This window comes from Rana temporaria, unplaced genomic scaffold, assembly GCF_905171775.1.
Source record: "Rana temporaria unplaced genomic scaffold, aRanTem1.1, whole genome shotgun sequence".
Classification (NCBI taxonomy): Eukaryota; Metazoa; Chordata; class Amphibia; order Anura; family Ranidae; genus Rana; species Rana temporaria.
In genome coordinates this window covers 4,802-76,890 of record NW_024404552.1, presented here as the reverse complement: position 1 = coordinate 76,890, position 72,089 = coordinate 4,802, and the positions used below count along the sequence as shown (strand labels likewise).

The 72,089-nt window shown below is 45.2% G+C and overlaps 1 protein-coding gene across 1 annotated transcript; it reads right to left on the bottom strand.

Moving 5' to 3' along the window:
* Nucleotides 1-21,266: 21,266 nt before the first annotated feature.
* On the bottom strand, nt 21,267-58,175 carry LOC120922489 (C-type lectin domain family 2 member D2-like). The gene is made up of 7 exons (XM_040334679.1): nt 57,794-58,175; nt 56,099-56,158; nt 49,112-49,213; nt 43,752-43,793; nt 39,343-39,485; nt 26,855-26,961; nt 21,267-22,005 (listed from the first exon to the last, which is right to left on the bottom strand). Exons 2-7 carry the CDS (start codon nt 56,121-56,123, stop codon nt 21,870-21,872), a joined length of 555 nt encoding a protein of 184 aa, XP_040190613.1. The 5' UTR covers nt 56,124-56,158; nt 57,794-58,175; the 3' UTR covers nt 21,267-21,869.
* Nucleotides 58,176-72,089: the final 13,914 nt, after the last annotated feature.

The window sequence follows — 72,089 nt, the reverse complement described above, 5'->3', positions numbered from 1 at the left end:
GGGGGACACCTGCTGTGGGGGGCCTCTGATGGGAGACACCTGCTGTGGGGGGCTCTGATGGGAGACACCTGCTGTGGGGGGCCTCTGATGGGAGACACCTGCTGTGGGGGGCTCTGATGGGAGACACCTGCTGTGGGGGGCCTCTGATGGGGGACACCTGCTGTGGGGGGCCTCTGATGGGAGACACCTGCTGTGGGGGGCCTCTGATGGGGGACACCTGCTGTGGGGGGCCTCTGATGGGAGACACCTGCTGTGGGGGGCCTCTGATGGGGGACACCTGCTGTGGGGGGCCTCTGATGGGAGACACCTGCTGTGGGGGGCTCTGATGGGAGACACCTGCTGTGGGGGGCCTCTGATGGGGGACACCTGCTGTGGGGGGCCTCTGATGGGAGACACCTGCTGTGGGGGGCCTCTGATGGGGGACACCTGCTGTGGGGGGCCTCTGATGGGAGACACCTGCTGTGGGGGGCCTCTGATGGGGGACACCTGCTGTGGGGGGCCTCTGATGGGAGACACCTGCTGTGGGGGGCCTCTGATGGGAGACACCTGCTGTGGGGGGCCTCTAATGGGGGACACCTGATGTGGGGGGGCTCTGATGGGAGACACCTGCTGTGGGGGGCCTCTGATGGGAGACACCTGCTGTGGGGGGCCTCTGATGGGGGACACCTGATGTGGGGGGGCTCTGATGGGAGACACCTGCTGGGAGGCTCTGATGGGGGACACCTGCTGTGGGGGGGGCTCTGATGGGGGACACCTGCTGGGAGGCTCTGATGGGGGACACCTGCTGTGGGGGGCTCTGATGGGGGACACCTGCTGTGGGGGGCTCTGATGGGGGACACCTGCTGTGGGGGGGGCTCTGATGGGGGACACCTGCTGGGAGGCTCTGATGGGGGACACCTGCTGTGGGGGGCTCTGATGGGGGACACCTGCTGTGGGGGGGCTCTGATGGGAGACACTAATGAAGACTTTCATAGGGGAGGATCTCTGTGTTTGAGTCATAGCCATAGAAACGTGTAAAGGGGAGGAGTTAGTAAGATGACTACGCCCATGTGGGGGTGCCAGAAATATTTCTGCACCCAGGCGTCTGTGACCCTAGGATCGGCCCTGACTTTATGCTTTTTTCCGCAGCTGAGCTCTATGGGGATGCTGACTTCATTTTCCAGCAGGACTTGGTACCTCCCCCACACTGACAAAAGCACCAAAACCTGGTTCAATGACCGTGGGATTACTGTGCTTGATTGGCCAGCAAACTCGCCTGACCTGAACCCCATAGACAATCTATGGGGCATTGCCAAGAGAAAGATGAGAGACATGAGACCCAACAATGCAGAAGAGCTGAAGGTAACTATTGAAGCATCCTGGTCTTCCATAACACCTCAGCAGTGCCACAGGCTGATCGCTTCCATGCCACGCCACATTGAGGGGCCCAAACCAAGTACTAAGTACATATGCAGCTTCTACTTTTCAGAGGTCCGATATTGTTCTATGTACAATCCTTGTTTTATTGATTGCATGGAATATTCTAATTTTCTGAGATTGTGGATTTGGGGTTTTCATTTTCATTTAAATTGGCCCGCCTTGCGCCGGAGGCCGCTGGCGTAGGTTTTCATTGCAAGTGCTTGGTGAATCAGGCACTTGCGATGAAAAATTGCGGCGGTGTAACGTATCTATGATACGTTACGCCGCCGCTCTTCTATGTGAATCTGGCCCATGGTGTCTGTCGAATGTTCTAAGAAAAAAAAAAAAAAAAGATTAGACAGAATCTTTAAAAAAAAAATATTTTTTTTTTTTCGACTCTTCATGTCTCTATAATGTCGAATCTTTTCTCTTTATGTAGAATAATATTGGACTAATAGAGTTAAGGTTAGGCACATTCGACCGCAACGAAAACGAAAATAAAGCATTTGTTTATGTCGGATCTTTCGGTTTTCACATTCTGTGCTTTCGTTATCGTTTGTTAAAACAATAACAAAAATACCTGAAATTCGGACGAAAATGCATTCGGACGAAAAACGAATGCACATAGCAAAAAGTACAAAATATTTTTTTTTTCAAAATTGTCGTTCTTTTTTTTTTGTTTATAGCGCAAAAAAAGAAAACCGCAGAGATGATCAAATACCACCAAAAGAAAGCTCTATTTGTGGGGGAAAAAAAGAACGTTAATTTTGTTTGGATGCAACATCGCACGACCGCAATTGTCAGTTAAAGCGACGCAGAGCCGAATCGCAAAAAATGGCCTGGTCATTGAGCAGCCAAATCTTCCGGGGGTGAAGTGGTTAAGAAAATTTGAATATTACAAGATTTATTATAAGACCAATAGAAAGAAAGGATTTTTAATACAGAAATGTTGGCTTAGTGAAATGTATGTCCATGTACAGTATAGTATGCACTCAATACTTGGTTATAGCTCCTTTTGCATGAATTACGGCATCAATGCGGCGTGGCATGGAGCGATCAGCCTGTGGCACTGCTGAGGTGTTATAGAAGTCCAGGTTGCTTTGATAGCGGCTCAGTGGCAGAACAACCAGGGTTGCAGCAGTTGAACGTGTGACCAGGCCTTGGCATTCCGCCACTCTTAAGGGGCCCCAGCGGGGTCCTAGTTCCACGGCTCTGAGTGGAGAGTGTCTCTCGTACAGCTCAGAGCCAACGGTTCTCCCCACTGTGTCCTCCCTCCTCTTTCGCACAGGATGACACAGCTGATCTGATCCTTCTTCCCCCTCCCCACTCCTGTGTGTGCTTTGTGGGAAGTGTGAAGCCAACAAGCTCACACCTTTATATTGCATGCTTGCTCACCTGTGTTGAGAGTTTGAGACTATAACGATGCTTGTCTAAGCCATTATTGTACTATCTGTCTTGAAAACTATAAGTAAAATAACACTTGGATTTGTCATTTAGAAATGTCCGAACCCAGGCTTTCAGAGGTGTCGGGAGACTTGCAAGGTGGGGGCAATCATCAAAGTCAATCATTCTCACAGGGGAAGCGCTACATGTGCTCTCTAATTGGGGTCCCTAAACTGGGCACAAATAGCAGCAACAGTTGCCTGCTCGTGTTCTGGTCTGCCTCTTCTCATCCTCTTTCCGATTTGCCAGTGAAGACAGCCATCCTATATGGTGACTGTGACAGACCAAACCGGGACAGGGGCTTTTGTAGGGGAATGCCGGGTGGCCTCTTGCCTACTGACCAGGGGCGGACTTACCATTCGCGCACTACCCGAGGGCCCCATGCCACTAGGGGGCCCCATCAGGGTTGCCAGCCTCAGTAAAACCAGGGACAGTATGTAAAAATACGTTTTTTTTTTACATCTGTCCCTGAAATGTCCCTTACCGACATCCTTTTGGTCTAAAAATCCCAAGATTATATCTGTCCCGCCTCTCCAGTACCTTTTCAGTGTGTGTATACTTTTAGGTAGATTCACATACCTGGCCGTAACTTTGCGGCGGCGTAGCTTAAGGAATTTAAGCTACGCCGCCGTAAGTTGGCGAGGCAAGTACATGATTCACAATGTACTTGCCTGCTAAGTTACGGCGGCGTAGCCTAAATCGGCGGGCGTAATGGCGCCTAATTCAAATGTGTTTGAGGGGGGCGTGTTTTATGTTATTGGGGCTTGACCTTAAGTTTTGAAGTTTTTTTTTAATTGCGCATGCGCCGGCGCCTACATTTCCCAGTGTGCATTGCGGCTAAGTACGCCGCACGGGCCTATTAATTTCGCCGTGGACGTAAACGACGTAAATCCCGATTCACGGACGACTTACGCAAACGACGTAAAAAATTTGCCGCGGGAACGGCGGCCATACTTGACGTTACTATTCCAACTAGGGCCTAGCTCTAACTTTACGCGGCCTATCTCTTACATAAATGGCGTAAAAGTACTGCGTTGGCCGGGCGTACGTTCGTGAATCCGCGTATCTACTAATTTGCATATTCTACGCCGACCGCAATGGAAGCGCCACCTAGCGGCCATCCGAAATATTGCAACCTAAGATAGGAAGACGCAAGCCGTCGTATCTTAGATATGTTTAAGCGTATCTCTGATTGAGAATACACTTAAACATAAGTCGGCGTAGATTCTGAGTTAGGTCAGCGTATCTACTGATAAGCCGGCCTAACTCTCTCTGAATCTACCTATGTGTGTGTATACTGTATGTGTGTGTGTGTGTATACTGTGTGTGTATACTGTATGTGTGCGTGTATACTGTGTGTGTATACTGTATGTGTGCGTGTATACTGTGTGTGTATACTGTATGTGTGTGTGTATACTGTGTGTGTATACTGTATGTGTGCGTGTATACTGTGTGTGTATACTGTATGTGTGCGTGTATACTGTGTGTGTATACTGTATGTGTGTGTGTATACTGTGTGTGTATACTGTATGTGTATACTGTGTGGTCCTATAATCTCCTATTGCCCGGGGGCCCCATGAGTTGTCAGTCCGCCACTGCGACTGACTATGGGTCCTGGCTTTTGAGTGAGATCATTCTCTAATGATGGACAACCATGTGATGAAAGCTGAGAGCGAGGCTTGGATTAATTCTGTAAATAAGGTCAATAAAGCTTTTATTCTGGAGTGGATGAAAAGGCGTAAAATTAACCTTGTACAGGTTAATGGTCAGAGGGAATATGGTAGCCCTCCTACAGACTGAGTTGGGGAAGCTTTTCTAAGGACAGAAATGTTTATCAATATTATTCCCCAAGAAATTAATGAAGATAAATTAGTGGACAGATTACACAAGTTTGTGTCGGCACATTTACTGACCCATTCCCCATTCTCTGTCCTGACAGTTCCCCTGCAGCAGCCAGCAGGAGAGGGGAGGGGGAACCCAGTAGAGCTACGGGGGGCAAGGGGGGGTCACATAGGGGCTGGAGAGCACATCCTGTCACCCTAGAGTAGCTGACACCAGCCCTGCCAGCCAGCATGGGCTGGAGATGGGGTCCTGGTGCCCATAGAAGATGGGGTCCCTAGGTGAGATGAAGTCCCTGTCACAAGGCAAGATGGGGTCCCCATCTCTAGGGGAGATGATGGGGGCCCTGTCCCCAGGGGAGATGATGGGGGCCCTGTCCCCAAGTGAGAATGGGGACCAGTCCGCAGGGGAGATGGGGTTCCTGTCCCCGTGAAAGATGAGGTCCCCATCCCCAGGGAAGATGGTGGGTGCCCTGTTTCAAGGGGAGATGATGAGGGCCCTGTTCCAAGGGTAGATGATGAGGCCCTGTCCCCAGGGGAGATGATGGCGCCCCCTGTCCCCAGGGGAGATGATGGCGCCCCCTGTCCCCAGGGGAGATGATGCCCCCCCCCCCCTGTCCCCAGGGGAGATGGGGTTCCTGTCCCCAGGAAAGATGGTGGGGGTCCTGTTGCCAGGGGAGATGATGGGGGTCCTGTCCCCAGGGGAGATGATGGGGGCCCTGTCCCCAGGGGAGATGATGGGGGGCCCTGTCCCCAGGGGAGATGATGGGGGCCCCATCCCAAGGAAGATGGTGGGGGCCCTGTCACCAGGGAAGGAGGGGTGGGGGATATGGTGTCATCTCACTCACCATAACCAAGCTGCAGGGCACTTATCCATGGTTGGCTGGGCTACCTCCAGCAGCAGCACAGCAAGGGTCCAAGCAGCATATCTCCGAGGCAAGGGTGATCTGTGTATGATGGGGGAAGGAGGTGGGGACTGGAAGACAATCCTGCAGTGTCCTCCAGCTCTCATAGGGCTGCTGCACATGTGTACTTAGACTTCCTTTGCGTGGGAGAAGTGTGCAGATCCAAGGACACAGGAATGTGAAACATAGTAGCCAATGTGGTAGAAGAGCACCGCGAGGCTACTGTGAGTGCGAGGCCTTAGGTTGACTGCCTAATTTGCCTAATTGAAAATTCTGTTAGAGAGAACTGTACAATTATACCCTAACCTATCATGAATCACTTTCCAAAAACTTAGAATACTCCAGCCTTTCTTGGCCTCCCTCCGAGAGTTTGATATCACTTACAGATGGGGATTTCCATTGAGCCTGATGGCAAAACATATTGGCAAATCACTTGTCCTACATATTCCAAAGACCCCAACCCTTCTGCGACACCTTAGGCCCTCGTACAGACGAGGGGTTTTCCGCTGGAAACGGTCCGACGGTCCGTTTCCAGCGGACATTCCTCCTCCGGATTTTGATCCGATGGCTTGTACACACCATCAGATCAAAATCCGCGCGGAAAACATCCGCGGTCACGTGCCGCGATGATGACGCGGCGACGTGCGCGACGCTGGAAGGGAAATACTTCCACGCATGCGTCGAATCATTACGACGCATGCGAGGGAGGGGAGCTGACGGACTGATCCGGTGAGTCTGTACAGACGACCGGATCAGTCCGCTGGACTGGATTCCAGCCGATAGATTTTGTAGCATGCTAAGAAATTTTTATCCGCTGGGAATACGTCGGCTGGATTTTTATCCGCCGAAAATTGTCCGCTCGGGCCTACACACGACCGGATCTATCCGCTGGAACTGATCCGCGGATAAATCCCAGCGGATAGATCCGGTCGTGTGTACGGGGCCTGAGACATTCTGGTAACAAAACTGCCTGGTTGGGACCTTATTCTTCCACCACCTAATGTTTGGCAAAAGGTCTCCCCAAGCAAACATCCTCAAAACGTCTGATTCCCCACATAGAAGTTCCAAACATAAAGCCGGCTGAACTATCTATTATATTCTTCTTTTTATTATTAACCAGCTAGCCAGCTGTTTTTCTCAGATTTGCTATGCAATTTTTATCTGGCTGTTCTGTAGAATGTTTTACTTGGTTGTACCTTGCCTTTGATGATCTTCTATAACATTATGTCTGTGGTTTTCTCCAAGATTAGGGGGACTGTGTACTGTACAGGGAAAGGGGGGCTGTGTAATGGATGGGGGTCTGTGTACTGTGCAGGGAGAGGGGGGCTGTGTACTGGATGGGAGCATGTGTACTGTACAGGGAGAGGGGGGCTGTGTAGTGTACAGGGAAAGGGGGGCTGTGTAATGGATGGGAGGCTGTGTACTGTGCAGGGAGAGGGATGCTGTGTACTGGATGGGGGCCTGTGTACTGTACAGGGAGAGGGGGGCTGTGTAGTGTACAGGGAAAGGGGGGCTGTGTAATGGATGGGAGGCTGTGTACTGTGCAGGGAGAGGGATGCTGTGTACTGGATGGGGGCCTGTGTACTGTACAGGGAGAGGGGGGGCTGTGTAATGGATGGGGGTCTGTGTACTGTGCAGGGACAGGGGGGCTGTGTACTGGATTGGAGCCTGTGTACTGTACAGGGAGAGGGGGGCTGTGTAGTGTACAGGGAAAGGGAGGCTGTGCAATGGATGGGAGGCTGTGTACTGTGCAGGGAGAGGGATGCTGTGTACTGGATGGGGGCCTGTGTACTGTACAGGGAGAGGGGGGCTGTGTACTGTACAGGAAAAGGGGGGCTGTGTACTGTACAGGAAAAGGGGGTCTGTGTAATGGATGGGGGTCTGTGTACTGTACAGGGAGAGGGGGCTGTGTAATGGATGGGGGGCTGTGTGCTGTACAGGGAGAGGGGGCTGTGTACTGGATGGGGGGCTGTGTACTGTACAGGGAAAGGGGGACTGTGTAATAGCTGGGAGGCTGTGTACTGTGCAGGAAGAGGGATGCTGTGTACTGGATGGGGGCCTGTGTACTGTACAGGGAGAGGAGGGCTGTGTACTGTACAGGGAAAGGGGGGCTGTGTAATGGATGGGGGTCTGTGTACTGTGCAGGGAGAGGGGCTGTGTAATGGATGGGGGGCTGTGTACTGTGCAGGGAGAGGGGGGGCTGTGTACTAGATGGGGGGCTGTGTGCTGTACAGGTAGAGAGGGCTGTGTAGTGGATGGGGGGGCTGTGTACTGTACAGGGAAAGGGGGGCTGTGTAATGGATGGGGGGCTGTGTACTGTACAGGGAGAGGGGGGCTGTGTACTGGATGGGGGGCTGTGTACTATACAGGGAGAGGGGGGCAGTTTAATGGATGGGGGGGCTGTGTACTGTACGGGGAGAGGAGGGCTGTGTACTGTGCAGGGAGAGGGGGGGGGCCGCGTAACTGGATTGGGGGCTGTGAATTTTGTTTTTCCTTAAACGCCCCTCTTAAAATTGTGGTGCGTGTTATATGCCAATAAATACGATACTTCCCCAACTTTTGTATCTTTTTGAGACCCTGCCGACTTCAATTCCTACTTCATATCTTTAAAAATGACAACCAGACTTGTTGAACTACTATGTGTTTGGGACTATAAGAGACATAGAATTCCACAAACAGTCCTTCTTGCTTCCAGGAATGACGGTGGCCTGGTGTTTTCCAAATTTTCTGACATACTACCGTGCTACTCTATTGCATGCTGTGGTCTTGTGGTCTTGTGGTCTACCCTCCACCCAGGACAGAAATGGAAAATCTCTGATTAGCATCTATACATCCTAAGGCTGCATTCACACTGTAACGCGGCGTACGCGGCGTATTTTGCCGCGATTTGTTAACTTTTTTTTTTTACAAATAATTTCCATTGATGTCTATGCCGAACGCCGAAAGCCACCTGAAAAAAAGGGTCCGGGACTTGTTTTCAGGCGGCAGGCGTACAGCGTTTCAGCGTTCGGCGTGAGATGTGAACCATCTCATAGACATCAATGGAAATTCTCCTCTCCAGCGGCACGAGCGTCGCGCTTCAGGCGTCTATACGCCGAGGTGTGAATGCAGCCTTATATTCTCCTTTTGAAAGCCAATGCAGAGGTGGACTCCTGTAACCTCCTGTTTTGTCACGGATACCTGATATTTTATGTTTTTGGGGTTGTATTCGATATGTGCAAAGAGAGATCACACAAATACTTATAAGTATAACATTTAATAACATTTTTGACAGATACAGATAATATTACAAAATATAACAAGAATAATTAACTAAAGATGAGGTATCCTCCATTAAATGCAAGGTATGGCACACAGGTGGTCAGATGCATGCCCTCTGGCAGCTCTGAGGTGAGACAGCTCGCAAATTTCCCTACCATTCCACCCCCTGGCTCAAAAAAAAAAAATATATATAGTAATGCCTACAACTGAACATAAAGGCACAACAGTGGAGAGAAAAAAAAACTATTTTTAAATGTATCTTAAATAAAAAAGGGGGGATCTAAAGTGTATCTATCTAAAATGTAGATACCCACTTTACTTTTTCTGTTTGATTAACCTACAAAGAAAACCTCACATGGCTATGAGAAATATAAAAAATATCAAAAGTTCTAAAAATATATAAAAAAAAGGGACATGTTGGACTAACAAAAAAAAAAACACCAAACTTTTGCATTCAAGAATTCCGACAGCGCAGAAGCAGATGTTTTTCGTCCCAAGAGTTTAGAAGCGTAGAAACTTTTCGTCGGAGGCGGCTCTAGGCTTTGTGAGGCCTTAGGCAAAACCTAAACACGAGGCCCCACTCACGTCCATAATAGAGGTAAAATAAGTCGAGCGACAAAAAAAAAAAATAACTGTATAGATTTACGTATATTAAGAGCTTTAAGGTGCTGGTGTCAGTTCTCTCACACAGGAAATGTTAAACCGCTGCTGGTTGGAGCTTAACGCCACAGCGACATTGTTGTCAGCAGAGGCGGCTAAAGCTCCTTCGCAGCAGTCCCAAGGGTTGCAGGTTCGATCCCGGCGGGGTCCACTCAGCCTTTCATCCTTCCGAGGTCGGTAAAATGAGTACCATTGAGTTGGGTAATAATGACAACCATTATCAGCGCCCAGACACCTCGGCAACGGTGTAATTGGCGCTATATAAGTGTAAGCATTATTATTATTATTATTCACTTAGGCAGTCGCGAGGCCCCTGTGAGTGCGAGGCCTTAGGCGACCGCCTTATTTGCCTAATTAGAGAGCCGCCTCTGCTTTTCGTTCCAAGAGTTTAGAAGCTTGTCAATGTATTACACATTTGCTCACGGACAGCAGAGTCTTAGACAGCCGATGATCACAGCGCAAAACACCAAACGTTTGCATCCAGGAATTTTCGAAAAAAGAGCAGAAGCAGATATGAACATCAAACTTTTCGTTCCAAGAGTTTATAAGCGTAGGAGCTTGTCAACGTATAATACACATTTCGTCACGTATAGCAGAGTCTATTTGAGGTTTTGTAGAGTGTGGCATCTTGTGAGCACCCAACTGCGGCCTCGCGGTGATGGCGCGCAACCTTTAATTCTCGCTTCATTGACCGCCTTTGGTAGATAGAACGTATAATAATTTGTACAGACAGTTCAGGTACTTGACCATCAGAGCAGGTGGAACTTGCACGAAGAGTACAGCTTGCTCATAAGTGGCAACGTTTATCAAAAGCGCTTGTCTACTTTCTTCAATATGCTTCTGGTCGACGTCAAGGCAGGTGTTTCCAATACTGTCAGTCCAACATTCCATAACAACAATCATGTATTTGATCCCTAGTGACCTGGCCTACCACTAAAAGAAAAACTCAGCTTTTTTGTTAAGGGTGAAATATTGTTATGGGAACATCACTCTACCATCTACCATTTGAACTCTCCACTACTCTGCATCCAAACAAAACTGCGTACAACTATAGGCCCAACTTTAAACTACTTTGTTTCCTCTGTGTACTCCGGTCTCACCCCACAATCTAAAGCCATTCTCTACATTCCAGTGCCAAATCCAAGCAATTGTGGAAGATTAAGGAAAACCAAACCTGGGAACCTATTTCATTTCATAATATATTTTTTTTTTTTCAAAAAAAAAAATTTTTTCAAATTTTTTTCAAAATTGTCAACATTTTTTTTTTATCTTTTTATTTTCCCAAAAAAAAATTTTTAATTTTAAATTTTTTTTTCAAAAAATTTTTTTTTTCAATTTTTGTCATTTTTTTATTTTCCAATTTTTTTTTTTAATTTTAAATTTTTTTTTTCAAAAAATAATTTTTTCAATTTTTTTTTCAATTTTTTTCATTTTTTTTTATTTCTTTTTATTTTCCAATTTTTTTTTTTTTTCTTATCAGTACATGTACACAGGATCCCCGATCTCTCCTCCCCAATCTTTTTTTTCATTTTTTTCTTTTTTTTTTTATTTCTTTTTATTTTCAATTTTTTTTTTTAATTTTCAATTTTTTTTTTTCCAAAAATCATTTTTTCAATTTTTTTTTCAATTTTTTTTATTTCTTTTTATTTTCCAATTTTTTTTTTTTTTAATTTTCCAATTTTTATTTTTTTTTTTTCTTATCAGTACATGTACACAGGATCCCCGATCTCTCCTCCCCAATCTTTTTTTTCATTTATTTTTTATTTTTTTATTTTCCAATTTTTTTTTTTTTAATTTTCAATTTTTTTTTCAAAAAATCATTTTTTTTCACAAATTTCTATTTTTTTTTCCAAAAAAATGTTTCACATTTTTTTCAAATATATTTTTTTTTCAAAAAAAATTTATTCAATTTTTTTCAAGATGTTTTTCTTTTTTTTTCAATTTCTTTTTTTTCCAAACATTTTTTTTCTTTTTTTTTCAATTTTCAATTTTTTTTTTCCAAATTTTTTTTTTTCACAAATTTACATTTTTTAAAAAAAAAAAACATTTTTCTTCAAATGAAAAAAAAATGTTTTTTTATATATTTTTGGGGAATATTTATTATAGCAAAAAGTAAAAAATATTGCATTTTTTTCAAAATTGTCGCTCTATTTTTGTTTATAGCGCAAAAAATAAAAACCGCAGAGGTGATCAAATACCACCAAAAGAAAGCTCTATTTGTGGGGAAAAAAGAACACCAATTTTGTTTGGGAGCCACGTCGCACGACCGCGCAATTGTCAGTTAAAGCAAATCGCAAAAATTGGCCGGGTCCTTTAGCTGGCTAAAGGTCCGGGTCTTAAGTGGTTAAAAAAGTGTTAAAAAGCTTAAAAAGTATAAATAGTAGAAAGTAGAAAGAGCTGAACATTTTAAAAGTTGAATGGTCTTAATAGCTGAAAGTATCTAGAAGTTACGCAGAGCCAAAAAACGTAAGGAATAAAAATGAAGTTAAGAATAATAAAAAAAAAAACGAATAACAATACTGGGAATGCTTGGAGAGCATTCCCACTAATACAGCGGTGCAAATTGTCCAGGCTTTGATCTTCTTTACCTACCTAGAAATAAATGAATGGTTAGCACAAAACACACATTAGTCCAATGTACACAGGATCCCCGATCTCTCCCCTGTTATCTTATCAGTACATGTACACAGGATCCCCGATCTCTCCTCTGTGTTATCTTATCGGTACATGTACACAGGATCCCCGATCTCTCCTCTGTTATCTTATCAGTACTGTACATGTACACAGGATCCCCGATCTCTCCCCTGTTATCTTATCAGTACATGTACACAGGATCCCCGATCTCTCCTCTATGTTATCTTATCGGTACATGTACACAGGATCCCCGATCTCTCCTCTGTTATCTTATCAGTACTGTACATGTACACAGGATCCCCGATCTCTCCTCTGTTATCTTATCAGTACTGTACATGTACACAGGATCCCCGATCTCTCCCCTGTTATCTTATCAGTACATGTACACAGGATCCCCGATCTCTCCTCTATGTTATCTTATCAGTACATGTACACAGGATCCCCGATCTCTCCTCTATGTTATCTTATCGGTACATGTACACAGGATCCCCGATCTCTCCTCTGTTATCTTATCAGTACTGTACATGTACACAGGATCCCCGATCTCTCCTCTGTTATCTTATCAGTCCATGTACACAGGATCCCCGATCTCTCCTCTGTTATCTTATCAGTCCATGTACACAGGGTCCCTGATCTCTCCTCTATGTTATCTTATCGGTACATGTACACAGGATCCCCGATCTCTCCTCTGTTATCTTATCAGTACTGTACATGTACACAGGATCCCCGATCTCTCCTCTGTTATCTTATCAGTACATGTACACAGGGTCCCTGATCTCTCCTCTGTTATCTTATCGGTACATGTACACAGGATCCCCGATCTCTCCTCTGTTATCTTATCAGTACATGTACACAGGATCCCCGATCTCTCCTCTATGTTATCTTATCGGTACATGTACACAGGATCCCCGATCTCTCCTCTGTTATCTTATCAGTACTGTACATGTACACAGGATCCCCGATCTCTCCTCTGTTATCTTATCAGTCCATGTACACAGGATCCCCGATCTCTCCTCTATGTTATCTTATCGGTACATGTACACAGGATCCCCGATCTCTCCTCTGTTATCTTATCAGTCCATGTACACAGGATCCCCGATCTCTCCTCTATGTTATCTTATCGGTACATGTACACAGGATCCCCGATCTCTCCTCTGTTATCTTATCAGTACTGTACATGTACACAGGATCCCCGATCTCTCCTCTGTTATCTTATCAGTACATGTACACAGGATCCCCGATCTCTCCTCTATTATCTTATCAGTACATGTACACAGGGTCCCTGATCTCTCCTCTGTTATCTTATCAGTACTGTACATGTACACAGGGTCCCTGATCTCTCCTCTGTTATCTTATCAGTCCATGTACACAGGATCCCCGATCTCTCCTCTATTATCTTATCAGTACATGTACACAGGGTCCCTGATCTCTCCTCTGTTATCTTATCAGTACATGTACACAGGATCCCCGATCTCTCCTCTGTTATCTTATCAGTCCATGTACACAGGATCCCCGATCTCTCCTCTGTTATCTTATCAGTCCATGTACACAGGGTCCCTGATCTCTCCTCTATGTTATCAGTACATGTACACAGGGTCCCCGATCTCTCCTCTGTTATCTTATCAGTCCATGTACACTGATTCGTTTATAGTCGTTTCTAGGCAGTTGTGTTTAGAGGCTTTTTCTTGAACCCCAAAAAATTTGTTCAGAAGCCGTGTTTAGAGGCAGTTGAAGCGCCAAACGCGGCTAAACGAGGCATCTTGTGTTTAGCAGCATTTCGTTTACAGATGTTTTTCATTTTAACAAAAAAAAAAAGTTTTTCAACTGCTTCTAGACGCAAACACGGCTAAACGCAGCATGTAAACATGGCTAAACGCAGCATGTAAACATGGCTAAACGCAGCATGTAAACATGGCTAAACGCAGCATGTAAACGTGGCTAAACGCAGCATGTAAACGTGGCTAAATGCAGCATGTAAACGTGGCTAAACGCAGCATGTAAACATGGCTAAACGCAGCATGTAAACGTGGCTAAACGCAGCATGTAAACATGGCTAAACGCAGCATGTAAACTTGGCTAAACGCAGCATGTAAACATGGCTAAACGCAGCATGTAAACGTGGCTAAACGCAGCATGTAAACTTGGCTAAACACAGCATGTAAACATGGCTAAACGCAGCATGTAAACATGGCTAAACGCAGCATGTAAACATGGCTAAACGCAGCATGTAAACTTGGCTAAACTCAGCATGTAAACGTGGCTAAACGCAGCATGTAAACGTGGCTAAACGCAGCATGTAAACATGGCTAAACGCAGCATGTAAACATGGCTAAACGCAGCATGTAAACGTGGCTAAACGCAGCATGTAAACGTGGCTAAACGCAGCATGTAAACGTGGCTAAATGCAGCATGTAAACGTGGCTAAACGCAGCATGTAAACATGGCTAAACGCAGCATGTAAACATGGCTAAACGCAGCATGTAAACGTGGCTAAACGCAGCATGTAAACATGGCTAAACGCAGCATGTAAACTTGGCTAAACGCAGCATGTAAACATGGCTAAACGCAGCATGTAAACGTGGCTAAACGCAGCATGTAAACTTGGCTAAACACAGCATGTAAACATGGCTAAACGCAGCATGTAAACATGGCTAAACGCAGCATGTAAACATGGCTAAACGCAGCATGTAAACTTGGCTAAACTCAGCATGTAAACGTGGCTAAACGCAGCATGTAAACATGGCTAAACGCAGCATGTAAACGTGGCTAAACGCAGCATGTAAACATGGCTAAACGCAGCATGTAAACGTGGCTAAACGCAGCATGTAAACGTGGCTAAACGCAGCATGTAAACATGGCTAAACGCAGCATGTAAACATGGCTAAACGCAGCATGTAAACGTGGCTAAACGCAGCATGTAAACATGGCTAAACGCAGCATGTAAACTTGGCTAAACGCAGCATGTAAACATGGCTAAACGCAGCATGTAAACATGGCTAAACGCAGCATGTAAACTTGGCTAAACGCAGCATGTAAACATGGCTAAACGCAGCATGTAAACGTGGCTAAACGCAGCATGTAAACATGGCTAAACACAGCATGTAAACGTGGCTAAACGCAGCATGTAAACGCAGCTAAATAAATTTTAGCTGTCAAATTAAATCGTTCAGGAGAGGTTGAACAACGTCCCGTGTACATGAAGCCTTACAATAACCTCTTTTAACGTGTTCATCACATTTGTGAACAAAGATTATACATCACCAAATCCATATTGATTAACGATCTCAGCCTCTTATGTAATCCCAACTACACAGATCTTGCCAACTTCTGGGAAGAGATCTGATTCTTTCTGTATTAATGAAAAAACGTAAAAAAAATCATCAGTGTTGTATTCTTAAAATATTATACTTTATTACAATTACCAATAAAGGGCAATACAAAGTAAATCTACATCTCCAGTGATTGCTCACTATTGTCCTATCTTATGCTGTTACTCTTAGCTTAGTCATATATATAACATACTGGGCCAGATTCAGGTAGATCCGCGCAATATTTGCGTGGGCAAAGGGCAACGATTTTTGTTCTGCGCCCACGCAAATATTTTGATATGCCCGCGATTCACGGAGCAGTAGCTCCGTAAATTGCGCGGGCGCTATGCTAAATAGCCCGGCGTAAGGGCGCCTAATGTAAATGATCCCGCCGGGGGCGAGAATCATTTAAATTAGGCGCGCTCCCGCGCCGAGCGAACAGCGCATGCTCCGTCGGGAAACTTTCCCGACGTGCATTGCGGCAAATGACGTCGCAAGGACGTCATTTGCTTCTAAGTGAACGTGAATGGCGTCCAGCACCATTCACGAATCACTTACGTAAACGACGTGAAATTTAAATTTCACGAGCGGGAAGGGCGGCTATACTTTAGCATTGGCTGCCCCTGCTATAGCAGGAGCAACCTTGCGCTAAAGTCGCCGTACGGAAACTCCGTACCTTGCGTGCGCAGGGCCCGCGCAACTTTTGTGAATCGGTGGTAGTATGCAATTTGCATACTATACGCCGATCACAATGGCCGCGCCCCCTAGTGGACAACGCAAGAATGCAGCCTGAGATATGAAGGCATAAGGAGGCTTATGCCTGTCATATCCTAGGCTGCAGTCCGCGTAGCGATGTTCCTGAATCAGGGGCATTCGCTACGCGGGAGCAAAACAGCTATTGCGCCGCGCAACCTATGGTTGCGCGGGCGCAATAGCTTCTTGAATCTGGGCCAGTATGTAGACTTTTACTTGCCGACTAACTCATGCAAATAATTGCCATTAAACGGGTATGCCAAGGTTTTATTGGTGGGTGGAGCCTTTTTTCTTCCCATGCCCAGTAGGCTGGAATAAGAGCCAGAGCTACAATGGAATGGTTTAGATCAAAGCATATTCATGTGTTAGAATGGCCCAGTCACAGTCCAGACCTAAATCACATTGAGAATCTGTGGCAAGACTTAAAAATTGCTGATCACAGACGCTCTCCATCCAATCTGACAGAGCTTGAGATATTTTACAAAGAAGAATGGGCAGAAATGTCCCTCTCTAAATGTGCAAAGCTGATAGAGACTTCCTCAAAAAGACTTGCAGCTGTAATTGCAGTAAAAGGTGGCTCTACAAAGTATTTTATTGAGGGGGGCGCCATAGAAATGCCCCCAACACTTTTCACATATTTATTTGTAAAAAATGTAGAAAATCATTTATCGTTTTCCTTTTGTGTTGGTCTATCACATACAATCCCAATAAAATACATTTCCATTTTTGGTTGTAACATAAGGAAATGTGGAAAATTTCAAGGGGTATGAATACTTTTTCAAGGCACTGTACAGATAATATTGAAACATATAACAAGAATACTTAACTAAAGAAGCTGTTTCTACCACGGGTCCCTTCATTATATGGCATGATATGGCACACAGGTGATCAGACGCATGCCTGATGGCAGCTTTGAGGTGAGACAGTGATTATGCCTCGTACACACAACCATTTTTCTTGGCAGGAAAAAAAAACCCCAAAGTTTTTTCCCGACGTGATTCCTTTCCAGCCTGATTTGCATACACACGTACATGCAAAAAAAGTATAACGGCTATAAAGGGGAAGTTCCTTTCAAATGGCGCCACACTTTGGGCTTCTTTTTGGCTGCATACTTGATTCTGAGCATGCACATTTTTTTCCCCCTCGGAAAAGCATACACACGACCGTTTTTCGCAACGAGAAAAAAACTGACGGGAAACCCGATGACAAAAAAGAGAGCCGTTTTTTTTTTTTGCGGGCAGTGTTTTCGTCGAGAGAACTGCTAAGGAGCATACACACGACCGGTTTTCACGACCAATATAAAAAATTGTTGTGTGTACAAGGCAATACAAGCTGCAATTTTAGGTAACCAGGATATTAGAGTCTTCATTAGATATTTGTGAGGCCAACATAAATAAGGAATATGAAATGTGCAATTTCCATATCACCTCCTCCATTCGATGTCTCTGCTTCGTAACCTGTGGAGGACATTAAAACAAAATCATGATCTAATGTCCCCAGTGTCTTTAATGACAGTCTTTCCTCATCCCTGGACTTGCAAAATGTTACCTTTTGAAATGCTAAACAATACATTTAATCCACCTATCCATGTATTTTACGGGTACTTGCAGATCCGCCACTATGCCCAGACCATCACCCCTTCCCTACAGTTTTCCGAATTGGCCCCTTTTGAGCAAGACATTTTAGCAGGTCCTTCACAGAAAGAAAGGGCTGATCTCGGATATCTGTAAAATATCGAATGCTCACTCTATGGCCGGGATTCAGGAACATCGGCGCATCTTTGTGACGGCGTAGCGCATCTCAGATGCGCTACGCCGACGTAACATTGAGAGTCAAGCTGAGTATTCACAAAGCCCTCGCTCCCATATTTACGCCAGCGTAACGTAAATAGTCCGGCGTAAGCCCGCCCAATTCAAAGTAGGCAGGTAGTGGGCGTGTTGTATTATAATGAATCGTGACCCCATGTAAATGCATGGCCGTACGAACGGTGCATGCGCGCGCATTACGTGAACGTAACCTACGCACAACCCTATTCACGTACGACTTACGTAAACGACGTAAAATACGACTTTTCCGACGTCCATACCTTAACATGACTTACCCCTGCTTTATGAGGGGTAAACTTACGCCGGACGTACGCCTTACGTAAACGGCGTAGATTACTGCGACGGGCGTAAGTACGTTCGTGAATCGGCGTATCTTGCTCATTTACATATTCGATGCGTAAATCAATGGAAGCTCCCCTTGCGGCCAGCGTAAATATGCGCCCAAGATACGACGGCGTAGGAGACTTACGTCGGTCGTATCTAGCCAAAATTCAGGCGTATCTTGTTTTCTGAATATGGCGCATAGATACGATGGCACATCCGTGGACTTACGCGGCGTATCAGAAGATACGTCGGTGTAAGTCTTTCTGAATCCGGGCCTTAATGTAGACCCATGGGAAACATTTGTATATGCTCATGTGGAAAAAGATAGGAGATGAGGAGTTATCCCCAGAAGTGTGGCAGGTAATCTGGTCTCAAGCAGTCCATTTGTACTCGTTAAATATAAAACTCATATAAAATTCTCCGCTTTTGGTACATGACTAATGACATCCTCCAAACTATCTATTTCACTAATGGTATGGGGACTGATTCCGCGCTGCCCTTCATATAAGCGGCTAACAAAACAAGTAGACAAATAGCAAAACCAATGGAACGAAAAAAGTGTAGCGCTACTCAAATGATAAACATGAATAAACATAGGGCTGGGAAATATAATAAGAAAACACTGAAATAAATAATATTTGCACCAATAAGAATAAACAGAGGTTGGTACACCAATGGACAACTGAATGTCTATAATACGATAGGTGAAAGTTCAAAACTCTGTGATTATGAAGGTGAAAACATTTCTAAACATTAGAAAACTGTAATCCTGGACGAAGTAAGTTATTATGAAACGGATGTAGGGCGGAGCGGCGTACTGACGTCACCTCAAGCTCCATACCTTTCCCCAGTAGGACGGGTGTCTGTGTTTTGTGTACCGGCCGGCACACCAGACTTTAAGGCCTATTTGATCTGCAACATTGTAAGTGTATTACCAAACCCTTTTAATAAATTCTTTATACGTTTAACCACTTAACACCCGGACCATTATGCAGGTAAAGGTCCTGGCCAGGTTTTGCGATTCGGCACTGCGTCGCTTTAACTGACAATTGCACGGTCGTGTGACTTGGCTCCCAAACAAAATTGGCGTCCTTTTTTCCCCACAAATAGAGCTTTCTTTTGGTGGTATTTGATCACCTCTGCGGTTTTTATTTTTTGCGCTATAAACAAAAATAGAGCGACAATTTTGAAAAAAAATATATATTTTTTACTTTTTGCTATAATAAATATCCCCCAAAAACAAAAAAAAAATTTCCCTCAGTTTAGGCAGATACGTATTCTTCTACATATTTTTGGTAAAAAGAAAAATCGCAATAAGCGTTTATTGATTGGTTTGCGCAAAATGTATAGTGTTTACAAAATAGGGGATAGTTTTATGGCATTTTTATTAATATTTTTTTTTTTACTACTAATGGCGGCGATCAGCGATTTTTTTCATGACTGCGACATTATGGCGGACGCATCGGACACTTTTGACACATTTTTGGGACCATTGTCATTTTCACAGCAAAAAATGCTATAAAAATGCACTGATTACTGTGAAAATGTCAATTGCAGTTTAGGAGTCAACCACTAGGGGGCGCTGTATGGGTTATGTGTGACCTCATATGTGTCACTAACTGTAGGGGAGCAGGGCTGGATGGGTGACGTCATTGATTGTCGTTCCCTATATCAGGTAACAGACGATCAGTGACATTGCCACTGTGAAGAACGGGGAAGGTGTGTTTACACACAGCTCTCCCCATTCTTCAGCTCCTGTGACCGATCGCGGGACACCGGCGGCGATCGGGTCCGCGGGTCCTGCGGCCACGGAGCTTCGGACCGGGTCACGCCACGGGTCGCTGCCACTGAATCCTGTGAGCTCTTCTAATCTTCTTACTTTAGTATCTTCCTTAACCACTTAAGACCCGGACCAAAATGCAGGTAAAAGACCAGGCCCCTTTTTGCGATTCGGCACTTCTTCGCTTTAACTGACAATTGCGCGATCGTGCGACGTGGCTCCCAAACAAAATTGGCGTCCTTTTTTTCCCACAAACAGAGCTTTCTTTTGGTGGTATTTGATCACCTCTGCGGTTTTTATTTTTTGCGCTATAAACAAATATAGAGCGCCAATTTTGAAAAAAATGCAATATTTTTTCATTTTTGCTATAATAAATATCCCCCCCAAAAAAAAAAAAGTTTAGGCCGATACGTCAGTTTAGGCCGATACGTATTCTTCTACCTATTTTTCGTTAAAAAAAAATCGCAATAAGCGTTTATCGGTTAATTTGCGGAAAATTTTCGCAAAATTAATACACGGCTCTCCCCGTTCTTCCGGGGACCGATCGCGGGACTCCAGCGGTCCAGGTCACGGAGCTTCGGACCGGGTCGCGGGCGTGCGCCCCGCGACCCACGGCTGGGTACTAGTACAGGATGTACCTGTACATACATGTGCCCAGCCGTGCCATTCTACCGACGTATATGTGCAGGAGGCGGTCCTTAGGTGGTTAAGATTCCCTGCTGGGTCCCTAGTTTGGCACTCCAGATACTCCTCAAGTGTCACCCACTGGCTGGGTCCCTGGCTTGGCACCTGCTAAAGTTTCCCAATTCTTCACCGTCCCCGGTTGGTGAGAATTCTGCTCTGGTACTTGCTTCAGCTACTCACTGTGTTCCCTGGTAACAAGGTGGTTACTCCCTTAGTGGCGACAGCTTCCCCTTTACCTCCGGCCATGCCAGCAGAACCGCCACTTCTGGTTGAACTGCAAGCAATCCCAACCCTGTGCTTCTCTGTTGCTCCTGTATAGGCCAGGGATAAGCAATTAGCGGACCTCCAGCTGTTGCAAAACTACAAGTCCCATCATGCCTCTGCCTCTGGATGTCATGCTTGTGACTGTCAGTCTTGCTATGCCTGATGGGACTTGTAGTTCTGCAACAGCTGGAGGTCCGCTAATTGCATATCCCTGGTATAGGCCCTCAGACAGCCTAGTAGCCAGATGTGCCCAGGATAGGCCCAAATTCCATCCTAGCAGCACAACACATGTCCACTCAGACAGCCGTCCAGGTCACCTGACTCCACCCAAATATATAGGTTCTCCCAGCAGGCCAAGGGGCCAAGAAAACCCCTGCCCTTTGGCTGTGACACCCCATATACTCCTAATATGTCCTTGCATCACCCTTATCTTATCCAATGTCACCAGGTACCTGGCCACCCAGCGACAGAAGAGAGCAGTGCAGCAATTCCAGAGGTGAACTCAATTGATCCCTAACAATTGGCCAAGGCAACTAACACCTGGCAGGTAAATTTAGGAGCAATCCTGCCTAGACATCAGGGTGCTACACATAATTTTGTGGTCCACATCTGTCCTTTGTTTAATCTCTTCCACGATATTGACACTTAATTGTATGGTACTTATGATGCTACAGAGAACGATGTATTTTCTGGAAAACCTATATTAAAAAAAATAAAAATGATTAGTAAGCTGCAATATATAAAATTTTGGATTTTGGATTCAATACTGCTTTAAATCATCTCATACGTGCTCAGGATGATGACCTAACACTCTTGCTGCAAATATATTTTATTGCATATCTTCCACTATGACTGTGAAAACCTTTACCATTCAGATAAACATGCTCGGTTTCATTGGAGGCTGTTGGCTTTCGAGTAATATTAAATCTGAAAAAAAAGAAAAAAAAATCATAACATTACATAAACATTTGCAGTTATTACATAATGTTCATATATCATATCATATATATTCTTTCAATGCCTTTTATAGTCAGGACTAAAAATGCTAATTAAAAAATATTTTTTCTGTCAGGTGAGTATGAAAATAGCATATTTTGTATGCTCATATACTTGTTCATCCTTATCTGCTTTAAAAAAAAAGTCTATTTACTCAGATGTATTAAAGTCAGGGCTCAAGTCCTGCAGGAACGCGTGGGAACGGAGTTCCTGCACTTTTTTCACAGCAGGAACGTAGTTCCCTTTGCAGGACTAGAGCAGCCGAGAGCAGCCGAGCCGCCCAAGCCAATCCTTCACTAAGCGACGATGCCCAGCTCGAGCCACTGTCAGGGGCAGGCGAACTTTAGTAATCCGTTATGTTACTGCCAGCTTCCTGTATATGGATTCATCGGGTAGTGTGCGGGTATTCCGTCACTTCCTCCATGCCGCAATGTCTCCTGGGAGCTTTTGTCATTGTTCCCAGGAGACATTGCAGAGGTCTGCCGCGAGTTATCACGGGATTTAGAAAGAACTTAAAGTTATTTCTATAAAAAAAACATGCGGTTTAGTAATTATGCATATGAGCTTATCATTTTTTTTTTTGGTGGGGGAGTGGATCTTGGGTGGGAGTTCCCACACTTTTTTCCCCAGGACTTTACCCCTGATTAAAGTGGTTCTAAATCCTAAACATTTTCAACTTAATGCCTTCTCTGCATTAAAGATTAACCACCTAACCACCAGCCGCCGTCATATAACGGCGGCAAGGTGGTTGCTTAACTGGGGGTCGCCGTTATTTAACGGCGCCCACCAGAAGCAGTAATGCGCGCCGCCTCGGGCGCGCACACTGAAAATTCTGTGCGCGCCGGGTCTATGAGACCCGGCGCTACACAGATCTCGGTAACTGACCGACAACCGCGGTCTTTTACCATGTGATCGCGCCGTCCAATGACGGCGCGATCACAGGTAAACAAACCGGCGTCATTTGATGACGCCGGTTCCTCCCTCCTCTCGCTGTACCGATCGGTACAGTGTGAGAGGAGAGCGCGGATGGCAGCAGCAGTGTGGGATGGATCTGTGACTATTGCAGTCACAGATCCATCCATCCCTGCTCAGCCATCCCTGCATTAACCCCTGCAATACTCTGCCTTCCCTGTGCAATACTCTGCATTAACCCCCTGCAATACTCTTCCTTCCCTGTGCAATACTCTGCATTAACCCCCTGAGATACTCTTCCTTCCCTGTGCAATACTCTGCATTAACCCCCTGCAATACTCTTCCTTCCCTGTGCAATACTCTGCATTAACCCCTGCAATACTCTGCCTTCCCTGCGCAATACTCTGCAATGCTCTGCCTTCCCTGCGCAATTACTCTGCAATACCCCCTGCGCAATAATCTGCAATACCCCCCGCGCAATACTCTGCAATACCCCCCGCGCAATACTCTGCAAAACCCCCGCGCAATACTCTGCAAAACCCCCGCGCAATACTCTGCAAAACCCCCGCGCAATACTCTTCAAAACCCCCGCGCAATACTCTGCAAAACCCCCGCGCAATACTCTGCAAAACCCCCGCGCAATACTCTGCAATACCCCCGCGCAATACTCTGCAATACCCCCGCGCAATACTCTGCAATACCCCCGCACCAATACTTTGCAATACCCCCCGCACAATACTCTGCAATACCCCCCGCACAATACTCTGCAATACCCCCGCACAATACTCTGCAATACCCCCGCACAATACTCTGCAATACCCCCCACACAATACTCTGCAATACCCCCCGCACAATACTCTGCAATACCCCCCGCACAATACTCTGCAATACCCCCCCACAATACTCTGCAATACCCCCGCACAATACTCTGCAATACCCCCCACACAATACTCTGCAATACCCCCCGCACAATACTCTGCAATACCCCCCGCACAATACTCTGCAATACCCTCCACACAATACTCTGCAATACCCCCCACACAATACTCTGCAATACCCCCCACACAATACTCTGCAATACCCCCGCACCATACTCTGCAATACCCCCGCACCAATACTTTGCAATACCCCGGCCAATACTTTGCAATACCCCGGCCAATACTTTGCAATACCCCCGCACCAATACTTTGCAATACCCCGGCCAATACTCTGCAATACCCAGAAAAAAATGTGTTTTAACCACTTCCCGCCCACGTCATATGAGGTCCTTGACTTGTGCAGGGATATCTAAATGATGCCTGCAGCTACAGGCATCATTCAGATATCATTTTTTTCAGCCAGCGATTCCCTACACCATAAGAACGATCATGGCGGCTGTTCCGCCTCTTGATCGTTCTTACGGGAGGCAAAAGTGGACGTCCCCACTCCCTTCGCCCTCCGGTGCTTCTTCTGACTCACCGCTGCGATCGAAGCCAGGATCGTTTTTTTTTTTTTGTTTTTTTCAGGCTTCCCAGCCTAGAGGTGAGATGTGGGGTCTTATTGACCCCACATCTCACTGTAAAGAGGACCTGTCATGCTATATTCCTATTACAAGGGATGTTTACATTCCTTGTAATTGGAATAAAAGTGATCAAAACATTTATTTTTGGGGAAAAACATGTCAAACTAAAATAAATAAAGTAAAATGAACAATAAAAATAAAAAATAAATATTTAAAGCGCCCCTGTTCCCGCGTGCTCGTATACAGAAGCGAATGTGTACGTAAGTCCCGCCCACATATGAAAACGGTGTTCAAACCACACATGTGGGGTATCGCTGCGAACGTTAGAGCGAGAGCAATCATTTTGGCCCTAGACCTCCTCTGTAACTAAAAACATGTAACCAGTAAAAACATTTAAAACGTCGCCTATGGGGATTTTTAAGTAGCGAAGTTTGGCGCCATTCCACAAGCGTGTGAAATATTGAAGGGTGACATGTTGGGTATCTATTTACTCGGCGTAACTTCATCTTTCATATTATGCAAAAACATTGGGCTAACTTTAATGTTTTTTTTTTTAAAAAGCACAAAACTGTTTTATTTCCCAAAAAAATGCGTTCGAAAAATTGCTGTGCAAATACCATGCGCGATAAAAAGTTGCAACGACCGCCATTGTATTCTCTAGGGTCTTTGCTAAAAAAGCATATATAATGTTTTGGGGTTCTATGTAATTTTCTAGCAAATAAATGATGATTTTTCCATGTAGGAGAGAAATGTCAGAACTGGTCTGGGTGTTCCAGAACGCCTGATGGTGCTCCCTGCATGTCGGGCCTCTGTATGTGGCCACGCTGTGTAAAAGTCTCACACATTTGGTATCGCCATACTCGGGAGGAATAGCAGAATGTGTTTTGGGGTGTATTTTGTGGTATGAATATGCTGTGTGCGAGAAATAACCTGCTAATATGAAACTTTTGTGGAAAAAAAATAAAAATAAAAAAAAACTTGATTTTGCAAAGAATTGTGGGAAAAAATTACAACTTCAAAAAACTCACCATGCCTCTTTCTAAATACCTTGGAATGTCTTCTTTCCAAAAAGGGGTCATTTAGGGGGTATTTGTACTTTTCTGGCATGTTAGGGTCTCAAGAAATAAGAGAGGCTGTCAGTACTTCAGATGTGATCAAATTGATAAATTTTCAGTAATTGGTACCATAGCTTGTAGACCCTATAACTTTCACCCAGACTAAATAATAACCCAATTTTTTTTTTTTTTAACCAAAGATATGTAGCAGTATACATTTTAGGCCAAATTTATGAAGAAAAATTCATTTTTTGCAAAATGTTATAATAGAAATGAAAAAAAAATCATTTTTTTACAAAATTTTCGTTCTTTTTTCATTATTAGCGGAAAAAATAAAAACCGCAGAGGTGATCAAATACCACCAAAAGAAAGCTCTATTTGTGGGAAAAAAAGGACAAAAATTTAATTTGGTTACAGTGTTGTATGACTGAGTTATTGTCATTCAAAATGTGAGAGCACCGAAAGCTGAAAATTGGTCTGGTTATTAAGGGTGTTTAAGTGCCCAGTTGTCAAGTGGTTAAGTAAACTCTGAGGCCCCGTACACACAACCGATTTTCTCGGCAGAATTCAGCCAGAAACTCGATCGGAGCCGTATTCTGCCGAGAAACCCGGCCGTGTGTACACTTTCGGCCGAGGAAGCCGACGAGTTCCTCGTCGAGCCAAATAGAGAACATGTTCTCTATTTCCTCAGTGTTCAATGAGGAAAGTTGGCTCACCGAGATCCTCGGCGGCTTTACACAGAACTCGACGAGCAAAACGATGAGTTTTGCCCGTCGAGTTCCTCGGACGTGTGTACGTGGCCTGATGGGTGTTACTTCCTCTTTGTTTCCCTGCAAAGGTAAAGTATAATGGGCTACTATGCAGCGCATAGTAGCCCATTATGTGACACTTACCTTTAGGAGAAGCCCACAATGTCACCGTCTTCCACGCTGGCAGCGAGCATCCATCTTCTCACCCCTCTTCTTCCGAGGGCCGCGAACTCCGGCTCTGTGACTGGCCGGAGTTGCGCGACGTCACTCCCGCGCATAACAGCATTTAACGGCATGACCCCAGCTTGAAACGTCATAGCGTGCCCTTTCAAGCTGGCGCATGCGCTGTTGAAGGCGTCGCTCGGGGAAATTGCAAATATCTCCTAGACCGTGTAGGTCTAGGAGATATTGCAAGCACCTACAGGTAAGCCTTAATTTAGTTTTACAGTGTTAGTAGCTGCTGACTTTTAAAAAATTTGCAGGTGGAGTCCCGCTTTAATCGACTAAATCGAAATATCGGTTTTAGGTGAAGCTGACCTTTACATTTTAGGAGTGGAACTTACAGTGTTCCTGAGTAGAATGTTCCATTGGTCCAGACCCAGCCTGAGTCATCTTGTGTCCTGCTCAGTCCAATCCAGTAATTGTTAGAGTTCAAGAGATTTAAAAAGTTCTGCAAGACAGAAAGACAATCTATTGAAATAATGGGCATTTTTTCCCCATAACAAAAAATGACCGGCCCACTTTTTGCAATTCGGCACTGTGTCGCTTTAACCACTTGCCGACCGCCGCACGCAGATGTACGTCGACAACATGGCAGGGCAGGCAAATGGGTGTACCTGTACGTCCCTTTAAATTTGCCGCCCAGCGGGCGCGTTTGCCAAGTGCCTCGCGAGTGTTCTCGCGTGTCCCAGGAACTCGATGTTCCCGGGCGGTCCGCGATTGTGGTCAGCAAAGGCAGAGCAGGGGGATGCCTTTGTAAACAAGCCATTCCCCTATTCTGCCTAGTGACATGTCACTGATCTCTGATTTCCGTGATCGTGAACGGTGATCAGTGATGTGTCACTGGTAGCCACGCCCCCTAACAGTAAGAATCACTCCCTAGGTCACACTTAACCCCTTCAGCACCACCTAGTGGTTAACCCTTTCACTGCCAGTGTAATTTTTACAGTAATCAGTGCATTTTTATAGCACTGATCGCTGTAAAAATGACAATGGTCCTAAAATGGTGTCAAAAGTGTCCGATGTATCCACCATAATGTCGCAGTCGCGATAAAAATTGCTGATCGCCGCCATTACTAGTAAAATATATATATATTAATAAAAATGCCATAAAACTATCCCCTATTACAGGGGTCGTCAACCCCCGGTCCGCGGCCCACTACCGGGCCGCGGCACTTCTGCAGCCGGGCCGCGGGTGCGAGCAGGCGGCATGAGAGAGCCCCACATGCTGCCCGCGGGACTCTGCCATTCAGAGCGCCTCTGTACCGCGAGGAGACTTTTCTTCCTCCTGCCGTTGCTCTGTAATCCTCACAGAGCCGACAGCGGGAGGCGGAACAATTCTGGGTGGAGGGCGGAGCTGCCCGAGGTTATCAAACAGGCGATTGGCTGCTAGGACTGTCCTTCATCCTAGCAGCCATTCACCTATTTGTTACCTCGGCCCTCCATCCAGAACTGTCCCGCCTCCCTCCCTGCAATTACTCTCCTGTCCCTATCTAGACATGCTGTGCCTCCCTCCGATCTGTTTCTGGAGTGTGGGGGGACGACGACTGAGAACTGGAGTGTGGGGGACGACTGAGGACTGGAGTGTGGGGGATGAGGGAGGACTGGAGTGTGGGGGACGACTGAGGACTATAGTGTGGGGGACGACGACTGAGGACTGGAGTGTGGGGGGGGGGGACTGAGGACTGGAGTGTGGGGGGGGACTGAGGACTGGAGTGTGGGGACGACTGAGGACTGGAGTGTGGGGACGACTGAGGACTGGAGTGGGGGGGGACGACTGAGGACTGGAGAACTGTCATGTGAGGGGGGCTGAGGATATTAAAGTGGAGGTTGGGAATGTAATGTGGGGGGGTACCCTGAGGACTGTGATGTGAGGGACTGAGGACTGTAATGTGTGGGGGGGACTGAGGACTGTAATGTGGGGTTATGATATAAATAGGGGCAGTACTGTTAATAGGGGAGCCCAGAGTATGACAACAATACCAGTGACAGGGTGAGTGTGAGCAGGGACTGACTGGGACACATGTGTGCATGGAGTGTACAGGGCCTAGTGGGGGCACTACTTTCATCTGTGGAGGGGGCACTGCCTTCATCTGTTGGGGCCTTACCACATCTGGTGGCAGGCAGCGTGGCAAGTGACATTCCGCATCTGGTGGCAGGCAGCGTGGCAAGTGACAATCCGCATCTGGTGGCAGGCAGCGTGGCAAGTGACATTCCGCATCTGGTGGCAGGCAGCGTGGCAAGTGACATTCCGCATCTGGTGGCAGGCAGCGTGGCAAGTGACAATCCGCATCTGGTGGCAGGCAGCGTGGCAAGTGACATTCCGCATCTGGTGGCAGGCAGCGTGGCAAGTGACAATCCGCATCTGGTGGCAGGCAGCGTGGCAAGTGACAATCCGCATCTGGTGGCAGGCAGCGTGGCAAGTGACATTCCGCATCTGGTGGTAGGCAGCGTGGCAAGTGACATGCTCAAAGCTCCCACTGATTCTGCATTATGGTGGGTTTAACTTTTTTATTTATTACTACAATGTAATAATAGAAATAATGCGCTGACAAATTGCCCGCGAAAAATCGCTTACCCCCCGCATGCCAGCCCCAACCTCCCCCCAACCGGGCCGTGACAACATTTTCTTCCACCCAGCCGGTCCCCGGTGCCAAAAAGGTTGGGGACCACTGCCCTATTATGTAGACACCATAACCTTTGCGCAAACCAATCAATAAACGCTTATTGCAATTTTTTTGTTACCAAAAATATGTAGAAGAATACGTATCGGCCTAAACTGAGGGAAAAAAAAGTTTTTTTTTATATATTTTTGGGGGATATTTATTATAGCAAAAAGTAAAAAATATTGAATTTTTTTCAAAATTGTCGCTCTATTTTTGTTTATAGCGCAAAAAATAAAAACTGCAGAGGTGATCAAATACCACCAAAAGAAAGCTCTATTTGTGGGGAAAAAGGACGTAAATTATGCTTGGAAACCACATCGCACGACCGCGTAATTGTTAAAGCGACGCAGTGCCGTATCGCAAAAAGTGGGCACTGATGAGGTGGCACTGATGTGGTGGCATTGATGGGCACTAATATGCGGCACTGATGGGCGGCACTGATGGGCACTGATAGGCGGCACGGATAGGCGGCTTGCATAGGCGGCACGGATGGGCACGGATAGGTGGCACGGATAGGCACGGATAGGCGGCATGGATGGGCACGGATAGGCGGCATGGATGGGCACTGATAGGCGGCATGGATGGGCATAGATGGGCACTATCGTATGTGTTGTACTAATGGATGCCAATCAGTGCCAAACAATGCCTGCCAATCAGTGATGCCCATTGTGGGCACTGATTGGCATCCATTGCGGCACTGATTGGCATCCATTTTTTGTGTCCTTCTCATCCCTGGTGGTCTAGGGTGGCATACTTTTTTTTTCTTTTTTAATCCCTGGTGGTCTAGTGGCCATCCCTGGTGGTCCAGTGGGCATCCCTGGTGGTCCAATGGGCATCCTCGGGGGGGTTGTGTTGATAATCGATCAGCACAAACCCCCCCCCTGTCACAGGAGCAGCCGATCGGCTCTCCTCTACTCGCGTCTGACAGACGCGAGTGAGGAAAAGCCGATTACCGGCTTTTCCTATTTACATCGTGATCAGCCGTGATTGGACACGGCTGATCACGTGGTAAAGAGTCTCCGTGAGACATTATTTAGATATTATTTTGGGACATTACTTATCCATGATTTTTTTTTGTTCTAATATTTCTGATATCCTTTCACTTGTATCAGTAATAAGTATAATTTTGGCACCTACTTATTTAAAGTGGAAGTTCAAATCTGCAAGATCTAAAATCCCTGCACCTATAGACACCAGGGATCTAACACTAACCTCTCTATCCCTGAGATATGAGAACACCAGCAATTGTATTCACGTGGCTTTAGGTGCACACTGTGCAGAGGACACAGACAGTACACCAAGTGAAAATACTGCAGCTAGGACAATCAGCTGCCTGCCTGTCAGTATATTAGGAAGAGCGGATCTAGCTAAACTCAATACAGTGTATAAATATATATACACAACACCTGGGATGCATATATATCCTCTACACACTGTAACTGTAACTGACTCGCCTGCCTGCTCTAATTAAAATTAATTACACTCTCTCTCTCTGTCTGTCTTAACCACCGCAACACACTACACACGGCCGCCACAGAGGCCTTATATAGTGTGGGGCGCACCGGCGGATCCAGGGGGGGGCAACAGAGAAATTGCCCCCCCCCCGAGACAATCATGTCACATTGGCTTCTAAAAACAAATTTTGGCCTGGACTCCCACGTCACTTCTGGTGCGACGGCGGGATGCTGCGGTCCACGGTGAAGCGCACGCCGAATCTCCGTGGCTTTTCTGGTGTTCCTATCCCCGGACATCGAATATCATCAGCCTGTTGCTGCCCGCGATTTGGACACCCGCTAGTTGAGATCACCGAATGACTCCAGGCACGCATCTGATCACCGATCATCTGCATCTCTCCATTCCGGTTCTGTGCCTACTATCTACCCCTGTTTGTGAGTAGGCATTGCACATGTATACTTATTTTATTTGTATCCTTTATTAAATTTGGGCTTATTGCACTTAGATTGGAGCATCTTGTCCCTTCTTCTTTGAATCTTTCAGAGCATCGCTTCTGCTTTAGGTGCTGCCGCCAAGTGTCCCTTACAGCCAGTTATATTATTTCAATCCAGGACTTTCATGGACATTATCTCTGGACTTGTTTATTAGACTCTTATATACCTCAGCCCTTTGTGTTTGCCCTATTGGATCATGCGCCACATATCCTCTCTTTTCTTGCATATTGACCTTGCTAGAGCACACTGCCCTGCCAAACACAGACCTACAGCTCCTGTTTGTTCCATGACACACGTTGGGAGAGGAGATACCTGCTGTGTGTGATCGAGGCAATGCCATGGTGAGTGCCATGCACAGTGGGGCTTCATTCATATACAAAAGTGGGGCTGCATTAATATACAAAGTGGGGCTGCATTCATATACAAAGTTGGGCTGCATTCATATACAAAGTGGGGCTGCATTCATATACAAAAGTGGGACTGAATTTATATACAAAAGTGGGACTGCATTTATATACAAAAGTGGGACTGCATTTATATACAAAAGTGGGGCTGCATTAATATACAAAAGTGGGGCTGCATTAATATACAAAGTGGGGCTGCATTATTATACAAAAGCGGGACTGCATTCATAGACAAAAGTGGGACTGCATTCATATACAAAAGTGGGGCTGCATTTTATTATACAAAAGTGGGGCTGCATTTATATATACAGCGGGGCTGCATTCATATACAAAAGTGGGGCTGCATTAATATACAAAGTGGGGCTGCATTAATATACAAAAGCGGGACTGCATTCATAGACAAAAGTGGGACTGCATTCATATACAAAAGTGGGGCTGCATTTATATACAAAAGTGGGACTGCATTAATATACAAAAGTGGGACTGCATTAATATACAAAAGTGGGACTGAATTTATATACAAAAGTGGGGCTGCATTCATATACAAATATGGGACTGCATTCATATACAAAAGTGGGACTGCATTCATATACAAAAGTGGGGCTGTATTTATATATACAGCGGGGCTGCATTTATATACAAAAGTGGGGCTGCATTTATATACAAAAGTGGGGCTGCATTTATATACAAAAGTGGGGCTGCATTAATATACAAAAGTGGGACTGCAGTTATATACAAAAGGCTACATTCATATGTACAGTGAGGCTGCAATGATAGGCACTGATGAGGCTGCATTGATCTCTTGTATCATGTCTTTAGTCTCTGACCATCTCTTGTACCACGTCTGCAGTCTCTGACCATCTCTTGTACTACGTCTGCAGTCTCTGACCATCTCTTGTACCATGTCTGCAGTCTCTGACCATCTCTTGTACCATGTCTGCAGTCTCTGACCATCTCTTGTACCATGTCTGCAGTCTCTGACCATCTCTTGTACCGTGTCTGCATTCTCTGACCATCTCTTGTACCACGTCTGCAGTCTCTGACCATCTCTTGTACCATGTCTGCAGTCTCTGACCATCTCTTGTACCATGTCTGCAGTCTCTGACCATCTCTTGTACCATGTCTGCAGTCTCTGACCATCTCTTGTACCATGTCTGCAGTCTCTGACCATCCCTTGTATCATGTCTGCAGTCTCTGACCATCTCTTGTACCATGTCTGCAGTCCCTGACCATCTCCTGTATCATGTCTGCAGTCCCTGACAATCGTCTACAAACTATGGGATAGATTTATGGCATTTATATTTAAATATTTTTTACTAGTAATGACGGCGATCATTGACTTTTTATCGGTACTGCAACATTGCAGCGGACACACCGGACACCTAATTGAGTTCTGTAAGCAACACCTTATTTTCTGGCAGTGCTCCTCCCGAGACTACTCTGGATCCGCCCTTGGTGGGGCGTGTACTAAACCCCCTGAGCCATATTTGGCCAAAGCTTTGGCCAATTATGGCTCGCTGTTTTTTACGCGCTGTGATTGGCCAAAGCATGCGGGTCATAGTGCATGCTTGACCAATCATCAGCCAGCAATGCACTGCAATGCCGCAGTAAATTATGGGCCGTGACACGCCACTCGGCCCATAACGTTCGTAATTTGACACATGGTCAACAATACAATGTTCGAGTCAAACATGAGTTCGACTCGAACACGAAGCTTATCAATATTGGGGGGTGTAGTGTTCTATGTATAGAATGTAATAGAATTGTATGATGATCATGTCCAGTGGGGGGTCATGTTGGGGGGTGTAGTGTTCTATGTATAGAGTGTAATAGAATTGTATGATGATCATGTCCAGTGGAGGGTCATGTTGGGGGGTGTAGTGTTCTATGTATAGAGTGTAATAGAATTGTATGATGGTCATGTCCAGTGGGGGGTCATGTTGGGGGGTGTAGTGTTCTATGTATAGAATGTAATAGAATTGTATGATGATCTTGTCCAGTGGGGGGTCATGTTGGGGGGTGTAGTGTTCTATGTATAGAATGTAATAGAATTGTATGATGATCATATCCAGTGGGGGGTCATGTTGGGGGGGTGTAGTGTTCTATGTATAGAGTGTAATAGAATTGTATGATGGTCATGTCCAGTGGGGGGTCATGTTGGGGGGTGTAGTGTTCTATGTATAGAATGTAATAGAATTGTATTATGATCATGTCCAGTGGGGGGTCATGTTGGGGGGTGTAGTGTTCTATGTATAGAGTGTAATAGAATTGTATTATGATCATGTCCAGTGGGGGGTCATGTTGGGGGGTGTAGTGTTCCATGTATAGAGTGTAATATAATTGTATTATGATAATGTCCAGTGGGGGGGTCATGTTGGGGGGTGTAGTGTTCTATGTATAGAGTGTAATAGAATTGTATTATGATCATGTCCAGTGGGGGGTCATGTTGGGGGGTGTAGTGTTCTATGTATAGAGTGTAATAGAATTGTATTATGATCATGTCCAGTGGGGGGTCATGTTGGGGGGTGTAGTGTTCTATGTATAGAATGTAATAGAATTGTATTATGATCATGTCCAGTGGGGGGGTCATGTTGGGGGGTGTAGTGTTCTATGTATAGAGTGTAATAGAATTGTATGATGATCATGTCCAGTGGGGGGTCATGTTGGGGGTGTAGTGTTCTATGTATAGAGTGTAATAGAATTGTATTATGATGACGTCCAGTGGGGGGTCATGTTGGGGAGTGTAGTGTTCTATGTATAGAGTGTAATAGAATTGTATTATGATCATGTCCAGTGGGGGGGTCATGTTGGGGGGTGTAGTGTTCTATGTATAGGGTGTAATAGAATTGTATTATGATCATGTCCAGTGGGGGGTCATGTTGGGGGTGTAGTGTTCTATGTATAGAGTGTAATAGAATTGTATGATGATCATGTCCAGTGGGGGGTCATGTTGGGGGGTGTAGTGTTCTATGTATATAGAGTGTAATAGAATTGTATTATGATCATGTCCAGTGGGGGGTCATGTTGGGGGGTGTAGTGTTCTATGTATAGAGTGTAATAGAATTGTATTATGATCATGTCCAGTGGGGGGGTCATGTTGGGGGGTGTAGTGTTCTATGTATAGAGTGTAATAGAATTGTATTATGATCATATCCAGTGGGGGGTCATGTTGGGGGGTGTAGTGTTCTATGTATAGAGTGTAATAGAATTGTATGATGATCATGTCCAGTGGGGGGGTCATGTTGGGGGGTGTAGTGTTCTATGTATAGAGTGTAATAGAATTGTATTATGATCATGTCCAGTGGGGGGTCATGTTGAGGGGTGTAGTGTTCTATGTATAGAATGTAATAGAATTGTATTATGATCATGTCCAGTGGGGGGTCATGTTGAGGGGTGTAGTGTTCTATGTATAGAGTGTAATAGAATTGTATTATGATCATGTCCAGTGGGGGGTCATGTTGGGGGGTGTAGTGTTCTATGTATAGAGTGTAATAGAATTGTATTATGATGACGTCCAGTGGAGGGTCATGTTGGGGGGTGTAGTGTTCTATGTATAGAGTGTAATAGAATTGTATGATGATCATGTCCAGTGGGGGGTCATGTTGGGGGGTGTAGTGTTCTATGTATAGAGTGTAATAAAATTGTATGATGATCTTGTCCAGTGGGGGGTCATGTTGGGGGTGTAGTGTTCTATGTATAGAGTGTAATAGAATTGTATTATGATCATGTCCAGTGGGGGGTCATGTTGGGGAGTGTAGTGTTCTATGTATAGAGTGTAATAGAATTGTATGATGATCATGTCCAGTGGGGGGTCATGTTGGGGGGTGTAGTGCTCTATGTATAGAATGTAATAGAATTGTATTATGATCATGTCCAGTGGAGGGTCATGTTGGGGGGGTGTAGTGTTCTATGTATAGAATGTAATAGAATTGTATTATGATCATGTCCAGTGGGGGGTCATGTTGGGGGGGTGTAGTGTTCTATGTATAGAGTGTAATAGAATTGTATTATGATCATATCCAGTGGGGGGTCATGTTGGGGGTGTAGTGTTCTATGTATAGAGTGTAATAGAATTGTATTATGATCATGTCCAGTGGGGGGTCATGTTGGGGGGGTGTAGTGTTCTATGTATAGAGTGTAATAGAATTGTATTATGATCATGTCCAGTGGGGGGTCATGTTGGGGGGTGTAGTGTTCTATGTATAGAGTGTAATAGAATTGTATGATGGTCATGTCCAGTGGGGGGTCATGTTGGGGGGTGTAGTGTTCTATGTATAGAATGTAATAGAATTGTATGATGATCTTGTCCAGTGGGGGGTCATGTTGGGGGGTGTAGTGTTCTATGTATAGAATGTAATAGAATTGTATGATGATCATATCCAGTGGGGGGTCATGTTGGGGGGGGGTAGTGTTCTATGTATAGAGTGTAATAGAATTGTATGATGGTCATGTCCAGTGGGGGGTCATGTTGGGGGGTGTAGTGTTCCATGTATAGAGTGTAATATAATTGTATTATGATAATGTCCAGTGGGGGGGTCATGTTGGGGGGTGTAGTGTTCTATGTATAGAGTGTAATAGAATTGTATTATGATCATGTCCAGTGGGGGGTCATGTTGGGGGGTGTAGTGTTCTATGTATAGAGTGTAATAGAATTGTATTATGATCATGTCCAGTGGGGGGTCATGTTGGGGGGTGTAGTGTTCTATGTATAGAATGTAATAGAATTGTATTATGATCATGTCCAGTGGGGGGGTCATGTTGGGGGGTGTAGTGTTCTATGTATAGAGTGTAATAGAATTGTATGATGATCATGTCCAGTGGGGGGTCATGTTGGGGGTGTAGTGTTCTATGTATAGAGTGTAATAGAATTGTATTATGATGACGTCCAGTGGGGGGTCATGTTGGGGAGTGTAGTGTTCTATGTATAGAGTGTAATAGAATTGTATTATGATCATGTCCAGTGGGGGGGTCATGTTGGGGGGTGTAGTGTTCTATGTATAGGGTGTAATAGAATTGTATTATGATCATGTCCAGTGGGGGGTCATGTTGGGGGTGTAGTGTTCTATGTATAGAGTGTAATAGAATTGTATGATGATCATGTCCAGTGGAGGGTCATGTTGGGGGGTGTAGTGTTCTATGTATAGAGTGTAATAGAATTGTATGATGATCATGTCCAGTGGGGGGTCATGTTGGGGGGTGTAGTGTTCTATGTATATAGAGTGTAATAGAATTGTATTATGATCATGTCCAGTGGGGGGTCATGTTGGGGGGTGTAGTGTTCTATGTATAGAGTGTAATAGAATTGTATTATGATCATGTCCAGTGGGGGGGTCATGTTGGGGGGTGTAGTGTTCTATGTATAGAGTGTAATAGAATTGTATTATGATCATATCCAGTGGGGGGTCATGTTGGGGGGTGTAGTGTTCTATGTATAGAGTGTAATAGAATTGTATGATGATCATGTCCAGTGGGGGGGTCATGTTGGGGGGTGTAGTGTTCTATGTATAGAGTGTAATAGAATTGTATTATGATCATGTCCAGTGGGGGGTCATGTTGAGGGGTGTAGTGTTCTATGTATAGAATGTAATAGAATTGTATTATGATCATGTCCAGTGGGGGGTCATGTTGAGGGGTGTAGTGTTCTATGTATAGAGTGTAATAGAATTGTATGATGATCATGTCCAGTGGGGGGTCATGTTGGGGGTGTAGTGTTCTATGTATAGAGTGTAATAGAATTGTATTATGATCATGTCCAGTGGGGGGTCATGTTGGGGGGTGTAGTGTTCTATGTATAGAGTGTAATAGAATTGTATGATGATCATGTCCAGTGGAGGGTCATGTTGGGGGGTGTAGTGTTCTATGTATAGAGTGTAATAGAATTGTATTATGATCTTGTCCAGTGGGGGGTCATGTTGGGGGTGTAGTGTTCTATGTATAGAATGTAATAGAATTGTATTATGATCATGTCCAGTGGGGGGTCATGTTGGGGGGTGTAGTGTTCTATGTATAGAGTGTAATAGAATTGTATTATGATGACGTCCAGTGGAGGGTCATGTTGGGGGGTGTAGTGTTCTATGTATAGAGTGTAATAGAATTGTATGATGATCATGTCCAGTGGGGGGTCATGTTGGGGGGTGTAGTGTTCTATGTATAGAGTGTAATAAAATTGTATGATGATCTTGTCCAGTGGGGGGTCATGTTGGGGGTGTAGTGTTCTATGTATAGAGTGTAATAGAATTGTATTATGATCATGTCCAGTGGGGGGTCATGTTGGGGAGTGTAGTGTTCTATGTATAGAGTGTAATAGAATTGTATGATGATCATGTCCAGTGGGGGGTCATGTTGGGGGGTGTAGTGCTCTATGTATAGAATGTAATAGAATTGTATTATGATCATGTCCAGTGGAGGGTCATGTTGGGGGGGTGTAGTGTTCTATGTATAGAATGTAATAGAATTGTATTATGATCATGTCCAGTGGGGGGTCATGTTGGGGGGGTGTAGTGTTCTATGTATAGAGTGTAATAGAATTGTATTATGATCATATCCAGTGGGGGGTCATGTTGGGGGGTGTAGTGTTCTATGTATAGAGTGTAATAGAATTGTATTATGATCATGTCCAGTGGGGGGTCATGTTGGGGGGGTGTAGTGTTCTATGTATAGAGTGTAATAGAATTGTATTATGATCATGTCCAGTGGGGGGTCATGTTGGGGGGGTGTAGTGTTCTATGTATAGAGTGTAATAGAATTGTATTATGATCATGTCCAGTGGGGGGTCATGTTGGGGGGTGTAGTGTTCTATGTATAGAGTGTAATAGAATTGTATGATGATTATGTCCAGTGGAGGGTCATGTTGGGGGTGTAGTGTTCTATGTATAGAGTGTAATAGAATTGTATTATGATCATGTCCAGTGGGGGGTCATGTTGGGGGGTGTAGTGTTCTATGTATAGAGTGTAATAGAATTGTATGATGATCATGTCCAGTGGGGGGTCATGTTGGGGGGTGTAGTGTTCTATGTATAGAGTGTAATAGAATTGTATGATGATCATGTCCAGTGGGGGGTCATGTTGGGGAGTGTAGTGTTCTATGTATAGAGTGTAATAGAATTGTATTATGATCATGTCCAGTGGGGGGTCATGTTGGGGGGGTGTAGTGTTCTATGTATAGAGTGTAATAGAATTGTATGATGATCATGTCCAGTGGGGGGTCATGTTGGGGGGTGTAGTGTTCTATGTATAGAATGTAATAGAATTGTATGATGATCATGTCCAGTGGGGGGTCATGTTGGGGGGTGTAGTGTTCTATGTATAGAGTGTAATAGAATTGTATTATGATCATGTCCAGTGGGGGGTCATGTTGGGGGTTGTAGTGTTCTATGTATAGAGTGTAATAGAATTGTATTATGATCATGTCCAGTGGGGGGTCATGTTGGGGGGTGTAGTGTTCTATGTATAGAGTGTAATAGAATTGTATGATGGTCATGTCCAGTGGGGGGGTCATGTTGGGGGGTGTAGTGTTCTATGTATAGAGTGTAATAGAATTGTATGATGATCATGTCCAGTGGGGGGTCATGTTGGGGGGTGTAGTGTTCTATGTATAGAGTGTAATAGAATTGTATTATGATCATGTCCAGTGGGGGGTCATGTTGGGGGGTGTAGTGTTCTATGTATAGAGTGTAATAGAATTGTATTATGATCATATCCAGTGGGGGGTCATGTTGGGGGTGTAGTGTTCTATGTATAGAGTGTAATAGAATTGTATATTGATCATGGTGAGTGTCGGGTGATGGGAGGAAGATGGTTTATTATTACTCACCATTTCTCTTTCATTATCAATAATTGCCAGGGATGAATTGTGTGATTTGCAGAAGTTCTGGCTGTCCGTCCATGTATCAGGCCGGTCTGAGGTATAGTAACATTTTCCCCTGTATAAGAACCAGTCATCCTTACATTCTGCTCCTACAAATAGATGAGAGAGTTTACTTTAGCACATTTTTTTACGTTTCAACTATTAGACAAATATGTTTTGAAATTGACAAAATGTATTAAAAGAAAATAAGATATTACAAAAATACAAACATAAGTATTCAAACAATCATTGTGTATCAGAATTTTAGCTAAACCTGGCTTATTTAGCATATAGAGCTGAAATGTGTTTTCGAAAAGTTGTATGCAGTTTGAAAACTGCTTAAAGGGGTTGTAAGGCCTCATTCACACTTGGTGGACTCTGTCGCTACGGAGTCCGCCTGCTCCCGTCGGCTCAGCGGGAGATCAGTCCGCAGATCTCCGCTGAGCCGACGGATGACAAGCTCCTCTCTGCTCACTGAGTGGGGAGGGGCTTGTCGGGTACCGCTGTGTCCTATGGAGCGATCTGATGAAAACGGACAGCATGTCCGTTTTCATCAGATCTTACCCGATCCGCATGGATGGATGGGGACGTGCCCTCCATACGTCTGTTTTTAGCGGATCGGATGTCAGCGGACATGTCTCCGCTGACATCCGACGCTCCATAGCGATGCATGGAGCAGCAGTTCAGGTCTGTGACAGACGGACCCGAATGGCCCAGTGTGAATGAGGCCTAAAGGTACCATTATTTTTTCCAAAATATCTTCCCTTACCTTAGTGCAGTCCTCCTTCACTTACCTCATCCTTTCATTTTTCTTTTAAATGTCCTTATTTCTTCTGAGAAATCCTCACTTCCTGTTCTTCTGTCTGTAACTCCACACAGTAATGCAAGGCTTTCTCCCTGGTGTGGAGTGTCATGCTCGCCCCCTCCCTTGTACTACAGGAGAGTCAGGACACCCACTAACACACAGCTCCTTTCTCTATCTGCAATGTAGAGAGCGTACTGACTCTCCTGTAGTCCAAGGGAGGGGGCAGCACGACACTCCACACCAGGGTGAAAGCCTTGCATTACTGTGTGGAGTTACAGACAGAAGAACAGGAAGTGAGGATTTCTCAGAAGAAATAAGGACATTCAAAAGCAAAATGGAAGGATGAGGTAAGTGAAGGAGGACTGCACTAAGGTAAGGGAAGATATTTTGGAAAAAATAGTACTGTATGTAAAAAATACACCCCCCCCCTTGTCCCTAGTGGTCTGCCCAGTGCCCTACATGTACTTTTATATAATAAAAACATTTCTTTCTCCCTGCAAACTGTAGATTGTCCATAGCAACCAAAAGTGTCCCTTTATGTCAAAAATGGTTTTAGAGTGGCTAGAAAACAGCGATAATAAATTATAATCCCTTGCAGAATTGTGCGATAGCGATTTGTGGGGAAATTCGTCATAAAAAAAATAATAATAATGACAGCGACAATTCTGCAACTGAGCAAATTTCAGTGTTTTTGAGTTGATTACATTATTGAATAATTTTTATTTTTATTATATTATTATATTTATAATTATTTATTATATTATAATTTATAATTTTGTTTTTTACATTTTTTTTATACCCGGGATGTCTACTAGACTCTTGTTTGGTCAGATTTAAGTGAGTTATTCCTAAGAATTACAGGCCTACAGTATAAAACGCCAAATTTCCTTGCAAATAATGGTACCGCTTTCAGCACCTTTTTTTCTTAAATAATCATACCGCCAGGGAGGTTAAGCCTGGTCTGAAGTTATTCTAAGTGGTACATACTGGGGCTGGCGTATAGAAAGAACCTTGGCCTGTTTAAGAACTGGAGGGGTATTCAGTACATGGTACCACAGTGACAAACAAGCTGCACTTTTATGCAGAGCAAGGTTATTACTAAGGGTAACCAATAGCCAGATTCAGAGAGAGTTACGTCGGCGTATCAGTAGATACGCCGACGTAACTCTGAATCTGCGCCGGATACGCTTAAATTAGGCTAATATACGAGCGGCGTAAGTCTCCTACGGCGTCATATCTTAGGGTGCAATATTTAGGCTGGCCGCTAGGTGGCGCTTCCGTTGAGTTTGGCATAGAATATGTAAATGCCTAGATACGCCGATTCACGAACGTACGTGCGCCCGTCGCAGTAAAGATACGCCGTTTACGTAAGGCATTTTCCGGCGTAAAGTTATTCCAACAAATAGCTGGCCAAGTCAATGTTAAAGTGGAGGTTCCCCCTAAAAAAAAATTCTAACACTACATTGAGCTGACTGATTACACTGCGGGTAGGCTGGTGTTTGTTTGTTTTTTCCGTACATACCTCGTTATCGCCGTTTCATCCCTCGGCTTCCGGGTATGATTCGTCCGGGTCTGGGCGTTCCTAGTTGATTGACGTTTCTCCGACCGACGCATACTTGACGTCACGACTTTCCAAAAGAAGCCGATCGTCGCTGCGCAGGCGCCGTATAGAGCTGACTCTATACGGCGCCTGCGCAATGACGTTCGGCTTCTGTCGGAAAGTCGTGACACGCAGTATGCGCCGGTCGGAGGAACGTCAATCAACTAGGAATGCCCAGACCCGGACGAATCATACCCGGAAGCCGAGGGATGAAACGGCGATAACGAGGTATGTACGGAAAAAACAAACAAACACCAGCCTACCCGCAGTGTAATCAGTCAGCTCAATGTAGTGTTAGAATTTTTTTTTAGGGGGAACCTCCACTTTAAGTATGGCCATCGTTCCCGCGTCAAAATTAGAAATTTTTACGTAGTTTGCGTAATCGTCCGTGAATGGGGCTGGACGTAATTTATGTTCACGTCGAAACCAATACGTCCTTGCGCCGTACTTTGGAGCAATGCACACTGGGATATTTACACGGACGGCGCATGCGCCGTTCGTAAAAAACGTCAATCATTTGAATTAGGCGCGCTTACGCCGGCCCCATTTACAATACGCCGCCGTAAGTTAGGAGGCAAGTGCTTTGTGAATACAGTACTTGTCTCTCTGACTTAGGCGGCGTAGCGTAAATACAATACGCCGCCTTAAAGATGCGGCGCTGTACCTGAATCCAGCTACAAGTTTACATCATACAGTCACAAGTAACCACTCGAGGTACCTTGGCAAGTATGATATCCTCTGGTAGCGAGGGGACGCCAGTCGGGCTCCCCCCTAAGCGGTCTGTCTCTGATAGCAACCAGAAGCTGACTTATGTTATGGAGGTCCCCATTCTGACCAGTAGGTACAGAAGAGGAAGAGTTACACATAGAACACACATGAGACCCACGCTATGTTTGCATTGGCGTTTCATTCCATTACCGGAAGCGAGGTAGCGAAGTTATGCTGGTTGGTAGGGTGACACAGCTGCCCCCCCCCCCCCAAATGCAACATATGTAACAAGCTGGGAGTAGAGCAGCTGGATCACTCGGCCCCGCCCCTCAGCGTGCCGTGTCACTGGATGTGATTGACAGCAGCGCCAGCCAATGGCTGCGCTGCTCTCAATCCATCCGCTCTAGCCAATCAGTGGGCAGGCTGAGCGGCGAAGAGGATCTCGGGACCGAGCGTGGGACTTTCGAGGGGTCAGGTAAGTAAAACGGGGGCTCCGGGGGGACGGACGGACGGGACATCATCAGATGTTTTTTCACCTTAATGCATAGATTGCATTAAAGTGGAGTTCCACCCATAAATATAACATCAGTAGTTTTAAAAAAATGTCCTTTAAGAAAAAAATATTTTTTTTTAGATGCCTTCAAAGTGTTGTTGCTAGGTAGAATAGTTAATCTTCCCACTTCCTGCACCTAGGTGATTAATGCTTCCTAACCTACACCGCACAGACTCCTGGGAATGTAGTGGGTGTAACTTTCCAGGAGTCTGTGCACTCCCCAGTCTCGAAGAATCATGTGACTTGGACAGTACAGGTGCTGAAACCTGATCTGAAACCTATTACACTGCTTGTGCAGCACTGAGCATGTGCGAGATCTGCAAGGCTGAAATCCAGGAAGTCATACAGTCTGGCTTCATGATGCCCACACTTAAGATGGCCCCAGTCAATTTCTGTTTTATAAAGTGTCTAAATGCTGTAACAACCTAACAAAACGGACCTTAGTTTACAGACTAACTTTACTAGAATACATTAAGCTTGTGTATTACAGGGGTATTTATATTTAAAAAGTGAAATTGTGGCCGGAACTCCGCTTTAAGGTGAAAAAAAATTCCTTTACAACTCTTTTAAGGTTTGACAATAAAACCTAGAAGCTGATTCGTTTGTATGCAAATTTGCACCAGACTTTGAACTCTTCAGTCTTAGTAAATAACCCTTTGTGTATCTTTTTTGGGCTCCAGTGGTAAATTTGTGAAAATAGTCAAAAATACCTGTTGATATTGCCAGAAATGCAGGGTCCTTTCCTGTGAGAGCTGTTAAAAAAGCACAAAGAAACTTACAGTATGATAATTGTATGAACTACTAGTCCCATCAACCCACAATGCATTGGAGATAAACAAGCGCAGACATATTTGTAGTGCAGCCTGTGTGACAACCATGGCTCCCTCCATGGATACCATGGAGAAATTAGTGTAGAAATTAAAGGGACAAGGAGAGTATTATTTACAGGACCAACAGGTGAAAATAAAGGGAAAAGACCCTGAAAAATTAAAGCAAATGCAGCCACTACATCTAAGGACTGGTAAGCTGCAATAGATTACAATTTTAGGGTAAGGTGACCAGATTTTTAAAATGAAATCCGGGGAAATCTTTTTTTTTTAACTAGTAATGGCGGCAATCAGCGACTCTCTGCCCGTCGCCACCCGCCTCTCGATTTGAGCCAAGGCAGAAGAACATGCGAGGAGAGCTGAATGGGCACCCGAAACTGAAGAAATATTCCCTCCGCTCCGACCAGTGCAAGATCATCAGAAATGGGCACAGATAATGGAAAACAAATTTTTTTTTTTAATTCTGCACTGACTGGGCCAGATTCATGTAGATCAGCGGATCTTTAGATCCGCTAGATCTACCTGGTTTACGATCCGCCGGTGCAATTTAGCGAGGCTAGTGCAGTATTCACAAAGCAATTACCTCGAAAATTGCATCGTCGGATCGTAACTCCCCCCGGCGAAATGCAAATTCCGCGGCTAGGGGGAGTGTACAATTTAAATCAGGCGCGTTCCCGCGCCGATTTAACTGCGCATGCGCCGCCGGCGAAAAAGCCCAGTGCGCATGCTCCAAATGACGTCGCTAGGGTACGGGTACGTCAATTGCGGCCATCGGTATTCCCGATCGACTTACGCAAATGACGTAAACATTTGAATCTCGGCGCGGGAACGACGGCCATACTTAACATTAGCTACCCCTCATATAGCAGGGGTAACTATCCGCCGGAAAAAGCCGAACGCAAACGACGTTAAAAAAAAGCGACGGGCGGGCGTATGGACTTGAATCGGCGGTTCTCCTCATTTGCATATCCGACACGTAAAAAAAAGCGACGACACCTAGCGGCCGGCGGGAGATTGCAGCCTAAGATCCGACTGGTGTAAGTCACTTACACCAGTCGGATCTAAGGCCCCGTACACACGACCAGTTTCCTCGGCAGAATTCAGCTTCCGACCGAGTTTCTGGCTGAATTCTGCCGAGGAAACTGGTCGTGTGTACACTTTCGGCCTAGGAAGCCGACGAGGAGCTCGACGAGGAAATAGAGAACATGTTCTCTATTTCCTCGTTGTTCTATGGGAGCTCTCGCCCCGCCGAGCTCCTCGGCGGCTTCAGTGCTAAACTGGCCGAGGAACTCGATGTGTTTGGCACGTCAAGTTCCTCGGCCGTGTGTACGAGGCTTATGGGAGATCTATGCGGAACTGATTCTTATGAATCAGTCGCATAGCTCCGACGGTGGGATCTCACAGATATGACCGTCGGCTCTCACAGATACGACGGCGGATCAGGAGATCCGCCGTCGTATCTCTTGATGAATCTGCCCCACTGTGTTTGAAATTGCCCCATCATCTGTTCAAATCCAATCCGGGGACAAAACTGGGGACAGACTTGGTCCGGGGACTGTGTCCTCAATCCAGGGACTGTTCCCGGAAACCAGGGATGTCTGGTCACCCTAGATTAGGGGGGGATTAGATATGCTTTAACCACTTCCCGACCTCCTCATGTACATTTACGTCGGCAGAATGAATCGGACAGGCACAATCACGTACCTGTACGTCCTTTGCTAGACGTGGGTGGGGGGTCCGATCGGGACCCCCCCCGGTACATGCGGAGGTCGGGTTCACTCGGGGAGCGATCCGGGACGACGGCGCGGCTATTTGTTTATAGCCGCTCCGTCGCGATCGCTCCCCGGAGCTGAGGAACGGGGAGAGACGTATGTAAACACGGCTTCCCCGTGCTTCACTGTGGCGGCGTATCGATCGAGTGATCCCTTATATAGGGAGACTCGATCGATGACGTCACACCTACAGCCACACCCCCCTACAATTGTAAACACACACTAGGTGATCCCTAAATGTTACAGCGCCCCCTGTGTTTAACTCCCAAACTGCAACTGTCATTTTCACAATAAACAATGCAATTTAAACACATTTTTTGCTGTGAAAATGACAATGGTCCCAAAAATGTGTCAAAATTGTCTGAAGTGTCCGCCATAATGTCGCAGTCACGAAAAAAATCGCTGATCGCCGCCATTAGTAGTAAAAAAAAAAAAAAAAAAAAAAAAACTATCCCCTATTTTGTAAACGCTATAAATTTTGCGCAAACCAACCGATAAACGATTATTGCGATTTTTTTTACCAAAAATAGGTAGAAGAATACGTATCGGCCTAAACTGAGGAAAAAAACATTTTTTATATATGTTTTTGGGCGATATTTATTATAGCAAAAAGTAAAAAATATTGATTTTTTTTCAAAATTGTCACTATATTTTTGTTTATAGCGCAAAAAATAAAAAACGCAGAGGTGATCAAATACCACCAAAAGAAAGCTCTATTTGTGGGGAAAAAGGGATGCCAATTTTGTTTGGGAGCCACGTCGCGCAATTGTCTGTTAAAGCGACGCAGTCCCGAACTGTAAAAACCCCTTGGGTCTTTAGACAGCATATTGGTCCGGGGCTTAAGTAGTTAAAACCCACAAAAGGAGCAGCAATGGCCATACACTGGTAGAATTGTGTTCCAATTTTTCATTTTAAGAACATTTGTTTGATTTGGGATTTTTTTTTCGTAGTTTTAGTTAAAAAGTCCAATTATTCCAAAACTGATGCAAACAAAAAATTGTAATACTTTCGGAATGATATTCATCAAGTCATTGCATGTACTAAGAAACTTTGATATGAATGTTTGTACAGATATTGGTTTAAAAACCTACTAGTGTACCGGCCAGCTTAAAGCGGAGTTCCACCCAAAAGTGAAACTTCCGCTTTAACCACTTAAGGACCCATTCACGCCGATGTACGTCGGCAGAATGGCACGGCTGGGCACAATCACGTACCTGTACGTGTCTCTTTAAGTCCAGCCGTGCGCTCGCGACCCGGTCCCAAGCTCCAAGACGGCGCCCGCGATCGGTCACCGGAGCTGAAGAACGGGGAGAGGTGTGTGTAAACACTCCTTCCCCGTTCTTCTGTGTGGCAGTGTCACTGATCGTGTGTTCCCTGATATAGGGAAAGACGATCACTGACGTCACATGTCCAGCCCCGCCCCCCTACAGTTAGAAACACTCATGAGGTCACACTTAACCCCTACAGCACCCCCTAGTGGTTAACTCCTAAACTGCAATTGTCATTTTCACAGTAATCAGTGCATTTTTATAGCACTTTTCTCTGTGAAAATGACAATGGTCCCAAAAATTTGTCAAAATTGTCCGATGTGTCCGCCATAATGTCGCAGTCACGAAAAAAATCGCTGATCGCCGCCATTGGTAGTAAAAAAAAAATTATTAATAAAAATGCAATAAAACTAGCTCCTATTTTGTAAACGCTATAAATGTTGTGCAAACCAATCGTTAAACGCTTATTGAGTTTTTTTTTTACCAAAAATAGGTAGAAGAATACGTATCGGACTAAACTGAGAAAAAAATGTTTTTATATATTTTTGGGGGATATTTATTATAGCAAAAAGTAAAAAATATTGAATTTTTTTCAAAATAGTCGCTCTATTTTTGTTTATAGCGCAAAAAATAAAAACCGCAGAGGTGATCAAATACCACCAAAAGAAAGCTCTATTTGTGGGGAAAAAAGAACGCCAATTTTGTTTGGGAGCCATGTCGCACGACCGCGCAATTGTCAGTTAAAGCGACGCAGTGCCGAATCGCAAAAAGGGGCAAGGTCCTTAACCTGCATAAAGGTCCGGGTCTTAAGTGGTTAAGCACTCCTCGCCCCCTTACATGCCACATTTGGTATGTCATTTTTTCTTTTGGGGGGGGGGGGGCTTCGGTAGGAGTGGGACTTCCTGTCCCACTTCCTACTTCCACCTATGGGCTGCCTAGGCGACTCCTCCTCTCCCTCTAGGCGATCTCCTGGGACACGTGACATGTCCCAGGAGATCGCCTGTCCATTCCGGGAGCGCAGCGTGACTCGCGCATGTGCAGTGCATGCCAGGCTGTAAAGCTGTGCCCAGAATGTAAATGGAAGCGCCAAGGAGAGGAGCGGGGAGAAGAGTGACGCTCCGTGCGGTCGCATTGCTGGACCGCGAAACAGGTAAGTGTTTGTTTATTAAAAGTCATCAGCTATACTTTTTGTAGCTGCTGACTTTTAATAAACATTAAAAGGCTGGAACTCCGCTTTAAGATCTACGACCTAGGAATACTGAAAAAGGTGGCACAATCTGCCAGCTTCCATATACAGCTGAGACAATTTTAGCCTTTTCTCATCTTTCTTAACAAATAAACGCACACAGTAGCTTTTTGTAAGGATCTGAATTGCTGTTTGAAACATTGGGGTGGATTCAAGAAGCAATTGCGCCTGTGTAACCATAGGTTACACAGCGCAATTGCTTACTTGCCCCGACGTAACGAGTGCTCCTGATTCAGGAACCTCGTTACACCGACTGCAGCCTAAGATCTGCGCGGCGTAAGGCTCTTATGCCCGCATATCTTAGGCTGCATTCTTGCGATGGCCGCTAGGTGGCGTTCCCGTTGTGCTCAGTGTATAGTATGCAAATTGCATACTAACACCGATTCACAACGTTGCGCGAGCCCTGCGTACGCAATTTACGTTGTTTCCGTACAGCGGTTTTTGTGTAAAGCTGCCCCTGCTATTAGCAGGGGCAGCCAATGTTACGTATACCCGTCGTTCCCGCGTCGCGAAATTTTAATTTTACGTACTTTGCATAAGTGATTCGTGAATGGCGCTGGACGCCATTCACGTTCACTTTGAAGCAAATGACGTCCTTGCGACGTCATTTGCCGCAATGCACGTCGGGAAAGTTTCCCGACTGAGCATGCGCTCTACGATCGGCGCGGGAATGCGCCTAATTTAAATGATTCCCGCCCCCTACGGGATCATTTAATTTGCGCGCGCTTGCGCCGGGCATTTTGCCGGCACGCCCGCGGAATTTACGGAGCTTCTGCTCCGTGAATCGAGGGCAGCGCAAGAAAATTGCGGGGGCACAGGGCAAAATCGTTGCCCTGCGCCTCCGTAATAAATGCGCAAATCTAGCTGAATCCGGGCCATTGATTTTTCTTCTGTTGGTCTCTGACTTGTTTTCTTATTGATAAAAATGATGTTGAGTTCATAGCAATTAAGACTTACCTGTTATAGCGTAAATAGCACAAACGATAATCAGAAATATTGGTGCTCCGATTAAAACATAGAGCAAAGGAACTTTGAATGACTTGAGTTTCTGCCAAATTCCTAAAAAAAATACAGAGATCAGACATTAGAGCTACATAAAGCTGTTTGTATGTTATATGAGGAAAATCAAACCAAACAACTGAATATTATATAGTTGCTGTATATGGTGACATATAAAAAAAAGTCCCCATGCAGACGTATAAAGCTACTGATGTTTTAAATCAGCCGTCAATAAATGGCGGACTGTGGTCCATACACTGACCGAATGACAGTCCTATCCATGCCACCATTTAGCAGCCTGGGTGTCTTCTCCCGGATGGTATGCTCCTTCCCCTATCACCGAATAGAATTTATCCGTTCAAGCAAATAGAAGGCGTGGCATGTCCTGTCAGAGGGCGGGAGCTGCCCAACTTTTCTAGTTAGTCAGTGTACCCGTCATCCATCACCAGTGTGCTGTACCTGTTGCTCATCAGTGGCAATCAGTGCAACTGTCACCCATCAGCAATGTTTCTGTCACCCATCAGTGCCCATCAACAGTGCACCTGTCGCACAGCCACAGCCGCCAAAAAGCAGAGTACCCCTCCTACAGCCTCCTGACAGCAGAGTACCCCTCCTACAGCTTCCTGACAGCAGAGTACCCCTCCTACAGCTTCCTGACAGCAGAGTACCCCTCCTACAGCTTCCTGACAGCAGAATACCCCTCCTACAGCTTCCTGACAGCAGAGTACCCCTCCTACAGCATCCTGACAGCAGAATGCCCCTCCTACAGCATCCTGACAGCAGAGTACCCCTCCTACAGCATCCTGACAGCAGAATGCCCCTCCTACAGCCTCCTGACAACTGAGTACCCCTCTTACAGCTTCCTGACAGCAGAGTACCCCTCTTACAGCCTCCTGACAGCAGAGTACCCCTCCTACAGCCTCCTGACAACAGAGTACCCTCTTACAGCTTCCTGACAGCAGAGTACCTCTCCTACAGCCTCCTGACAGCAGAGTACCCCTCCTACAGCTTCCTGACAGCAGAATGCCCCTCCTACAGCTTCCTGACAGCAGAATGCCCCTCCTACAGCTTCCTGACAGCAGAATGCCCCTCCTACAGCTTCCTGACAGCAGAGTGGCCCTCCTACAGCTTCCTGACAGCAGAGTACCCCTCCTACAGCTTCCTGACAGCAAAGTACCCCTCCTACAGCTTCCTGACAGCAGAATACCCCTCCTACAGCTTCCTGACAGCAGAGTACCCCTCCTACAGCATCCTGACAGCAGAGTACCCCTCCTACAGCCTCCCAACAGCAGAGTACCCCTCCTACAGCCTCCTGACAGCAGAGTACCCCTCCTACAGCTTCCTGACAGCAGAGTACCCCTCCTACAGCTTCCTGACAGCAGAATACCCCTCCTACAGCTTCCTGACAGCAGAGTACCCCTCCTACAGCATCCTGACAGCAGAATGCCCCTCCTACAGCATCCTGACAGCAGAGTACCCCTCCTACAGCATCCTGACAGCAGAATGCCCCTCCTACAGCCTCCTGACAACTGAGTACCCCTCTTACAGCTTCCTGACAGCAGAGTACCCCTCTTACAGCCTCCTGACAGCAGAGTACCCCTCCTACAGCCTCCTGACAACAGAGTACCCTCTTACAGCTTCCTGACAGCAGAGTACCTCTCCTACAGCTTCCTGACAGCAGAGTACCCCTCCTACAGCCTCCTGACAGCAGAGTACCCCTCCTACAGCCTCCTGACAGCAGAGTACCCCTCCTACAGCCTCCTGACAACAGAGTACCCTCTTACAGCTTCCTGACAGCAGAGTACCTCTCCTACAGCTTCCTGACAGCAAAGTACCCCTGCTACAGCTTCCTGACAGCAGAATACCCCTCCTACAGCTTCCTGACAGCAGAGTACCCCTCCTACAGCATCCTGACAGCAGAGTACCCCTCCTACAGCCTCCTGACAGCAGAGTACCCCTCCTACAGCCTCCTGACAGCAGAGTACCCCTCCTACAGCTTCCTGACAGCAGAGTACCCCTCCTACAGCCTCCTGACAGTAAAGTACCCCTCCTACAGCTTCCTGACAGCAGAGTACCTGTCGCACATCCACCATCAGCAGTCTACCTGTGCCAGTGTCACCATAGCCAGCCATGTCCAAAAAAGTTTATACTAGCAAGGAGGCATTTCAAATCCTTAGGCCCCGTACACACGGCCGAGGAACTCGACGTGCCAAACACATCGAGTTCCTCGGCCAGTTCAGCCCTGAAGCCGCGGAGGACCTCGGCGGGGCGAGAGCTCCCATAGAACAACGAGAAAATAGAGAACATGTTCTCTATTTCCTCGCCGAGGTCCTCGTCGGCTTCCTTGGCCGAAAGTGTACACACGGCCGGGTTTCTCGGCAGAATTCAGCCAGAAACTCGGTCGGAAGCTGAATTCTGCCGAGGAAACTGGCCGTGTGTACGGGGCCTTAGTATGAGGATGAACTGGAGAAAGTGCAGAGAAGGGCAACCACCAAAATTTCAATGCGCTACTGTGAGTAAGCAAATATGATAATAAAGTGAATAGGGGTGTATCTGAGGCTGCTATATCTAAAAGTGTTCACAAAACACAAAAAGTATAAACAAAGTAGGTAAATGATAAGCGCTTCAAATATGTGATGTGAATCACAACCAAGGTATATACATAAACGTAATGTGCACAAACATAATGAGTGACTATACTCAGGTGATGCAAAGTGAGTCCCAACTTTAAATAATGCACAGGTGTGAACCTCTATACACCTAAATGCATCTGTGAGCACTAAGATGTGCACAAAATGGAAGTGAAAAACCAAAAATCAAAACAAAGTGATGATATGACAGTCTATAGGAGATGATGAAATGATGTTCAGAACTTCTGACTTCTTCACTCAGACAATGGTAATATATCCACACAGGTACCGTAGTACCCTTACCTTGAAGGTGCTATATACAGGCATATAGTGCTGTCTCTCCAGAGCTGAGGTCTCGCTTGTCCCAGGAGTGATCACTCAGGCTGCTAAAACTGCTGTGTGCCTCCGATGGATCCAGGCTCAATACTCCAGAATAAGGGATGCAATGTGGTGGGAGAGAGAAGAACATATGCCTCCAATAGTGTAGTAGGTTAAGAATCCAAAAAAAAGTTTTATTGCTCCAAAAATATTTTTACAGAAAAATGGGGATAAAAACGTACAAACAGTCGTTTGTGCAACGCAGGGACGGGGCGATCGCAATACCGCCGTACGTCGAGACCGGGCAACACTCACACAAGCCGGAGGCCATCGGACGTACGGCGGTATTGCGATCGCCCCGTCCCTGCGTTGCACAAACGACTGTTTGTACGTTTTTATCCCCATTTTTCTGTAAAAATATTTTTGGAGCAATAAAACTTTTTTTTGGATTCTTAACCTACTACACTATTGGAGGCATATGTTCTTCTCTCTCCCACCACATTGCATCCCTTATTCTGGAGTATTGAGCCTGGATCCATCGGAGGCACACAGCAGTTTTAGCAGCCTGAGTGATCACTCCTGGGACAAGCGAGACCTCAGCTCTGGAGAGAGCCGCCAAAACACATACATGTGAACCAGCCAGGCCCAAAATAAGCTGGAGGGGGGCCCAAAAAAAAAATCTATCAACAACCTTCACAAATGCACTAGATCAATTGCTATTAAGGAAACTGCACTGAAACTATTCACCAGATGGTACTATACCCCAGTTAAACTACATGTAATATTTCCGACCGTTTCACAACTATGCTTCAGAAACTGCAACTCCATTGGTTCATTCTCACACACTTTCTGGGACTGTGATAGAATCACATATATATGGAAACAACTTGAGAAATTTGCCTCTAAGATTTCAAACTACAATGTCAAACTGACAGTTCAGAACTGTCTTCTGTTCTCCCCTATTATAGGCCTCCCCATACAGCACATGAGACTAATCCACACAATCTGTGTTGCGATCCACTGGCTGTTTGCTTTTCACTGGAAATCCCCCACAGTTCCATTAGATCAATTGAAAACGAGAATTAACAATATAAACCTTATGGAAAAAATCTATCACATTGTTCAAAATTCGATCCATATATATAATAAAAAATGGGACCCATGGTTTGAACATTCTGCTACTTTCTTTAATCCCATCTAAATCGCATAATTCCTTTTGCTGATCTGTTTATCCTAATAACACTTATGGTTTTATATCTACTTTTTGACCCTCATCTTAATTCTCTACTCTTTAGAACTATGTTTTATTAATGTTACATAAGATTTGTATAGTTTACTATTGTCTATTTTTTGACTCCTGGACATTTTCTTATGTGTACTCTTTTTTTTTGTATGCCATTTTGCTTTTTGTACCACCATTTTGTACCAAATAAAAAAGTTTGTAAACAAAAAAAAAAAAAAATGTGGGTGGAACTCTGCTTTATGTTTCGCATAGTGGTCAATTATCACGTTGGGTTGGTGTTGTGCTTTAGTCATGATAATCCTGTGCTCTCAACCTGCTATCCAATGTGGGCCTTGATGACGACCAGCCTACCCCCTTCTGTCTGGGTTAAAGTGACCAGATTTTTAAAATGAAATCCGGGGACATTTTTTTTTAACTAGTAATGGCGGTAATCAGCGACTCATAGCTGAACTGCGATATTGCGGCGGACAAATCGATCACTAAGTGACACTTTTTGGGAAACAGTGGCCCGGATTCAGAGAGCAATTGCGCCTGCGTAACCATAGTTACGCAGCGCAATTGCTGACTTGCTCCGGCGTTACGAATGCTCCTGATTCAGGAACATCGTAACACCGACTGCAGCCTAAGATTTTAGGCTGCATTCTTGCGATGACCGATAGGGGGCGCACCCATTGTGCTCAGTGTATAGTATGCAAATTGCATACTAACACCGATTCACAATGTTGCGCGGGCCCTGCGTACGCAAGTTACGGAGTTTTCGTACGGCGTCTTTAGCGTAAGGCTGCCCCTTCTAATAGTAGGGGCAGCCAATGCTAAAGTATACCCGCCGTTCCCGCGTCGTGAAATTTGAATTTCACGTTGTTTGCGTAAGTGATTTGTGAATGGCGCTGGACGCCATTCACGTTCACTTTGAAGCAAATGACGTCCTTGCGACGTCATTTGCCGCAATGCACGTCGGGAAAGTTTCCCGACGGAATATGCGCTCTACGCTCGGCGCGGGAGCGCGCCTAATTTAAATGATTCCCTCCCCCTACGGGATCATTTACATTAGGCGCCCTTACGCAGGGCAAGTTTACACAGTGCCCTCGCAATTTACGGAGCTACTGCTCCGTGAATCGCGTGTAGCGCAGTAAATTTGCGGGGGCGCAGGGCAAAAATGTGCCTGTGCCTCCGTAAGAAAGGAGCAAATTCTACCTGAATCTGGGCCAGTGACACTAATACCGTGATCAGTGCTAAAAATATGCACTGTCACTGTAGTAATGACACTGGCTGGGAAGGGGATAACATCTAGGGCAACCAAAGGGTTAAATGTGTGCCTAACAAGTGTTTTCTTACTGTGGGGGAGATGCTTTTACTAAGGGAAGGCATAGATCCCTGTACCTGCTTTTCATACTGACAGAACAGCGATCTGTCTTGTTTACATAGCCAGACCACCATTTCGCCTTCGTACATAACGATCAGTGGGTGGAAAATCGAGTTTGCCGGAGCCAATGATTGGCTCTCATACCTAGAAATGCAGGATCACTGCAGCCTCTGTTCAAATCAAATCCGGGGACAAAACGAGGGACAGACTTGGTCAGGGGACAGTGTCCTTAATCCGGGAACTGTCCCCGGAAACCGGGGACGTCTGGTCACCCTAGTCTGAGTTCCATATTAGGAGGAACTTGTTAGAAACCAGCACCACCACCCTAAATGACCAGCACTGGCAAGAACCTATACATCCCCCACCCTCCCTCCACTCTTTAGAAGAAAGAGGGCTAGATTCACATAGATTAGCGGATCTTTAGATCCGCGTAATCTATGTGATTTACGATCCGCCGGTGCAATTTAGCGAGGCTAGTACAGTATTCACAAAGCACTTACCTCGAAACTTGCACCGGCGGATCGTAACTCCCCCGGCGGAATTCAATTTAAAATCAGGCTCGTACAATCTTGTAGGCTTGTACAATTTAAATCAGGCTCGTTCCCGCGCCGATTTAACTGCGCATGGATCCGACCGTCGGATCTCAGAGATACGACGTCGTAGCTCTTTGTGAATCTGGCCCACTGTGTTTAGATCTGACTGGAGGTAGGGATCTGCCATCTCACAACTGCCTTGGCTGTATTGATATAGTGACCATTAACGCTGAGCTTTGTTCCAAACAATCAGATCAGACAGTCACATGATTCGTCTCTGCCAATCAGAAGATTGCCCATCATTGCCCATCATCTGTCCGCAATAACAAACCGATATGTTAATAATTCCTGATGGAACCCCATCAATTTTTTCACAGATCAGTAGTTGATGAATTTCAATATACTTTTTTTTTGTTTTTTCCCCTTTTACATCGCAGAGAGAAATATGTGATCCCATGATATATCAATTTACATGTTTCTTGGGCTGGTTTGTACAGGAAAAAATAAGATTGCAAATGAACATTCTGTAAATGAAAATACTATTTTTTGAACATTTCAATAAAAGTTTATTGAAACAGAAAATACTCTTCCATGTGCACCACGTCCTTCCATATGAATACAACGGAAACTCCTGCTCAGGTTCAAACAAAGCCAACCCAATCTGTACTGAGATGTATTGCTGTTCCAGCAAAGGAACAGCAATACATATCAGTACACAATCTTTGTACATACCGTACATGCCCTTTTCCATACCGTACATGCCCTTTTCCATACCGTACATGCCCTTTTCCATACCGTACATGCCCTTTTCCATACCGTACATGCCCTTTTCCATACCGTACATGCCCTTTTCCATACCTTGTTTAGGATTATCTGCGCACATTTCCAGGTCTCTGTTTGTGTGGGGTGTTGAACATCCTGTACAGAGAGAAGCAAAATATAACTTTTCTTACACCTAGGACATCATTATATCAATGTACAGCATAGAAGCAGCAAATAAAGTACACAACTACACTGTATAGCTAAATATTTGTGGACACTTCTCTAAATGATTGGATTCAGCAGTGGCGTCACTAGGATTGGTGTCACCCGGTGTGAAAAACAAGTGGTGTCACCCCCCCCCCCCCCTTCCGCCAACTATAGTCCCTTCAGTACAGACCACCCTCCCCACTAAGTACAGACTCTATTTCCTCAGTATAAACCACCCCATTAAGTACAGACCCCCCTCCATCAGCATAAACACCCCCCCCCCAGTGCAGACCCCCTCCATCAGCATAGACCCCCTCAGTGCAGACCCCCTCCATAAGCATAGACCCCCCTCAGTGCATGCCCTCCATCAGCGTGCAGCCCCCCCTTCAAAAGCATAGACCCCCCCATTGCAGACCCCCCTCCATCAGGATAGACATCCTCCCAGTGCAGACCCCCCTCCATAAACATAGAAACCCCTCTCCATAAGCATAGATCCCCCTCAGTGCAGACCCCCCCATCAGCATAGACACACTCCCAGTGCAGACCCCCCCTCCATAAACATAGATCCCCTCTCAATAAGCATAGATCCCCCTCAGTGCAGACCCCCATCCATAAGCATAGACCCCGCTCAGTGCAGACCCCCATCAGCATAGACACCCCCTCCATCAGCATAGACACCCCTTAGTGCAGACATTCCAGAAGCATAGACCCTCCCCCCTCCAGAAGCATAGACCCCGCTCAGTGCAGACCCCCCATCAGCATAGACACCCCCACTCAGGGCAGACTCCTCCTCTATAAGCATAGACCCCCCTTAGTGCAGACCCCCCACATAAGCATAGACCCCCCTCAGTGCAGACCCCCCCCACATAAACATAAACCCCCCTCGGTGCAGACCCCCCACATAAGCATAGACCCCCCCACATAAGCGTAGATCCCCTTGGTGCAGCCCCCCCTCCATAAGCATAGATCCCCCTCAGTGCAGACCCCCCTCTCCCCTCCCATAGCACCCCAGGCTATATATATATATATATATATATATATATATATATATATGTGTCCAGCTCCCAACCCCCCCTCCCTCGATTATCAGACCAGCACAGGCTAGACATATACACTCCTCCCAGTCCCACACTAGCTCTCGGGTGTAACTGGGTGGCGTACCAACACCATGGCAACCCCCCCCCACACACCTCGGGCCGGCGGCAGTCACCCCCTTAACACAAGCTGACACCCTCCCGCCTGTTACAGCACCAGCTTGGGGCCAGGGCAGGTGGCTAGGCAAACAGTAGTACATACACTCGTCCCGGGTGGCAGCTGGAGAGGAGAGAACAGTATGCAGCCGCGCCGCCCGGGCAGACATAGTGACACACATGTGACATGCTCAGCAGCAGGGAAGTAGGAGGAGAAAGGACACACACAGACAGGAGCGGCGCGGCTGCGGAGCTGAAGATGTTCCGGCCAGGACAGCTGAAAAAAAATGCCCGGGCCTTCCTCACCCTCAGGAGAGTTGGGATGGTGTCACCCGGTGCGGAACCGCACCCCGCTAGCGACGCCACTGTTTGTACATACATGCCCTTTTCATACCTTGTTTATGATTATGTGCAGACGTTTCCCGGTCTGTGTTTGTGAGGGGTGTTGAACATTCTGTACAGAGAGAGACAAAACATAACTTTTCTTACAGAAATATATCAATGTACAGCATAGAAACAGCAAATTAAGTACACAACTACACTGTATAGCCAAATATTTGTGGACGCTTCTCTAAATGATTGGATTCAGGTGTGTTAGTGAAGGTTATTGTGAAGGATATGCTTCAGTTTAAATTCTCCCTGCTAGTTATGCTGTGTGTGTGTTAGAGGTAAAAAGGATTCATGTGTTACAGGCTGTTGAAATGTTAATGTCCCTCCCTCAGCCAGCCCTATTTGAAAGGGTAATTGATCTAGTGTGTTGTGTGAAGAAGCCCTGTGTTTACTGTGATTAGAAGGGGCTCATGTTAATTATTCTGATTGCTTCATTGTGGTAATTACCTCTTCTATATGCGGGGCCAAGCTGTCTAGATAACGTATTCTGTTACAACTAGTAATTACCTTCACTGATGTCATTATCTAAAGAAATGTGTCTTCAGAATCGGCTCCGAAGTGTCTGCCTATAATCTGTATGGAAGCCCCCAGTGTGAAAGTGTGGAAGCTGTGTGTTGTACCATTAAAGCTCTTCTTGTTCCAGCATTAAGCCTTGGCTCATGTGTGGATGATTCTGTGATTTTCTTTTATGGGAAGAAGGGAATGCTTGACGGGGATATCATTCTAATTCCATCACAGTTATGGTTAATTTTTATGCACATATCATACACAATTATGTTCTTTCTACCTTGTAACAGCAGTTTGGAGCAGATCATTTTCTGTTCCAGCAAAACTGTGCCCTTGTGTACAAAGCCAGCTCCATAAAGACATGATGTGACCAGTTTGGGGTGGTCAATCTCATGCTGGCTTGATCCCGAGCCACACTGTCTGCATCCATGGACACAGGCAGTGCGGCTCAGCCCTACCCCCCTGCTACCCCCTTATCATAGGGTTTGATTCACAGCAGCAGAAGCCAAAGGCTTCTACTGCTATCAATCTGCAAAGTGATGAGGAAGAGAGCGGAAAGAGCTCTCTGCTCTCCTGCACAGAGCTGGATCAACATCGGGCTCAGGTAAGTAATGGGGGGGGGGGGTGATTGATCCTGTGCACAGAAGATTTTTTGCCTTAAAGTGGATGTAAACCCAAAAAAAAATATATTATTTTTTTATGTCATAATGTAGAGTATAAGATTTCCTATCATCTGTGCCCAGTCTTGCCACACAGAGTTAATCCAGCTCTGAGCAATCCTCTTTTAATGTTCAGTGAAAATTAACAGAATTCCAGATAAAAACTTGCCAAATTATAAAGTCTGTTTCTCTGTTCTTGCTTTGTGTTACAGGTTATTTACATATCCTGGTAATATACAATGAACTTTGGATCACCTCATATTATGATAAACATAACATAACATATGATAAACATGTCCAAGCTCTAGATATGTAAATAACCTGTAACACAAAGCAAGAACAGCATTCTGTTAATTTTCACTGAACATTAAAAGAGGATTGCTCAGCGCTGGATTAACTCTGTGTGGCAAGACTGGGCACAGATGATAGGGAATCTTATACTCTACATTGTGACATAAAAAAAAAAAAAAATTTGGGGTTTACATCCACTTTAACCTGCCTGGCGGTATTCCCGAGTCTGACTCGGGGTTAGATTTTCCTGCTACGATCGGTAACCCCGAGTCAGACTCGGGCTCGCCTCGCTAGATCCACAGGCATGGTTTACTTACCTTGTCCCTGGATCCAGCGATGCCACCGCGCTGTGTGAGCGAGCGGGACCTCGCTCGATTCACACAGTGCCTCCGTGTGACGCCGATCTCCGTTCCCTGCGACGTTACGACGCACGGGAGCGGAGAACGGCGCCAAATTCAAAAAGGTAAACAAACACAATACATACAGTATACTGTAATCTTATAGATTACAGTAGTGTATGTAAAAAATACACACACCCCTTGTCCCTAGTGGTCTGCCCAGTGTCCTGCATGTACTTTTATATAATAAAAACTGTTCTTTCTGCCTGCAAACTGTAGATTGTCCATAGCAACCAAAAGTGTCCCTTTATGTCAAAAATGGTTTTAGAGCAGCTAGAAAACAGCGATAATAAATTATAATCACTTGCAGAATTGTGCGATAGCGATTTGTGGGGAAATTCGTCATAAAAACAAAAAATAATGACAGCAACAATTCTGCAACTGAGCAAATGTCTGTGATTTTGATTTGATTACATTATTGAATAATTTTTATTATAATTATATTATTATTTGTTATAATTATTTATAATTATTTATTATATTATCATTTATAATTTTGTTTTTAAAAAAATGTCATACCCGGGATGCCTATTAAACTCTGGTTTGGTCAGATTTAAGTGAGTTATTTCTAAAAATTACAGACCTACAGTATAAAACGCCAAATTTCCTTGCAAATAATTGTACCGCTTTCAGCATGTTTTTTCTGAAAGAATCATACCGCCAGGGAGGTTAATAAAGAGAATGCATTATGGTAAAAAAAAAAAATGACTGTGGGTATAAATACTGACCTCTGTCTTTATGTAATTGTCTCAGAATCCTACGCACACCATTACAAAGTGCTTCAGGATGTATCTCGCTACAACCCTAAGGCACCCCTTCTGTTTATTATTTCCTCATACCATGGCTGCATAACTGTAATAGGTCTTGACACATGCACTTTGCATTGAACTGGTTTCAAACTACAAACCAGACAAACTTGTTCCATTAGGGCTGTTTGTTCAACTATTTTTTAAGAAAAACATGTTTTTTGCACATACTGTGCTGTGCATACACAACTCGGTGTGCAATTCTGGCATCTGCAAGGTGCAGGGATAAATGAAGTCTGATAAATGAAGTCTTGCGCATGCACAGAAGTAACATCATCCCGGTTCAGCCAATGAAGATGATCAATAGTTCCAAACCTGGAAGAAGCCGGTGGACGATGTTGACTTGAAGCTAGTAAGGGAATTCACAGACGTCACATCACTGGAGCCAGGGCCGTCTTTAAGGCAGGGCAAAAGGGGAAGCTGCCCTGGGCCCTGTCATTGTTGTGGGGCCCAAAGCAGCTGCCTCACACTTGCCAACTATCCCTGTTTAAAGCGGAGTTCCACCCAGAATGGAACTTCCGCTTATCCCACTCCTCACCCCCTTACATGCCACATTTGGCATATAATTTTTTGGGGGGGGGGGGGGAGTGGGGGCTTCAGGAGAAGGGGACTTCCTGTCCCACTTCCTCCTTCCGCCGAGAGGCTGGTTAGGCGATTAAGCTTAATCGCCTACAGCAGCCCCTCCCTGTAGGCGATCGCCTAGGACACGTCACAGGTCCTAGGCCAGTGATGGCGAACCTTGGCACCCCAGATGTTTTGGAACTACATTTCCCATGATGCTCAACCACCCTGCAGAGTGCATGAGCATCATGGGAAATGTAGTTCTAAAACATCTGGGGTGCCAAGGTTCGCCATCACTGTCCTAGGCGATCTCCTGTCCAATCAGACGGCGCAGCGCCGGGCCGCGCCACTCGTGCATGCGCAGTGGGTGCCCGGCCGTGAAGCCGAAAGCTGTCATGGCCGGGTGCCTACAGTTGAAATGAAGACGCCGGCCGGGGAGGGGGGGGGGAGAGGAGCGGAGCCCCGGCCGGCGTGTCGCTGGAACGCTGGAGCAGGTGAGTGTCTGTTTATTAAAAGCCAGCAGCTACACTTTTTGTAGCTGCTGACTTTTAATAAACATAACAATTGTCTGGAACACCCCTTTAAATTCCCTTGTCCCTTGAACTTTAATTCCCGTGCTGTGTCCTGATATCTCAGTGTGAAGTGTTGCTACTAATGCTGCCCAGCCCTGCCCTATTGTTGTGTACAGATGACTCATCGACAGATCCTGTCTTTACAAGCAAATAACCGGCAATCATATGTAAATAACGGCAGCATTCATATGTAAATAGCTGCATCCCGCAGCGTAGATATGTAAATAAAGGCGGCATCCATATGCATATCATGCCCCTCTGCAGTGAAGAGATGATGTGCTGTAACCTCTAGCAACCAATCAGTGAGCAGTATTACTGTACAGTAACCTCTAGCAACCAATCAACAAGAAGAAATCATGTGCTGTAACCTCTAGCAACTAATCCGTGAGCAGTAATGTGTGCTGCAACCTCTAGCAACCAGTCAGTAAGTGGTAATGATATGCTGTAACCTCTGGCAACCAATCACTGCCTGATCTGATACAGGAAACTGATTTTAAGTCTAGCTGCTATTTATTGTATGTCTCAGAGCAGGTGGAGAGCAAAATTGCATGGGGGGGGGGGGGGGGGCAAACAACATTTTGCCCAGGGTCCAATCAACATTAAAGGCGGCCCTGACTGGAGCAGAGGTGAGTATAGTTCTGCTTTAACTGTATCAGAATATGTTAAAAAGCAGGTAAAAGCCAAATTGTATACCAAGGGAATACGTATACGTTTGGCATACATGGTAGAAGGAAATAAAGAAATAAAGTTGCATAATGTATGGACTGCTTAAAGTGATTGTAAAGGCTTCCCTCCCAGCCCCCCCCCCCCCCAATACTTACCCAAGCCAGATCCCGATCCAACGATGTGCACGAGAGCGACTGCTGTCTCGGGTCTCTGTCTCCTCATTGGCAGAGACACAGCAGCGGGAGCCATTGGGTCCCACAGCTGTCAATCGCAGCCAGAGAGGAGGGAGTGGGGTGCGGAGCTGAGCCCCAATCAGTGTGTCCTATGGAAGCTTAGAGAGGGGCTTGGGAGTGAGCATGCATGACTGCCCCCTGAGCAAGCACTGCTCTAGGAGATGGAGCCAGGAGCGCCGGCGGAGCACCCAAGAAGAAGAGGATCGGGGGTGCTCTGTGCAAAACCACATACCAGAACAGGTAAGTATGACATGTTTATTTTTTAAACAAATCCTGCCTTTAATATCACTTTAAAGGGGTTGTAAAGGTAGTGCAGTCCTCCTTCACTTACCTCATCCTTCCATTTTGCTTTTAAATGTCCTTATTATATTACTGTATACTGTATCTATACTGTGCTTTTCACTTTTTTAATTTGGCGCTGAACTCCACCCCCGTGCGTCGCGCCGCTCGCAGGGAACAAAGCTTGGCACTGTGAATCGAGTGAGACGCGGCGGCTCGCAGATCACAGCGGGGAGACATCGCAGGATCCTGGGGACTAGGTAAGTAACCTCTACATGGATCCTGCGATGTGATCCCGAGTGAGGCTCCAGGTTACCACTTTTGGTACTGAAAATTCACCCCAAGCCACACTCGGGAATACCGCCAGGGAGGTGAAGGGGTTGTAAAGGTACAATTTTTTTTTCCTAAATATCTTCCTTTACCTTAGTGCAGTCCTCCTTCACTTACCTCATCCTTCCATTTTGCTTTTAAATGTCCTTATTTCTTCTGAGAAATCCTCACTTCCTGTTCTTCTGTCTGTAACTCCACACAGTAATGCGAGGCTTTCTCCCTGGTGTGGAGTGTCGGGCTCGCCCCCTCCCTTGGACTACAGGAGAGTCAGGACACCTACTAACACACAGCTCCTTTCTCTATATGCAAAGTAGAGAGCGTTCCGACTCTCCTGTAGTCCAAGGGAGGGGGCGAGCACGACACTCCACACCAGGGAGAAAGCCTTGCATTACTGTGTGGAGTTACAGACAGAAGAGCAGGAAGTGAGGATTTCTCAGAAGAAATAAGGACATTTAAAAGCAAAATGGAAGGATGAGGTAAGAGAAGGAGGACTGCACTGAGGTAAAGGAAGATATTTAGAGAAAACAAATTGTACCTTTACAACCCCTTTAACCTCCCTGGCGGTATTCCCGAGTCGGGCTCGGGGTAAATTTTCAGTACCAAAAGTGGTAACCGGGATCACATCGCAGGATCCATGTAGAGGTTACTTCCCTAGTCCCCAGGATCCTGCGATGTCTCCCCGCTGTGATCTGCGAGCCGCCGCGTCTCACTCAATTCACAGTGCCAAGCTCCGTTCCCTGCGAGCGTGGTTTTAGAGCAGCTAGAAAACAGCGATAATAAATTCTAATCACTTGCAGAATTGAGCGATATCGATTTGTGGGGGAATTAGTCTTCAGTGTTTTTGATTTGATTACATTATTGATTAATTTGTATTATTATTATTATATTATTATTTGTTATAATTATTTATAGTTATTTATTATAATATAATTTATGATTTTGTTGAAGCGACAGGCGATGTGATTGGATGCATTTAGCATTTAGGGCACAGTGGCAGAATTTGAGGCACAGTGGCAACACTTGGGGCACAGTGGCAGCACTTGGGGCACAGTGGCAGCACTTGGGGCACAGTGGCAGCACTTGGGGCACAGTGGCAGCACTTGGGGCACAGTGGCAGCACTTGGGGCACAGTGGGAGCGTTTGATGGGCAAAGTGGCTGAGTTTGATGGGCACAGTGGCTGCGTTTGATGGGCACAGTGGCTGCGTTTGATGGGCACAGTGGCTGCGTTTGATGGGCACAGTGGCTGCGTTTGATGGGCAAAGTGGCTGCGTTTGATGGGCAAAGTGGCTGAGTTTGATGGGCACAGTGGCTGCGTTTGATGGGCACAGTGGCTGCGTTTGATGGGCACAGTGGCTGCGTTTAATGGGCACAGTGGCTGCGTTTGATGGGCAAAGTGGCTGCGTTTGATGGGCAAAGTGGCTGCGTTTGATGGGCACAGTGGCTGCGTTTGATGGGCCCAGTGGCTGCGTTTGATGGGCCCAGTGGCTGCGTTTGATGGGCCCAGTGGCTGTGTTTGATGGGCCCAGTGACTGCGTTTGATGGCACAGTGGCTGCGTTTGATGGGCACAGTGGCTGCGTTTGGTACAGTGGCTGCAATTGATGTTTTTTTTTTCCCCAGAATTTTTCAGTTTGTTTGCACCCCCCAAAACATTTTGAGCACCAGCCGCCACTGCTATGGAAATTAGGATAAAGTTACAAGAGTTAAAACTGCAGAGAATATCGGCGTGCCTCGGAGCGGCTCTGCAGCTTATGCATGTATTTGCAAATGTGTGCAAACTGAACCCCTGTTTATAACGCACGCTATTAGACAGGATAATGCGCTTGGTAGCAGACTGGTTGGTGAATTGCGCTGGGAACTTTCTGTGGTTATGTTTTATCAGACATTTCATAATCTTTGTTATTTCCTTTTTCACATTTTTACATCGCCAGCCAAACAGAGAAACCCGCAACTGAAATATATTCTTCCTGATCTCTATTATCTGACAATGTTTCTTTTTTATGAATTCTGTCCAAATACTTCTACAATATTTACACCACGGCCAGAGGAGTGACACCACTTTTGCTGTTCAGCGTTTAGCCAACTCCCTGCCGGCGACTTTTCGACAACAACGGTCCGACGGACGTGTTTTTTTTTTTTATTTTTTATTCTTTTTTTCACGTCAGACTCTGCTCACGTAAAGCCGAGAGGCTAGCTCACGGTTCGCCCGCCCTTAGCGTCTCTCTCGCGGCTTCGCATCATTCGTGTGTTTTTTTTTTTTCCTTTTATGCTTAAGTTCATTTTTTTTTTTTTTTTTTTTTTTTTTTTTCTTTTTTTTTTTTCCCCTTTCTCTTTTCCCTGCCATTACAGATTTGACATTTTTAAACTGTTAATTAATCTTTCCCCGCTTAACAAGTCTGACTGCATTCCTTGCTAGTATAACATAATTAGTCCCAACCCCTTTTTTTTTTTTTTTTTTTTTTTTTTTCCCCCCCCCCCCCCTCCTTCCCCCCCCGGATCTGTGTGCCATGCGATCTTCTTTATGATTTCTCAGCTATCTGCTTCTATCATTCCCTGGGCGAACTTTTCTGAGGATTTGAATACTTTCCATTTTTCCCAAACCACTCTGTATTTGTCCTCTTCTCCTGTCTCTCTGCAGGCAAGGTACTCCATCTCTTCTATATATTCCACCCTTTCTATCCACTCTTTGATTGATGGCCTCTTTGGATGTAGCCAATTTTTTGGGATCAGAGCCTTAGCTGCATTTAATAATACTGGGATCAGAGTTGTTCCATATTGTTTTTTTGTTTTTTCAGTTCCATGAAACAGACAGGGCAGCGGGTTACATAGAATCGTCTCCCCTGTTATTTCTACGATATATTTCAAAATTTCTTTCCAATATTCCTGGATTCTCGGGCAATCCCACCATATATGTAGAGTTGTTCCTTTTTGTTTACAATTTCTCCAACATAGCTCTGAATTTCTTGGGTGAATCTTACTCATTCTTGATGGGGTCAAGTGCCATCGCACCATACATTTATAGTTTGCTTCTATGGTGGTAATGTCCACAGCATGATTGTATACTGCACCTATCATTTGTGTTTTATCAATTTTTTTACCGATATCGCTTTCCCATTTTTCTAAAAAGGGCAGTGTTTCTAGAGTCTCGAGTTCTGTTAATATCCCGTATGCCTTTGATATTCCATGTGTCAGGGGCTTGTCCATGCTGCATATTTTTTCTATTGGGTATAGTGTCTTATCTTCCCTAATTGGTTGTGGTAGTGTGCTCACAAAGTGTTTTAACTGCAAATACTCCCATTCACTCATACTTTGTTCCTTTTCCCCTATTTTTATCTCTTGTCTTAATTTAATTTTCCCCCGTGTAACAATATCTTTTAATTTTTTCTCTCCTAGGTGCTTTCCAAAACGTGTTCCATTTCCTGGTGGAAAAAAATTTGTGCCTGCTAATGGGGTTAATGGAGAGTTATACTCCCATTTTTCCCGTCTAAATATTGTGTCCCATATTCTAAATACGTTCCTTGTTATGTTGTGTGTGTTCGTGCTCAATTCCCTCATTTTCGGTGGTATCCATATATTTCTATTTAGTTGTGTCCTACTTAATGTTTCTTCCATACGTACCCATTTTTTTTTTTGTGTGTGCATTTGTCCATTCTACCAGCCTGGCTAAGTTTACAGCAAAATAATATCTTTTTATATCGGGGAGCCCCAACCCCCCTCCTTTTTTTTTCATGCTCAGTAATGAGTAGCTTAATCTGGCCTTTTTACCTGCCCATATATATTTCAAAATTACTGTTTTAATTGTTTTAAAGAAGCTTTGCGGAATTTTTATTGGGAGCATTTGAAGTTTGTATGTTATCTTCGGTAATATCATCATTTTAAACGCGTTAATCTTACCTATCCAGGAAATATATTTTTTTGCTAGGTTTTTCAGGTCTTGGTTGATGTCGTTGATTAGGGGGACAAAATTGGCCGAGTAGAGTTTTTCAACTGTAGGTGTGATTTTTATACCTAAGTACGTTATAGCTCCTTTTTCCCATGTAAATGGAAACTCTTTCTGTAGTTCTTCAACTTCTTTTTTTTCTATCCCCAGATTCAAAATTACTGTTTTTATCGGGTTTATTTTAAAGTTTGAAAGATCACCGTATCTTTTTATTTCCTTTATGACGTTCGGGAGAGAGACTCTAGGTTTGGTCAAATATAGGAGTATGTCGTCTGCATACGCCGCCACCTTATGTTCTTCATCTCCCACTCTCACCCCCCCTATCCCCGGGTTTCCCCGGATTTTTGCTAACAACGGTTCCAGAGCTATTACATATAGGAGAGGTGAGAGCGGGCACCCCTGTCTGGTTCCGTTTTCCATGTTGAACACAGACGACATACTCCCATTGACCTTCACCCTTGCCGTCGGGTGGCTGTACAAGTTCTTTACCCATTTCATGAACCTTGGTCCCAAGCCTATATTTTGTAAAGTTTCCATCATAAACCCCCAGTCGACCCTGTCAAATGCTTTTTCGGCGTCTAAGGACATGAGTACGGCTGGGGGTTTCTTTTTTGGATCCTGTTGTAACAGTAAGAGAGTCCTTATACTGTTATCTCTTCCTTCTCTGCCTGCTACAAAGCCCGCCTGGTCTGGATTTATTAATTGCGGCATTAAACTTTTTATCCTAGTTGCTAATATTTTCGCGTATACTTTCAGGTCTGCGTTTAACAATGCTATTGGTCGATAGCTGGAGCACAACGTTCCATCTTTTCCCGTTTTAGGGATAATAGAAATGTTTGCCAATAGAGATTCTTTTCTTATTTCCTCTTCCTCTCCTATTTTGTTAAAATAGTTACACATCTCTGGGACCAAGAGTTCTTTAAATGTTTTGTAATATTTAATCGGCAGGCCGTCAGGGCCTGGGCTCTTACCGCACGGTGTTTCCCGGATGGCTCTGTATACCTCATCTTGAGTTATTGGGGCCTCTAAGGATTCAATGTCGTTTTGGGGAATTTTAGGTAATTTCACTTCTTCTAAGTATTCCCTGATTTTCCTTTTTCTCATGTTTTCTTGCTCTTGTGTTTCCTTGGTTCTTATTGAATATAGTGAGCTATAAAAGGTCCGAAAAGATTCTGCGATTTCAGACGTCTTATATTTCATAAGGCCATCTTGGTTTTTTATTTTTTCTATGTAGTTTTTTTTTTTTTTTTCCCTAGATATTCTAGCTAAATGTTTCCCTGGTTTGTTCCCCCATTTATACCTCTCCTTTCTAACGTTTTTAAATATGTCTCTCGTTTCGACCTTCATCAGTTCTCTGAGCTGGGTCCTCTTTATAACAATTTCTTGATATGTTTCATTTTCTCCTCGCTCTTTATGCATTTGTTCCAGTTCAGATAGCTCAGTTGTTAATTTTTTCATATTTAATTTTCTTATCTTTTTTTTCCCTGCTCCAATTGAGATTAGTTTCCCTCTGATGTAAGCCTTGTGGGCCTCCCATACCGTAGCTACCTTTACTTCAGGTGTATTATTAAGGGTGAAATATTGATCCAAATCCGTTCTCACTGTGTTGTTTACCTCTATGTCCTCTATAAGTTCTTCATTTAAGTTCCATGATCCTTTTCTTTGCTCTATTTCTTTAAATCTAACTTTCACCGTTACGGGAGCATGATCTGAAATTGTAGTTACCCCTATTGAAGTCCCAACCACATCCTCCAGTAACTCGTGGTCTACCATCATATAGTCCAGTCTTGAGTATGTTCCATGCACGGAAGAATAGTAAGTGTAGTCTTTTTTATTTGGATTTGTAATCCTCCAAGGATCTATTAAGCAGTAGTTGTTCATTTTTTTTCTTAATATTCTAAGCTGTTTAATATTTCGCCTCTGGGCCCCGGACGTACTATCCAATTGATAGTCCATTGAGAGGTTGAAGTCTCCTGCTAGTATTACATGTCCTGATTTAAAATCCATTAAAGCATTCAAAATCCCCCTCAGATATTTATGTGGTTGGCTGTTTGGGCAGTATATATTTGCTAAAGTGTATTTTTTTCCTTGGAGTACCCCTTTTAGGAACAGATAACGACCATCTGGGTCTACCTTTCTATCTTCTACTGTGAAAGAGATATTCTTACCTATTCCTATGGCAACCCCTTTAGCTCTCTTCTTTGGGGAGTCCCCATAATACCAAATGGGAACTGCCCGAGAGTACAATCTAACATTAGAATCCAACATTATGTGTGTCTCTTGCAGGAAAACTATTTCAGCGGAATACCTTTCAACTTCTCTTAGTACCATGTGCCTCTTTTCAGGGCAGCTGAGACCTCTTACATTGTATGTTAAGAAATTTATGTTTGTCATATATTTTTTTTTTTTTTTTTTCCCTCTTTCTCGGGTATGTATGTTCTTTCCTGCTGCATGTCACACAGATCCGGGTCCCTTTCCCCCCCCTTCCTAATCCTCCCCCCCCCCATCCCGTCCAAACTCCTCCTCCCCCTCCCTTCTCCCTCCCCCCCCCCTCCCCTCCCCTCGTACCTTGCCCTCTTGTTCTTCATTTGGGGCTTTCTCCTCTCCTCCCCCTCCCCACCTTCCCCCCCTTCTATCCCTGACCTTCTGGTCATTTAGAGCTTTTTCTATTTGGCGCTCCTGGCGCTCTTTTGCTCTTCAGGCTGAGGTGGAGTTCTATTTTAGCCCGGTCTCCTATCCCCCACTACTGGGGAACTGGTGAAGAAGCACTCTCTGGGTCTCCCCTCTCCCCGGTCCCTCTCCGATAGCTTACTAAATTGACCCGCCCCCTCTCGCTCCCGCCCACAGCCCCCCCCCCCACCGTTCCCCCCCTCCCCGATCAGTAGAGACTATTGATTTTTGGGCATTGGAATGCCCAAACTATGGCAAAATTCTGGTGTTTCCTCTGTAAACCTCAGTCTTGCCGAAGCACCATTTTTCCTGCCTATTAGGCACGCTGGAAATCCCCAGTTATACTGGATATCATGCTCCTGTAGAACACGTAGCAATGGTTTTAAGCTTCTTCTTCGTTTTAACGTCTCTTGCGACAGGTCTTGAAAAATTTGAATATTATGTTGATCGTATTCTAACGGCGATTTCCCTCTCAGTTTTCTCCATAGTTGGTTTTTCTCTTCCCAACTTTCGAATCGAACTATAATGTCCCTTGGGTGTTCCTGTGACCTCTCTCTCGAACGTCTTATCCTATGCGCTCGTTCTATTCTTAGGGGGGAGGTTGTTTCTCTCTCTAATAATGGGTTACATATTTTCCTTATTATCTCTGGAAGGTCCTCAGCCTGTGTTGTATCTGGAACTCCGCGTATCCTAATGTTCTTTCTTCTATCTCTGTTTTCCTGATCTTCTAGTTTGTAAGCCTGTTCTCGTTGATTCAGTTTTAATGATTTTATTTCATCTTCTAATTTTTTGACTGAGATTACATTGTGGTCAACTTTTTTCTCCACCTCTTCCACTCTTTCCAGTATATGCCCCATATTTCTCTCCATTTTTTCCATTTGCGATTTGAGTGAGCGTTCTAGGGCAGCGAACATTCCTTCCATTTCCTTTTTTGTTGGCAAAAGTGTCATGTCCTGCGTTTCTTCCTTATTTCCCTGTACGGGGTCTGTTTCTGTGTCTTGGTCTGTTGTGATCTCTGAAAGTGACTCTGAGAGTGTTTCTAAGTCAGCCAATATATTGGTAGCTCCTTTTTTCTTATCCTTTTTCTTATCCTTTTCTGCTTGTCCTCCTCTACCAATTAATGATTTTTCTAAATGCTGGGGATCTCCGTTTGTCGCGTGTGTCACAAATTTGCACATCGGGCCTGGGCTTTGGCTTAACCGGGGGGCCTTTGGAATTGCCCCTCCTTTCGTTACCTTTCCCCTTGTGGTCATCCTTCACCCCACTTGGACTTACAGTATGCCTGCTTATTTTACCTGTGTTTCTTATAGTCCCCGAGTTGAGGCTACTACCATTTATTAGACCTTTATAGAAAATCACTTTTTGACCTGTGGGGGCCGTGGTGGCCTATGTGTTCCCTTTTTTTGTTTTTCTCTCTTTTATATATGACTACAGGACCTAAAAGGGAAATTCTGGGCGTCGCCCCCCAAAATGATTACGCCGTTTTTTTTTTTTTTGCTCTAATGAGCAGCTCATAAACAGCTCACTTATATGGCTGTATTAAACTTCTTTTTTGCCAATACGTAACCGAGGGTTTTCCTTGTCTTAAAACTGTTAATTTCCGAAACACGGGTAAAGTACTTACAGGGGAGTGTAACTATAAGCTATGAATTTTTCCCGTCCAGCTATCCAGTTTCAGAACATGTTCTCAGTGTATCGTGATCTCTCCACGCATAGACTTCCGGTATGTAGTATACAGTTCAGCTGGTCGGTTACTTGTAACCCTTATACATAAGTGTCCACTGCCATCTGTACGCTACCTCTCTGTCTGTAGCTTTCTTTGGTATTTATGTCCAGTGTCTCTTTAATTTTTGTTTTAAACAGTTTTGTACAACTTACAATCTCTTTTGATGTTTCTCCTACACCGATCACGTTTGTTATGGCATTTCTCTTCTTACCAATGCATAAAGGAAAATTGTAGCAAACAGCGCATTTAATGGCCCTTCTTGTATATCGGTTCCAGGTGTCGGTCTCGCCCCGCGACCTTCTATTACACGGTCTCAGAGCTCTGTAATATAATGAGTTTGTACTGTATGCTATATGATGAGTTTGCACTATATGCTATATTTTCCCAGAAAGATTACTATTTTTAGTCCCGTACACGGCCAATTCATGTGTTTACTGTAAAAAATCAGATACATTGTGCGTTATATTATATTTGCTGTCCTCTCGAGGGGTTCCAGGAGTGTTCCACATAATAGGGTCTCGCTGACTCTTAGTTGATTTGTCACATAGGGAGGGGAAAGGTAACAGGGGAGAAGCCACCCAAAAAGCAATATGATTTCAGGCACAAGAAATAGCATCAATAGCATTAATAGGCATATATCCCTTGTGTCCCTTGTTGCCTGCC

What these genes read in the sequence shown, in the direction of transcription:
- LOC120922489 (XM_040334679.1), bottom strand. Translation starts at nt 56,123, where the DNA reads ATGTGCGCAGATAATCCTAAACAAG. An exon ending in CGCAGATAATCCTAAACAAG is followed by an intron (nt 49,214 to 56,098) that starts GTATGGAAAAGG and finishes TATTTTTTTTAG; the next exon opens with GAATTTGGCAGAAACTCAAG. An exon ending in TTGATAATGAAAGAGAAATG is followed by an intron (nt 26,962 to 39,342) that starts GTGAGTAATAAT and finishes TCTGTCTTGCAG; the next exon opens with AACTTTTTAAATCTCTTGAA.